Below are 72,089 nucleotides of genomic sequence, written 5' to 3' on the forward strand. Positions count from 1 at the left end.
ATGATGACATAGGTTTAAAACATGGTGAAGTGAATGCAGCTTCCAAATGCTGAGTTTGTGGTTACACAATGAAGAATAAAGACATGTAATACATAGCTCAGGTGTGTGGTCCAGTCATTGGTGGGTACCCAGGCTGGGGAGGACACTACAGATATCACTATTACAAAAGAGAGTGTGTCTTTGGATGTTTCAAGCACACCACAATATGAATTGAACAGCCCAGGGTGCTGTATGCCTTTAATCTTGTGGAGGTCTCACAGATTTTCACCTTCTTTACCAGAGTATCACAGGAGTTCAATAACATTTCGGGTTCTTGCATGACGTAGCAGCCATATTTAGGGTGCTTCTATATAAATCTCCCCTAAGAGTTAGTTGATTGCCTGGATATTGTCTGTTTCTAAGAAGACATCTCATGTCTTTTGTCCTGATATATCAGGCAACAAACTCCTGGAATACAGGTGGCTTCCAGTAATTTTATTTTGACAGTTGACCCCAAACAATTCTTCAACCAAAGCAAAGAAAAAGATACAAAAATAAGAGGTAAGTGCTCTAATAAATTATTGATACTATAGATTGAGTAAACTACCACTAGCACTTGAATGTTTGAAAGAAAGGCAGCTTCAAGAGACTAACATTTGGGTTTTGATATTGAAGAACTCCAGACTTGGACAGCTTAACAACAGAGCATTGATTTTCAGTGCAGTATTCTACTGAAAGTTAAATGACACATTTGAATGAATGACAAAAGGCTTGATTTAAGAATAATTATTGCACCCCAACATTTGTCTTCAAATGAAAGGAACAGACAGAACCAAGTGGAAAGATGTAAACAAACTGTGAATCAACAACTGCTTTCTCATGTTAACAATATTTCCATGTGTTACTTCAAAGTCTTATGTTGCCATTAATGATATAATATGAGTCCTATGTAAATACATTTTAGGCTTCAGAAGAGGCACCTTCCTTCAAAAAGGAATTAACTCCTTATATGTGTTCTGGAGAATGCGGAATGCATAGAAAGAGGAAAAATGAGGAGAAATAAATATATATCTCCTCGTTATGCATCACCTGAGGAGGCTTAGCAGTTTTGATGCATTCCGAAGTATACTACTTATGGTAAAGCTGGGCATGCATTACAATCCATGGGTGTTGAGTAGGAACACCCACCCACCACACAAGGAACACCTGACTGGGGAAGAATAACACAATGTACGATTTGTACTGCTTTACATTTCTCTGGATTTATCAGGCCACTCACTGTCAAGCAAGATGGCCTTGGTTAGTTTGATAAATTGTACTTAATGGTTGTGTAATGGTTGTTGCCCCACTGCATGGTGCAAAAGTGACGCAACCTGTTAGTAAATCTGTCCCTAAGTAACATCGGGGGTGTTGCACTCTGGTGTGTATGACATTAAATACTCCAATTCCCATATTATTCCCAATCCAACAAATGCAAAATTTGAAAAGTGATCTCTGCAGGAATGAGATTTGCTTTTCCCTCTCCAAATTAAGCAACATTCGGGAAAATGTTTGACTTTGGAGTGTACAATTTACAATTTCCACTTCAAACTAAGAAATACTGGGGAAACTGTTGGACTCTGAACTGGTCAGGTTTAATATCCTCACTCCAAACTAAACCCCATTAGGGATAGCATTCTACTGGTAAACTCATCAATGGCCCTCCAAGGAAATAAACAAAAAATGTAAAGGAGAAATATATTAAAATTCATATAAATAAAATACCAATAAAATATCAGTAACTTATTACATATTAAACAACAACAATATTCAAATAATTTATTTTTAAAACAACATTTAAACTGAAATAAAAATGTTATATTGAGGATATATATTCAAATAAGTTCAATACATTAGTTCTAAAATTAAAATTTTTAAATACATTTTTTAAATGCAGAAATAAGATGAAATAATTCTACATTGTTTTTACATAAATTATATTAATTCTTAAATAAAGTGTTCCTACAATATTTTCATATTAAAAACATAAAACACGATAAATAAAATAAATTTGTGTTCATTATAAAACACTAGCCATACAAAGCTGCTGTAAAACACAAGCTTAAATTATTAAAACATATTTATAACATTTATAAAATGTAAACAATATAAAAATGAGTTTATTCTAAAATACTCACCAAATACTTAAATGATTCACCATCCATGAATAATAACATCCAACGACCCCAACAAAGCCAGACACAATTTCCACAAAGGCATGGAAGCAGTCGCCAACTGGATGAGGAACAGCTGCCTTCAACTCAACATAAACAAGACCGAAGTACTCATCATTGACCTTCAACCCAACACTAGAACGACTCCTGGTGGCCATCCACCTTCGGAAACCCGCCCACCCCCACCAGCCAAGCCCGCAACCTCAGGATCATTCTGGACTCCAGTCTCAGCAGCGACCTCCACCTGTTTCCGCACCCTCCGCCTCTTACACAAGTCCTTCAAATGGATCCCCCTAGAACATAGAAAGACTGTCACACATGCACTCATCACCAGCAGACTGGAATATGGCACACACTCTACACCGGAATCAACAAGAAACTCATCCGCAAAGTACAAAACATCCAGAACGCCGCCGCCAGACTGGTCCTCGACCTACCCCGATACTGCCACGTCTCGCAACACCTCCGTACACTGCACTGGCTTCCCATATAGAAAAGAATCACCGTCAAGATCCTCACCCACGCACACGAAGCCCTCCACAACACCGGACCAGCCTACCTGAACCAGCGACTCAACCTCCATGTCCCCCACAGGATCCTACGCTCAGCCGAGCTCTCTCTTGCAGGAGTACCCCGCATCAGGAAAACCAGAACAGGAGGACGCTCCTTTTCCTACCTCACAGCCACCACCTGGAACGCCCTTCCTCTCCACATCCGACAAACCACCTCCCTCCTCAGCTTCACTAAGGAACTGAAGACATGGCTTTTTTGAGAACCACCTCACCTTTGAATGGTACACTTCCCCCCAGCAACTTGAGACCCTAACGGGTGAGTAGTTGCGCTTTACAAGCAATAATTGATAACATCCTAAAATACTGACCATTTTTTCTGAATAAAAATTCTTAAGACATCTATTCACCCTAAACCTATAAAATGCAACAATCTGAAATAAACAAAACTATATTTAAAATTCTAACAACATTTTAAAACAATCAGTCATCACCAAATCCACTATAGATCACAGTATCCCAAAAATGCATACCATTTATTAACTAACATATCTATATTCACTGAAAAAGAACAGTTACAGGGACTTCATAATTAGGTTCTGAATTTACTTGCACAAAGCATGAGAAACTCAGCAGCTACCGTTAGAGTTCTTTTAAGTAACTATAACTCGCGCACTAAGGTAAGTATAACTCGCCCTTGGCATGCACAGTTTTCTTATCAATAATTTTATTGCAAATGTTGCAGTGATAATATCATAGGTGCCGTACAAGACCTCATAATTGATTAAAAAATATGTGGAGTAATTAGCTTTGTATGGCGTAGTCCTTGTAACCTTTGATTTTTTCAGTGAATTTCAATGGTTTTTACCATTGGTCACAAGGCCTGGCCTGCAGCTAGGCCTTGCAGCCAAACCCTTATAACCACCCAGCCCCATGCCACACACGTCCTTTGGCCGTGGGCAGTGCAGGTTGTCCACAGGGCCTGTCTCTTTGAGTGGGTGCATGAGTGTTTGAGTGGGTCTCAAAGTGGGTGGGTGAATCTGAGTGCATGTTAGGGGGTGCATGAGCGAATGAGTGGGTCAGTGGACGCATGAGTGAATGAAATAGTGTATGTCTTTGTTTATTCTTTCTAAGTTTCCATATTTGCAAATATTTATAAAAAATTCACAAAAATTTGTGATTAGCACGCATGGTGTAAAATTATTTAAATCCCATAAATTACACCTAAAACACACCTTTGTAGTCAGATTGCAGTCAGCCAATTGCAACGCTTCTTTTCGCACGCGTATTTGTGAATAATTTGCAAAATATTCGAATGATTTGCGAAATATTCACGACCAGAGATATAAAAATGTATTTTCCCTTTAATATCTCAAAAACTACTAAACAGATTCACACCAAATAAATGAAAGTGTAATCTGCGTACCAACAGCTAGCTTTCTACCAGCTTTGGTGTAATTTGGTCCAGTGGTTTGGACTGCAGTTTTGTCTATAGAACTCTATGAGAGTTAACGTAGGAAATGCAACGTTTTTTCTGTCCCCATTTTCTCGGTCCCCGTGTGACAGAGCACCCAACACTTTTCATGTTCATCAACCCTTTTTTGGAAAATTTTGTGAAGAATCATCAAAGATATAGGCAAATCAAAAAACACTCTTTCTATGGAAAGATAGTCCTAACTATAACTACGTATATATATGTAAACAATAAATAAAGCCCTGTTCAGCGCCTTGAGACCCTCACGGGTAAGTAGCGCGCTTTGCAAATCCCTGATTGATTGATTGATTGTTCATCCAAACCTCTGGTAAAACACACCTGAAAACATGAATAAAAGAAACACATATAGGCCCTCATTACAACCCTGCCGGTCGTGATAAAGCAGCAGTAATACTGCCAACAGGCCGGTGGTAAAAAAAAATGGAATCATGACCATGGCGAAAACGGCCAACACAGACAGCCACTTTAACATTCCGACCACCACAGCGGTAGCAACAAACACCGCGGTCACCGCCAACAGATAGACGGAAGACAATGTACCGCCCACCACATTACAACCCGCCAATCCACCAGCTTTTCCGGGGCGGTACCAACGCCATCAAAAGGACGGCGGAAACAGTACTTGGAACGGAAACCACTCACCTATCGACACCCAACGAGGAACCAGAATGCCATGGAGCCCGAGTTACAGGTGTTACCAATGTTGGTTTACCTACCAGGAACATCAAAGATGGCGACGACGACCACGGTGAGTACTGCACCTAGAACACAGGGGGGGCAGGAGGAAAAAGTGAGTGACAGACACACACAACACACAACACACCCACCGCCAACAACACACACAAAAACACATGCAGCAACATTACATTAACTCACCGTAACCCCCTGGAAGAACGCAAGGACTAAATGAAATGATTGTAATGAGTGTAATCATCGAAAATACAGATAGGCCAACAGAACTTTAAAAGTTCGGTATAAACAAATATTTACAGCAAGTACACAAGTCCGGATACTTTTCCGTTACATGTCCGTGGACCAGTGGTCCCAAAAAGCATAGGAGAAGCCCACACATGACACCTGCCTCAAAATGGAGAGAACACTGCTGGGGCATCAGGTAAAAAAAAAACAGGCACCTCAGGAGGAAGGGGGGGGGGGCACCTCAGCTGGATGATGGGACGACGCCACTACTCCACGAGGGGGCTCCATGCCCACTGCTTGGTCCTGGGGAGTGCAAAGCCACAGTCTCTCAAGTCTCTCAAGTGGGTGCACTGCCCACTGCTTGGTCCTGGGTAGTGAAAAGCCACAGTCTCTCAAGTGGGTGCTTTGCCCCCTGATTGGTCCTGAGGAGTGAAAAGCCACAGTCTCTCAAGTCTCTCAAGTGGTTGGTTGTCCCACTGCTTGGTCCTGAGGAGTGCAAAGCCACAGTGTCTCAAGTCTCTCAAGTCGGTGCATCGCCCACTGCTTGGTCCTGGGGAGTGCAAAGCCACAGTCTCTCAAGTCTCTCAAGTGGGTGGTTTGCCCACTGCTTGGTCCTGGGGAGTGCAAAGCCACAGTCTCTCAATCTCAAGTGGATGGTTTGCCCACTGCTTGGTCATGGGAGTGCAAGGCCACAGACTCCCTAGTGGATGTGTTCTCCACTGGTTCTGGAGCGGGCTTTGTGCCCAGAGTGCTTCATCCTGCCAAGGACTGGGGTAGTGGATGCTGTTCTCCACTGGTTCTGGAGGGGGCTTTGTGCCCAGAGTGCTTCATCCTGCCAAGGACTGGGGTAGTGGATGCAGTTCTCCACAGGTTCTGGAGGGGGCTTGGTGCCAGAGTGCTGCACCTGGGTTGTGTCAGTTCCCATTCCCTCACCTGGGTGTCTTAGCCACAAGATGGTCTGGGAACAGGTAGCATGATACTCTATGGAGGCAGAGACACACTCCACCCTGCGGTGACTTAGCCTGCCAACTGCTGCTAATGCCAGTGCTGGTTATGGTGCCTCATGTAGTGTGTGCATGGTCCAGGACGTCTCCTGCAGCCTCTGACGACTGCCACTGGGGATGATGTCGGCTGTGGTGGCACTGGCTGGGCACGTCGCGGGGCAGGAGACGGTGGCTGCGGCAATGGATACGGCGGAGATGCTGCCGGTGGTGCAGGTGTCAGCACCTGTGGAGGGAGACAGCAACACGTCTCCTGCAGCCTCCGACGGCTGCACACTGGGGATGATGCTGCTCACTGTAGCAGAGGCAACAGACGTGCAGGTGGCGGAGCAGGTGGCGGTGCAGGTACCGGTGCAGGTGGCGGTGGTTGCGGTGGTGGCCACCGCCGTACAGGTTGCTGTTCTGTCTTGCAGAAGGGGTGACACCAGTCCCTCACCCGGAGGCTCAGTGCCCTGAGCTGACTTCCCTTTGGCCTTGTGCCCCTTCCCCACCTTGGAAGTCGCTGTTGGGACCTTGGCACTGTCCTCTTTTGTCTTGGAGGAGGACTTGCTGGGTGATTGGTGTGGCTTTTCCCTACAGCATGTGGGCCCCTTCTTCACCTTGGCAGGTGGCAGAATAGGGTGATCCTTGGCCTCACTAGGTGGCACACTGGCAGCCCTGATGGGTGCCACCGGCAATGTTCCTGGATTTGCAGGGACCACAGTGCTCGAGGATTTTGTGGCTGAGGTGCTGGGCTGGGATCTGGACATCCTGGCCCTAGGGGAAGGACGGGGGGGAGGTGTAGGGAAGAGGTCAATGGAAGCTAGGAAAAGTTTTTTAGACACACTGGGACAGGAAGATGGAGGGGGTGTGGGAGTGGAGGAAGAGGTAGTGGATGTAGGAGGTGTACGTCTGCTGAGTTTGGGAGAGGGTGCATGGGCTGGAGGCTGTTGTGAGGTGGATTGCTGTTGAGTGGGTGTGTGTCTGTGTTTGTGTACTATGGGAGGAGGGCTCACAGACACACTGGGAGAGGACACAGGGGACGTGTGAATGGTAGTGGGGGTGGTGATTGCACATAAGCGGTGTGTGGTGATGGGTGTGCTGGTGATGGAGGTAATGCCTGAGGGTAGAGTGCATGCAGGTGTGAGTGGAGACGAGACTGGGAGAGAGGTAGAGGATGTGGAGGAGGGGGACACAGTGGAGGCAGTGGATGTTGGTGTGTCTGCATGGATACGGTGCTTGTGTGAGTGCCTGTGGGATGTGTGGTGCTTATTTTTGTCTGAGCCACTTTTGTGTGTTGATGAGTGTGCATGCTGGTCTGATGGTGTGCTTGTGATAGGCTTAGGTAGAGGGGATTGGGTCTGGGTAGTGGAAGTTGGAGGGAGAAGGCTGGACACAGGGACAATGGCTGCCATCAGTGCTGAGGCCAGAGCCTGAAATGATCTCTATTGGGCTGCCACGCCAGAATGAATGCCCCCCAGGTATGCATTTGTTTGTTGCAAATGCCTCTCCACACCCTGGATGGCATTCAAAATGGTTGACTGCCCAACAGTGAGGGATCTCAGGAGGTCAATAGCCTCCTCACTGAGAGCAGCAGGGCTGACTGGGGCAGGGCCTGAGGTGCCTGGGGCATAGGAGATGTCCACCCTCCTGGGTGAGCGGGCATGGGAAACACGCTGAGGGGCTGCTGGGAGGGCGGTGCTGGTCGGGGGGGTAGCGGCTGTACCTGTTGTTGTGGTTGGAACAGAGGTGGAGGCCACCGCAAGGGAACTCCCATCAGAGGAGGAGTCGCTGTCGCTGGTGTCTCCACCTGTCCCTATCGTGGAGTTCCCCTCCCCCTCCATCCCACTGGTGCCTTCAGACTCTGTACATTCACCCTCTTGGGCCATGTGGGTTGCAGCTCCCCCTGCTACGGTGCCAATACTCCTCTGCCAGATGAAGCTAATGCACACAAGGACAGGGTGACAAAACAAAAAGGGGGGAAAAGACAGAGTAGACACATGGTCAATGCCAGCAACAACACCACCATTGGCGGACACAACACACAGGGAGCAGCCCTATGCACTAGGCCATGCACTAACTATACTTGGGAAATTCACCTGCCCATGGGGGACTGTGCCTAAGCCCATTTGAAGCACACCTGGAACCCACATGAGCTTGACTAAGCGTAGGTGACCGATAACACTTTTGGGGTTGGAGTGCCACAGAGCCTGCCCAACAATCGACCTACCCTAGCACGTTTGCACTGGCCTAGGGGAACTCACAGCCCACTTTCCCCACCCAGATACTTCATACAGCGCACAGTGTCAGCTAAATAAGACTATACTGCTGTGATGCCCTCAAGCGCCCATCCAACTCAGGATATGCCACCGCCAGGATCCGATACATCATGGGGGTCATGGTGCGACAGGCACCCATTCCACGTTGGGAGGCCATCCCCAGCTGGGCCTCCGCCGTCTTCTTGCTCCAGCTGCGCAGGTCCTTCCATCTTTTGCGACAGTGGGTGCTCTGTCAATGGTAGACCCCCAGGGTGAGCACTTCCTTGGCGGTGGCATGCCAAATACCCTTCTTCTGGTGGGCGCTGACCTAGAGGAAAAGTGAAGTAAGAATGGATTTTACTCCCCCGTCCGGTTCTTCTTACTCACTGGCCACAACTTCCCACCCTGGCCCAGAAACACATGCATTGACCATCCTCACATGCTGATCTCAGCCCACCCCCCCTGTATCTTCCATCCACCCCACCCGATACATTCATGTCCCATCCATCATGCTCACAGTGTACTCACCTGTTTGTCTGAAGGGCCGTAGAGTAGCATGTACTGGGGGAAGACCCCAGCCACCAGATTTTCCAACTCCTCCGCGGTGAAGGCAGGGGCCCTTTCCCCAGACACTGTAGCCATTGTCGCTTCCAGACTGAGGTCACAGCAGTGTAGGTCCTCTCCTGTTGAAGGTCAGGCATCAAGTGAGTTAACAGATAGAAAATGGTGTTTATGTCCGCGGCAGTGCGTACCGTCCCCGCCGGCATACATCGTCATTGGCTCCTGGAACCCATAGGGCCCAATGATAACCAATGCTGAATTGCGCCGCGATCTTCGTCTGCCTACCACAACACTACACAACGCCAGCGCAGTTACCTCATTTCCCCTTGTCCCTCCTTACAGGTCAGGCAGCCGCCATTTCAGGGGGCTACATGGCTGGGCAACTAACTGCGTCACAACACTTTTGGGCGGGAATACGGACAGACACATCGATTACATCACAATTGTTCAAAACACCCTTGTGCAAGCTATGTGGTGTATGACCCTCTGCTCACCCTTCTCCTGCATAGGGCACATCCGCTGGGGAAGATGATGAGATGGCGTCATCCTCTGGTATACAGACCCCTGGTGGACCTGTCAAAATTGGAAGACAGACAAATCATTATCACCTACAGACTTGATTGTGCCACAATCCATGAACTGTGTTCCCAGTTGGAGCCAGACCTGATGTCAGCTATCCACCATCGGACAGGAATCCCTCCTCTAGTGCAGGTCCTGTCAGTACTCCATTTCCTGGCCAGTGGGTCCTTTCAAACAACAGTGGCCATGGCATTAGGGATGTCACAGCCAATGTTCTCTAACGTGTTCTCCAGAGTGTTGTCTACCCTGCTGAAACACATGCGCAGCTACATCGTTTTCCATCAGGTGGAGGATTTGCCCACAGTGAAAGGTGACTTCTATGACCTGGGACATATCCCCAACATCATTGGTGCCATTGATGGTACACATGTGGCATTTGTTCCACCCCGCAGGAATGAACAGGTGTACAGAAACCGCAAAAGCTACCATTCCATGAATGTGCAGATGGTGTGTTTGGCAGACCAGTACATGTCCCATGTGAATGCCAAGTATCCTGGCTCGGTGCATGACGCTTACATTTTGAGGAATAGCAGCATCCCTTATGTGATGGGCCAACTCCAGAGGCACTGTGTGTGGCTAATAGGTGAGCAAAAGGCCCAACACAGTTTGAATAGGTGTCTGGGTATAGGAGAGTCCCTAAGGGTTGGTGTGTGTCTAACAATTGTCCCTCCATATTTGCAGGCGACTCTGGTTACCTCAACCTGTCATGGCTACTGACCCCAGTGAGAAACCCCAGGACAAGGGCAGAGGAATGCTACAATGAGGCACATGGGCGAATTAGGAGGATTATTGAGTGGACTTTCGGCCTCCTGAAGGCCAGGTTTCGGTGCCTCCATCTGACAGGTGGCTCCCTATACTACTCACCGAAGAAGGTGTGCCAGATAATCGTGGCATGCTTTATGTTGCACAACCTGGCTTTGGAACACCAGGTGCCTTTTCTGCAGGAGAATGGGCCTGATGTTGGTCTTGTGGCAGCTGTGGAGCCTGTGGACAGTGAGGAAGAGGAGGCAGAAGAAGAAGATATAGACAACCGAAACACCGTCATCATGCAATACTTCCAGTGAGACACAGGTAAGAGACAGGCACTGCTCCTCTCATATCATACTAGTGTAGGACATTGCATGAATCTACCTTTTTACCTCTGTGTATGGACACTGACAGTTCACTTTGGCTTTTAATTTCAGAGATCTGGGTACCACTTTCTGCCTTCTGCTATGTTTACTGCTGCCAAACAACTGTCAAACATTGGTATGTGAAAATGAACATTGACATTGCTATTTGTCAGAGAGGTTGTAATAACACACTTGTAAAAGTACAGACTCACTCCAGATCGTTTTGTGATTCAAGGGTGTTTATTTAAGTGCTATTCAGTGGAGGGGTGTGTGCAATGGGCTGGGGTGATGGTAGAGGAATGTTCATGGTGGAGTCCAGTCTATTGGTATCACAGGTGCATTGTCCAAGGGGGCATAGGAAGTGGAGTAATGGCAGTTGACGGTTGTCAGGGTGACATAGTGGGACAGAACGGTGACAATGAGGAGAGTCTTATTTCCAGGCGGGGGTATTGGCAATATTCTCTGTCTTGTGCCTCGAGCTCAGGGACCGTTTGCGGGGTGGTTCTCCTTCTGCAGGGGCTGGGGTGCTGGTGGCCTGTTGTTCCTGTGGCGGGACCTCCTGCCCACTAGCGCCGGCAGACATGGAGGGCTGTTCATCATTCAGGCTAGTGTTAGGGGCCCGTTGGTGTGCCACTGTCTCCCTCATGGTGTTGGCCATGTCTGCCAGCACCCCTGCAATGGTGACCAGGGTAGGGTTAATGGACTTCAAGTCCTCCCTGATACCCAGGTACTGTTCCTCCTGCAGCCACTGGGTCTCCTGAAACTTGGCCAGTACTGTGCCCATGGTCTCCTGGGAATGGTGGTATGCTCCCATGATGTTGGAGAGTGCCTCATGGAGAGTGGGTTTCCTGGGTCTGTCCTCCCCCGTCGCACAGCAGTCCTCCCAGCTTCCCTGTTATCCTGTGCCTCTGTCCCCTGAACCATGTGCCCACTGCCACTGACCCAGGTCCCTGATTGTCTTGGGTTAGTGGGGTTGCCTGGGGTCCCTTTAGTGGTGGACACACTGCTGATTGACGTGTACTGGGGACAGTGGCATGGGCCCGCTGGGTGGGTGCTGTGGTGGTGTTTCCTGAGGGGGGATGATCAGTGGTGGTTTGTGACTGTGGCAGGGGAACCAACTGTCCAGAGGTCCCTGATGGGCCGGGCATCTTGATCCAGGCGTGTAGAGCTGCTTTTGTCACTGTCGGCCTCTTCTGTGGGGGGACTGGATATGGCTGGCACCTCCTGTCCAGTGACATTAGGTAGGGGTCCTGTTGGGGTGTAAATGGATAGTTATTGTATCTGTGTGTGCCATCTTGTGCAATGGGTGAGTTACCCTCTACTCCTGTGCTTGCATTATCGGCTTGGCCCTTGTGTGATTGGTGATTTTGGGGCCTGGGTGAGCCTCTCTACTGGACATGCTTTGGTGATGGGTGTCCATGCATTGGTGTTACATGCAGGGCTTGGTTTTGGGATGTGTGGGTTGTGATAGTGGGGTATCTGTGGGGTGTCGGGGTGATGGGTGTGAGGGTAGGGGTTGAAGTTTGTGATGGCATGCAGGTAGGGTGGGGGGGATATTGTAGTATAGATTTGACTTACCAGAGTCCAGTCCTCCTGCTACTCCTGCAAAGCCCTCAGGATGCATGATCACCAAGACTTGTTCCTTCCATGTTGTTAGTTGTGGGGGAGGAGGTGGGGGTCCACCGCCAGTCCTCTGTACGGCTACCTGGTGTCTGGATACCACGGATAGCATCTTCCCCCGTAGGTCGTTCCACCTCTTCCTGATGTCATCCCGTGTTCATGGATGCTGTCCCTCTGCGTTGACCCTGTTATCAATTCTTCGCCATAGCTCTATCTTCCTTGCAATGGATGTCTGCTGTACCTGTGATCCGAATAGCTGTGGCTCTACCCGGATGATTTCCTCCACCATGACCCTGAGCTCCTCCTCAGAAAACATGGGGTGTCTTTGAGGTGCCATAATGTGGTGTGGGTGATGTGTGAGGTGGTGTTTGTTGTGCTGTGTGATGTGTTGTGTTGGTGTGTGTTCTTTGAGGTGTGTGGATGTTGTATGAGTGATGGTGTTGTGTGTCTGTGGATGCTGGTGTTGTGTTTGCCATTCTCTCTCTCTCTGCTTCTTCCAAAAATGTAATTGTAAGGGGTTGTGGGTAATGTGGGTGTGTTTTATAGTGGTGTGAGTGTGCGGTGTGGTGTGTGTAAGTGTATCAGGTGTGTGTATTTTGAATTGTCCAATGTGGTTGTGTTTCGTAAATGTGTGTGTATTTTGACTGCTGCGTTGATTCGTGGGTCGTGATATTGTGGGCGTATACCTGGTGGTGTGATGGTGTAGGTTTTGCTATCGCCAGTTTATCACTGACCTTTGGTGTGACGGACTTGTGTGGGTGTCTGTATTGTGGCAGATTACGAGATGTGGGTTGTAATACCTGTAGTGGATTTCCGCCGTGACCACGGTATCTTGGCGGCCGTCAGCACGGCGGTAAGTGGGATTTACCACCAGGGTTGAAATGAGGGCCATAGTCTTTTGGGTTACTAATTACAAAATTAGATCAAAATAATATTAAGATTATAATTAAGCATTATTGTTTTAAAACACACCACACCCAAAATCCCTAAAAACAAAGGGGGTCATTCTGAGCTTGGCGGGTGGCGGGAGCCGCCAGAATACCGCTGCGCGGTCAAAAGACCGCCGCGGTTATTCTGAGTTTCCCGCTGGGCGGGCGGGCGACCGCCAGAAGGGCGCCCGCCCGCCCAGCGGGAAACCCCTTCCCACGAGGATGCCGGCTCCGAATGGAGCCGGCGGAGTGGGAAGGGTGCGACGGGTGCAGTTGCACCCGTCGTGATTTTCAGTGTCTGCTATGCAGACACTGAAAATCTTAGTGGGGCCCTGTTAGGGGGCCCCTGCAGTGCCCATGCCATTGGCATGGGCACTGCAGGGGCCCCCAGGGGCCCCACGACACCCGTTACCGCCATCCTGTTCCTGGCGGTGAAAACCGCCAGGAACAGGATGGCGGTAAGGGGGTCGGAATCCCAGCCCCGCCGTGGAGGATTCCCTAGGGCAGCGGGAAACCGGCGGGACACCGCCGGTTTCCCGTTTCTGACCGCGGCTGTACCTCCGCGGTCAGAATGCCCATGGGAGCACCGCCAGCCTGTTGGCGGTGCTCCTGTCATTTTAGCCCTGCCGGTCGTCGACCGCCAGGGTTAGAATGACCCCCATAATCTCTAGAAAAAATAACATTACTCTTAGTGGGGAAGTCAGCCTATTGCAGTGGAAACATCTGATCTCCATTTACTTTTTCATTGATTTTAGGAGAATGTGGTAACTAAGTGCCTTTTTTTATTCAAATCACAATACATACAATATTCTGGAGTCAAAATTAAGGTGTAATACTGGTTTTAAGACACGTGATTCTATTCCGAACTGTTGTTAACTCTTTTTAAATCTGCTATAAAGATCATGTAAAATAGGTGGTTGAAATGGAATTGTCTACTAAAGATTTCTATTTCTGTGCTCTCCAGGAACCCTTTACTGAGGCTGATATGTTTATATTTATACTGGTTGACTCGTGGAAGTGTGCCTGTATGGTGAAGGAGCAGTACCTTAAACAAGCAATCAGCTTTAGTGAGGCGAGCTGGTGGTGGCTCTGTTTGGAGAAGGCAAAATTAATTGACAGACTTGACAGGAGGAGCATGTTTCAGCACAAAAGGCCAACAATATCTCTGTTGTAGCAGGTGTAAGGTATCTGCAGCACCTGCATGGGCAGACGCAAGCCTCCAGGTGCAGCGTTTATAAGTTCTTCACCAGCTGCCTCACTCGGAAGGTGCTAGTTACTCATGCCAAAAATAGGCACCATTGGCCCAGAATATATTCATATTTCTCAGGAAATGGCGTATTAATATTCCAATAAGTGTTGCTTCGTTGATTAAAGCAGTAGCTGTGTTGCTTTTCGTAGGGAAACTAGTGATGGCTGGAAACCTGGAGGGCTGTACTGACATTCTTGCAGCTAAAGAAGCTGCATCATTCTAGTTCGAACGAATCTCTTCACTTTGCTATCAGAAGCTGCACATGTGGTAAGGATAGGATGATTCATAAAATAATGGCCACCCATCATTCTTAGCAGATTAACCTTTATTGGCTTTCCTTTCAAATTCTGGTAATCATTTGCCCCCAATGTGCCGCATCTTAATTCTACCCTTGAAAAAAAAAGTTACATTTGGTACTATCAGAACAGGAGCGAGTGTATCAGCTTTCTAGAAGTTAATCAGAAATGCACACTCGTATGTTAAAAATATAAAAAGTATGTATTTCAGAAATAGATATATTTATTTTGCTGGCTAGGAATAAGCAGTGTGAAATGTTATTGCATTCTCTCTTTATGCTCTTGAACAAGAGCATTTTAAAAGGGCTTTTGAAATGTTCTGAGCAAAATGGAACTATAGAAATTGTAGTAATGCTGTGAGTCGTCATTTGAGCAGTCCTTTATCCGAAATTGACATTTGGTACACTTGTCCTTGATTCTAATAATTATCTTTTCACAATATTCGGAGAGGTATGAGAAAGTTGCATTATGGTGGCAATGAAACACATACAAGCTAAGGTAATTATTTTGTTTCATTAGAACAATTAATTCCCCAGATCTATAATTCTCTGTGACAGATCATGGAATTATTGTTTCATTTTCGACACTAAAACGTTCTAAAATTGTGGGCAAGAAAGTATATTTTCCATTATGCTTTGTCCGAAAAAATATACTTAACAGATTTACACATTCCTCAATTTGGAAAATGTTCACAAACGTGAACATTCTTTTGTTTGTTGCTAGTATAAGCATGTAAGCCCTCATTACGACCCTGGCACACGATTCAAAGCACAAAAAACAAAGACCAGATTTCAGAAGTATTGACAATGTATTAGCATAGCAAAACCCACCACATGAACCAAATGTTCATAAAGGGCCAATGCCCGGTCCAAAATAATAAGGGCACACAAGGCCACAGGGCACAGTCCAAGGCCCAACTTGTATCCTGACATCATCTGGAGAGAAACTCTGAGAATTAGGCTACAATGACTATTTTTCAGCTGCATCTTCCTGCAAGTTTAATTAAGTACACAAAAGGTGCTCAAACACTAAACAAGTAACTGCTGCCAAAGTATGTATGCTGGGATAGAAAACAATCTAAACCAGTTAATCACAAACCAAAAAACAGTTAGTGGAGCACACTAGGTCCTAAGCCAGCCAGAGTAACAGATTCAATAATCATTATGCATCAATACGAGAACCAGAATACAGTTTCAAGATATGATTGCTAAAAATATAAATGGATATGTGGCAAATTATTACAAATGACTCTATTTATTTAGCACAAATGTGTCCATTACAAAATATATTTTCTGACAATCCTGATTCAAATATATTAAAACGATATCAAAATATAGTCCAGCCTAATTCTAGAAAATTCAAAAAAGGTCCATCTGTAGGCAATCTTACAAATGTTGACAGGATTCAACCATCCAGCCTAATTTTAAATAATTCATGGGAAGTCCATCTGTAAACAGTCTCACAAATGTTGACAGGATTCAGCCAATGTTTACAGAATTCAGCCGACACATCTTTCGTCCTGTTATTGGACTTTTTCAAGGCTCTTTACAAATGAAGAGATCCATTTTATTCCGAGACATCACTTATACTTGTTGTTTGGTTAGCGAATACATTTTAGTTCCCCTGAAAGGTTCATCCAAAACCATCCTTCCAATTTGAAATTCATATGTATATTATGACCAGTGTGTTTCTCAAAAACCTTATATATGTGAAGCTTCATAGTCTGCAAGTTTGTAATTCACCATCAAAAACACCCCGTATCCATTGTGACGCAGAGCAGCCTGTGGAGTGGAGAGAACACTGCAGGGGCATCAGATTGCAAGGGGGCAGGCACCTCAGGGGCATGGGGGGAACACCTCAGCCAAACACAGGAACTTCCCACTGGTTCTAGAGGGGCTCCATGCCCATTATCCTTTGCTGGGGAGTGCAAGACCACAGTCTCTCAGGTGGGGTACATGCCCACTGGTTCTGGAGGGGGCTCCATGGCCATTTCTCTTTGCTGGGGAGTGCAAGTTCACAGTGCCTGAGCTGGGGAACATGCCCACTGGTTCTGGAGGGGACGCCATGCTAATTTCTCAGTGTTGGGGAGTGCAAGGTCACAGTCTCTGAGCTGGGAACATGCCCACAGGTTCTGGATGGGGCTCCATGCTAATTTCTCAGTGTTGGGGTGTGCAAGGTCACAGTCTCTGAGCTGGGAACATGCCCATTGTTCTGGAGGGGGCTCCAAGTCCATTTCACAGTGTTGGGGAGTGCAAGGTCACAGTCTCTGAGCTGAGGAATATGCCCACTGGTTCTGGAGGGGGCTCCATGCCCATTTCTCTTTGCTGGGGAGTGCAAGGTCACAGTCTCTGAGCTGGGGAACATTCCTACTGGTTCTGGAGGGGGCTCCATGCCCATTTCTCAGTATTGGGGAGTGCAAAGTCACAGTCTCTCAGTTGGGGACCATACCACCTGGTTCTGGAGGGGGCTCCATGCTCATTTCTCAGTGTTGGGAAGTGCAAGGTCAAAGTCTCTGAGCTAGGGAACATGCCTACTGGTTCCGGAGGGTGCTCCATGCCCATTTCTCTTTGCTGGGGAGTGCAAGTTCACAGTGCCTGAGCTGGGGAACATGTCCACTGGTTCTGGAGGGGACACCATCCTAATTTCTCAGTGTTGGGGTGTGCAAGGTCACAGTCTCTGAGCTGGGAACATGCCCACAGGTTCTGGATGGGGCTCCAAGTCCATTTCACAGTGTTGGGGAGTGCAAGGTCACAGTCTCTGAGCTGGGGAATATGCCCACTGGTTCTGGAGGGGGCTCCATGCCCATTTCTCTTTGCTGGGGAGTGCAAGGTCACAGTCTCTGAGCTGGGGAACATGCCTACTGGTTCTGGAGGGGGTTCCATGCCCATTTCTCAGTGTTGGGGAGTGCAAGGTCAAAGTTTTTGAGCTGGGAAACATGCCCAATGGTTCTGAAGGGGGCTCCATGCCCATTTCTCAGTGATGAGGAGTGCAAGGTCACAGTCTCTCAGGTGGGGAACATGCCCACTGATTCTGGAGGGGGCTCCATGCTCATTTCTTAGTGTCGAGGTGTGCAAGGTCAAAGTCTCTGAGCTGGGAAACATGCCCACTGGTTCTGGAAGGGGCTCCATGCCCATTTCACAGTTTTGGGAAGTGCAAGGGCAAAGTCTCTGAGCTAGGGAACATGCCCACTGGGTCCGGAGGGTGCTCCATGCCCATTTCTCTTTGCTGGGGAGTGCAAGTTCACAGTGCCTGAGCTGGGGAACATGTCCACTGGTTCTGGAGGGGACGCCATGCTAATTTCTTAGTGTTGGGGAGTGCAAGGTCACAGTCTCTGAGCTGGGAACATGCCCACAGGTTCTGGATGGAGCTCCATGCTAATTTCTCAGTGTTGGGGTGTGCAAGGTCACAGTCTCTGAGCTGGGGACATGCCCATTGTTCTGGAGGGGGCTCCAAGTCCATTTCACAGTGTTGGGGAGTGCAAGGTCACAGTCTCTGAGCTGGGAACATGCCCACAGGTTCTGGATGGGGCTCCATGCTAATTTCTCAGTGTTGGGGTGTGCAAGGTCACAGTCTCTGAGCTGGGAACATGCCCATTGTACTGGAGGGAGCTCCAAGTCCATTTCACAGTGTTGGGGAGTGCAAGGTCACAGTGTCTGAGCTGGGGAATATGCCCACTGGTTCTGGAGGGGGCTCCATGCCCATTTCTATTTGCTGGGGAGTGCAAGGTCACAGTCTCTGAGCTGGGGAACATGCCTACTGGTTCTGGAGGGGGCTCCATGCCCATTTCTCAGTGCTGGGGAGTGAAAGGTCAAAGTTTCTGAGCTGGGAAACATGCCCACTGGTTCTGAAGGGGCTCCCTGCCCATTTCTCAGTGATGAGGAGTGCAAGGTCACAGTCTCTCAGGTGGGGAACATGCCCACTGATTCTGGAGGGGGCTCCATGCTAATTTCTTAGTGTTGAGGTGTGCAAGGTCAAAGTCTCTGAGCTGGGGAACATGCCCACTGGATTTGGATGGGGCTCCATGCCCATTTCTCTTTGCTGGAGAGTGCAAGGTCACAGTCTCTGAGCTGGGGAACATGCCTACTGGTTCTGGAGGGGGCTCCATGCCCATTTCTCAGTGTTGGGGAGTGCAAGGTCAAAGTTTCTGAGCTGGGAAACATGCCCACTGGTTCTGAAGGGGGCTCCATGCCCATTTCTCAGTGATGAGGAGTGCAAGGTCACAGTCTCTCAGGTGGGGAACATGCCCACTGATTCTAGAGGAGGCTCCATGCTCATTTCTTAGTGTTGAGGTGTGCAAGGTCAAAGTCTCTGAGCTGGGAAACATGCCCACTGGTTCTGGAAGGGGCTCCATGCCCATTTCACAGTTTTGGGGAGTGCAAAGTCACAGTCACTGAGCTGGGGAACATCCCCACTGGTTCTGGAGGGGGCTCCATGCCTAATTCTCTTTGCTGGGGAGTACAAGGTCACAGTCTCTGAGCTGGGGAACAGGCCCACTGGTTCTGGAGGGGGCTCCATGCCCATTTCTCAGTGTTGGGGAGTGCAAGGTCACTGAGCTGTGGAACATGCCCACTGGTTCTGGGGGGGGGGGGATCCATGCCTAATTCTCTTTGCTGGGGAGTGCAAGGTCACAGTCCCTGAGCTGGGGAACATGCCCACTGGTTCTCGAGGGGGCTCCATGCCCATTTCTCCGTGATCGTGAGTGCAAGGTCACAGTCTCTCAGGTGAGGAACATGCCCCCTGGTTCTGGAGGGGACTCGTGCTCATTTCTCAGTGTTGGGGAGTGCAAGGTCACAGTCTCTGAGCTGGGGAACATGCCCACTGGTTCTGGAGGGGGCTCTGTGACTATTTCTCTTTGCTGGGGAGTGCAAGGTCACAGTCTCTCAGCTGGGGAACATGCCCACTTGTTCTGGAGGGGGCTCTATGCCCATTTCTCAGTATTGGAGAGTGCAAGGTCACAGTCTCTCAGGTGGGGAACATACCCACTGGTGCTGGAGGGGGCTCCTTGTGCAGAAGTCCCTGGAGGGTGGTCTACATGTCCTCTGCGATCAGTGATAGCTGCATTGCCTCGGTGGGTAGTGCTGCTCTATGGCAACATGTGATGGTGCCTTCTGGACTGCCTCTGCTGGTGGTGAGGGCTCCGTGACCACAGGTGGTGGTGGTGGTGGTTTCATCCTCCCGGCCTCTGATGGAGTTGAGGGCCTCATTCCCTCCATGGCAGGAGGTGTGGGCTCCTTCCCCTTCCTGGCTGTAGGTGTTGTGGGCTCCTTCCCCTTCCTGGCTGTAGTTGTTGTGGGTTACTTCCCCTTCCTGGCTGTAGTAATTGTGGGCTCCTTCTCCTTCTTGGCTGTAGTTGTTGTGGGCCCCTTCCCGTTCTTGGTTGCAGGTGTTGTGGGTTCCTTCCCCTTTCTGGCTGTTGGAGTGGAATCACTCACAGTCCTGCCTCCACAACTAGGAGGTGCCTCCACTGTCCCCGTGGACTGTTTGGCTGAGGTGCTGGGCTGGCTGGTTGGCACCCTGGTCCTATGGGCAGGACGGGGGAGGGAAGAGGTCAAATTGGGCAAGGAAAAGCTTCTTAGGGATGGTGAGGTGGGAGGAGGGTTGTGAGAGGAGGTTGAGGGATTGGTTGTTGGAGGTGTACGTCTGCTGGACTTGGGTGCAGGTGCATGGGCAGTGTGTGTGTGTCAGGTGGATGGCTGTTGGGTGTCTGAGTGCTTACGTTTGTGTCCTTTAGCAGGGGGACAGACATGGTGGGAGACGACACAGGGGACAAGTGGATGGATGTTGTAGAGGTGTCTGCTAGTGAAGTGTGTGTGCTGCTTGGTGTGGTGATGCTGGTGGTGGATGTTGAGGCAGTGCATGCAGGTGTGAGTGTGGACGTGACTTGGAGGGAGTTTGAGGAGGAGGGGGAAACAGCAGAGGTAGTGGATGTGCTTGTGTCTGCAACTGTATGGTGTTTGCATGAGTGCTTATGGGATGAAGTGTGGTGCCTGTGTCTGCCTGTGCCACTCTAGGGTGTTGTCTTTTGTGCAGGCTCGTCTATATGTGTGCCTGGGATGGGTTGGGGTTGAGGAGAATGGGACTGGGAAATGGTGGGAAATGGTAGGTGGAGGGGTGACGGTAGAAACAGGGACAATGGCTGCCATCAGAGAGGAGGCCAGAGTCTGTATCGATCTCTGTAGGGCAGCCAATACACAGTGAATGCCCTCCAGGAATGCATTGTATCGCTGAATCTGGGATGCCAGCCCCTGGATGGGATTCACAATGGTTGATTGCCCTACAGAGATGGATCTCAGGAGGTCAATAGCCCCCTCACTCTGAGCAGCAGGGCTCACTGGGGCAGGGCCTGAGGTGCAGGAGATGCCCAACCTCCTGGGTGATCAGTCACGGGCAACCCGCTGAGGGGCTACTGGGAGGGCAGAGCTGGTACGGGGTGGTGGCTGTACCTGCACCGGGGTGGTCACAGACGTGTCTGCCACCACGAGGGAGCTCCCATTGGAGGAGGTCTGTGTTGTCTCCTCCAGTCTCCGCCGTGGTGCTCCCCTGGACCTCCGTTACACTTGTTCCCTCGTCATCGGTGGACTCTGCCTCTTGGGTCCTGTGGGATGCAGCTCCCTCTGTCACCGGTGCCCCTGCACCTCCGCCAGATGATGCTAATGCACACAAGGACAGGATGACAAAAAAAGAAAGGGGGGAGACAAAGGATACACTTGGTCAATGACTGCACCAACACCACTATTGGCATGAACATTACCGTCACACACAGGGAACAGGCTTAAGCTCTATGCATTGCACTACCAGTGATATGGCTAGTCACTAAGGCAAGATGAGGACCACACACCGCCAACTGCAGCTCTCCTGGGACTCACTATGCCCTGGCTAAAATGGACTGCTAACAAGCTAAGTTACCTGTATTTGCCATGCACACATTACCCTTAAGTTGACCCATGCTGCAATGTCTGACCCGGCCTTAGGGGCACCCACTAACACACATCCACCACCCGGATACCACCCCACCAGCCACAATATGTATTGATACCCACTGTACTCACCCCCTTACTGCTGCTGTGATCAAGCGCCCATCTAGCTCAGGTTAGGCCACCATCAGTATGTGGGCCATCAGTGGGGTCAGGGTCCGATGGGCATCCCTTCCTCGTTGGGAGGCCATCCCAGCTGGGCCTCCGTGGTCTTCCTTGCCTAGCATCTCAGGTCCTCCCACCGTTTCCGACAGTGGATGCTCTGTCTGCCATAGACCCCCAGCGTCCGCACGTCCTTAGTGATGGCATGCCAAATTCCCATCTTTTGATCGGCCCTGACCTGCACAGGCAATACAGACAGGTGAACACCATTAGACAAACTGTCCAGACACAGGTCACAACAGCACATGCAGTGTAGGTGTTCTCCTGTTGAAGGTCAGGAAACAAGTGAGAAATCAGATAGAAAATGGTGGTCACATCTGCAGCAGTGTACATCGTCACCCTTGGCATAGATCCCCATTGTCCACTGTACACCATAGAGCCCCATATTACCCAATGAGGAATTGCACAGCGGGGCAAGACCACCTTCTGCCATGATGTCCAACTTCAACAGAATTACCTCACTTCCACCTGTCCCTCCATACAGGATAGGCAGATGCCATTTCAGGGGAGGGGCAGGCCTATCAACAATTACTGCGCCACAGATTAGATTGGCACATACTTCACCATTTACACTGTCCCAATATATCAGTGCACCATGTGGGCTGCAGTTGGGGTTTTGTTGTTCCAATTATGATATTCTACTAACTCTTGTGTCCCTTAGATACCTACCTCCCCTTTCTGTTGGACACTGGGCAGCACAGCAAAGAGGCCTTGTTGTAGTGCACCACTCGTAAATTGGGAAAGAATTCCAACAGATTTTGCCACACACATTCGTGTGTCAGTAATGATCTGGAATGCCTGATGACAACACTACCTTCCCAGTACCTGTGGGGCAAGAAGAACCTCTGGGGCTGCCAAGCACTACCTGGTCTGTGAGGGCTAATGCGAGCCCAGTGTTAAAATGCCACTGTGGCATGCCAAGTTTTCTCAACATAGTTTGGTAGAGCCTTGGCATTTTGACCCTTAAACATATGTGACCCACAGAGTCATTGATTACATATCATCTATTGGCAGAGGAGAGACAGCGAAGAACTCATTGCATATGTGTACTTACCAACATCTCCACCCACTGTGACACCAAGCTGCACCTTCACCCATCTTGTCTTCCTCTCCTGGATTGGGTAGCCCTGTATGACCCGGCCACCATTGACAATCATGTTTGGAGGTACTGTGTGATGAGCCACAGGAACTTGCCAACCTACCGCTCTGACATGTTGTGGGCCCCACCTCTCCCAGACATGTCTCTCCCCAAACAAAAAAGAACCCAAAACAATCCTAAAATATACTTAACACCCACAACAACCCCTAACAGACACTCAACAATACCCAGGACAGAACATTTCAGAAAACAATTATAAAAAGCAAATACAACTTTAGGGGTGCAACGGAGACAGCACTCACTCCAACAAGACCAAAATATGCCTATGCACTCTCCAGCAACTACAAGACATGACTTTCAGCAAGCACAGACAGAAAGACTGTGAGGCAAAGTGAAAGTAACTTCACACTTCCTGGTTTGCAGCATAGCAAAACCATTACATCATTTTCTGGGCTGATGTGTCAAGTTTTCAACAAATGTGGTATTTTTTAATGCTTCCATAAACAAATATGCACCGCTTGATTTTAACACAAGGCATGACAAGGCACAATGCTGTCTTTCTGATGCGATGGCTGGGATGCATGACATCTGGCTCACACGATGGGTGCAAAAAATCATACATTGCTCTAATACATCTTTTTTGACACAGTGGGCCAAATGTGTGTTTTACAGTGTGGTATGTGGTGCAATGCATGTAAACAATTATGATGTATTTGAATGTGTTACATGTGGATGTTGAGAGTGCACATATGTGTGACTTCTTCTATTACTGGTGCCCTACTACTTACAGTGGGCACTTCCTCTGTTTGAGTAATGGCACACCTGACAAGAAATGTGGCCTGCACACACTATGAAAATGCACACTATTTAATTGAATGTGCTTCCCCCAGGTATGGGGTAAACTTGCATTGCTCTAATGGCTGCACATTCAAGTGTAAAATGGAGCGCCATTTTAAAAGCCATTCGGTGTTGCACAGCTCATGCGGCACCTGACTGCAATTTCATGGGAGATCCCCTTGAAGGCGAGTGCAGTGAGTGGCTGTACTCACCTGCAAGGGAATGTCTGGGTGGGACCATAGGACCCACTTTCACCCCCTCCAGTGGGCTGCCATCAGGAGACACACTGTCAGTGCAACTCATGACATCTTCTTTTCCTCTGCTCCTCAGGTTTTGATACAGCACAGACGCAGAGGCAAAGTGATTTACTCATTTTCATGGGGCCAAGTACTCCTGCAAAAGAGGGATTACCCTGTGTTGAAGCGTTGGCAACATAAGTGGCCCAGCACTATTGCTCCTTCATGAAGGGCTGCACTACTGTCTACTGCCCCTTCTGGAACTCCCAAGTGCCCCAATGGGGGAAATCAGGGGCAAATGCCCTCTGTGTCCCGCAGCACTTCTCTGATACAACCCCTGGTGTGAATAATGGGGCTCACAAAGTAGAATTTTCCTATTTGTTGTCATGTGAAGGGGCTTATTGAGAAATCATTGATGCAATGCAGTGCAGCAAGGCAAGTTGATGCACTGTGTTGCATGGAAGGGAGAGGGCAGAAATGCCCTATAAATATGAAGACATTGAGGGCCATATTTATACTTTTTGACGCACAACTGCGCCAACGCAGTTGTGCGGAAAAAAAATTAACGCCGGCTAACGCCATTCCAAAGCGCCATGCGGGCGCCTTATTTATGGAATGACGTTAGCCGGCGCAGCTGACTGGTGTGCGTAAAAAAAATGACCCACACCAGGCAGCGCCGGCGTAGGGGAAAATGGAGCTTGGGTGTCAAAAAATGGGGCAAGTCAGGGCTGAGGCAAAATATTGGCCTCAACCCGATTTGCGCCATTTTTTTCTACTCCCAACCCCCATTGAAATGAATCCTGTCTTAGCACGGACAGGAATCATGCCCCCTTGCCCAATGGCCATGCCCAGGGGACTTATGTCCCCTGGGCATGGCCATTGGGCATAGTGACATGTAGGGGGGCACAAATCAGGCCCCCCTATGCCTAAAAAATAAATTAAAAAAAATACTTACCTGAACTTACCTTAAGTTCCCTGGGATGGGTCCCTCCATCCTTGGGCGTCCTCCTGGGGTGGGCAAGGGTGGCAGGGGGTGTCCCTGGGGGCATGGGAGGGCACCTCTGGGCTCCTTCCGAGCCCACAGGTCCCTTAACGCCTGCCCTGACCAGGCGTTAAAAAATGACGCAAAAGCGGCTGGACGTCATTTTTTTTGACCCGCCCACTCCCGTGCGTCATTTTTCCACAGGAGTTTAAATAAGGCGCACATGCCTTGGAGTCATTTTTTAGACGGGAACGCCTACCTTGCATATCATTAACGCAAGGTAGGTGTCCACGCAAAAAAATGACGCAAACTCCAAGATCTTTGGCGCCAGACGGGTCTAACGCCAAAGTATAAATATGGAGTTACTTTGCGTCGGATTTGCGTCAAAAAAACTACGCAAATCCGGCGCAAACAGAGTATAAATATGCCCCTGAGTTTTTCTTGTGTGCACTTGTGCTAATTCAGTGCGGGCAGCCTAGCACCAACAAGAGGCACCCTTGCACCATGGTGCAAGCGTGTTTGTATTGATAGCACAATTGTTTATGTGCAGGAATGGGCCCCTTACTGCACAAAAAGCAATAAGTGGAAGTGTTTTCCTTTTTTCTATGTGTGCTGCATAATGCAGATGATATGCAGAGGCCTCTGATAGACATATTACCCAGGTGCTGGTCCTTTTAGGTCTCTCTGTGACTTTCTGCATGATTGACCATGAGTTACTGGTGGGCTGTGATGAGCCGGCAGGCCTTCAAGACTTGGCATTGGCAGGGGAGCATATCTTTTCTAAAGGATTGCTGGCAATCTGTCTGGCTATTCCCTTTCAAATCCTCCAAGGTCCAGCTATTGTGTGAGGTTCCCCAGGGGGCCTGACATATTTCCTCATCTTTTCAACTTGTATATTCTACCCCTCATACACTACCTCAAGAAGATAAATGTCAGAATATACATGCAGGTCCTCTTCACTATTGATGATTCCATCGAAGCCCATTCAATTTTACAAAATTGTATGCTGTTTATAAGAGACTGCATGAAAAATAATGATCCGAAACTTAACTTTGATAAAACAGAGATTTTTATAACTCAAAATAAAATTGTCACGTGGAACCCTTCTTTCTGGCCTCCATTGATGGGAACCACTCCCCAACCTAAGCATTTGGTAAAAAGTCTAAGAGTCTTTGTAGACAAATTTCCTTTGATTTATTCATCCCAAGCAGGAGCAGTCACATCTGCTTCCTCACCTCAACTGTGGAAAATTAAGAAAATCAACAAGTTCCTCACTGTTGAAGCCCTAGTTCAGGTCATCCTTGTCGTAGTCTTCTTGTGAATTGACTATGGAAATGCCCTCTATCTGACCTTCTAAAAATTTATTTCTCACAGACTCCATCTTGAACAAAATAAAGCAGCTAGACTTATATTCAAACAACTGAGACATTGTCATACCACTCCTTTGATGAAGAAACGTAATTGGCTACTGGTAGTAAAATAAACCATCTCTAAGACATGCTGTATCATCTTCTAATCCATCATTTGTAGAAGCCCTACTTTCATCCCCTTTAAAATTGAAACATACACCCCGACCAGAATCTACTTTACACTCCATTACATCAAAAGAAGAGACCGGGAGGCTCACATTTTTCTGTCCTCGAGCCCCACATCTCGAGCTCATTCCATCAGGAGATCAGATTCACCTCTTTTATCTTAGATTTAGGCAACTATCGATGATTTTTTTTATTCAAACATGCATATAAATAACTGCTATGGTGGTGGGCTAAGCATCTGTTACCTGGTACAGTAGAACCATCTGGTGTCCATGTGCTATATAGATAAATGTAACATAACATGTATAATTAAATGTCCTAGCCACAAAATGGTGTCTCAAGGCATTTCACAATCTGAATAAAAATGAATTTAACATGCAGTCAAAGTCATCCACCACTGCCATACTGCTGAGGAGCCTCCCTCCGAGGCCAGGATATGACCATCTCCATGGAATTCTAGTTAGTCTCAAAGCTACTGGCGCATGGAAAAAAACTAAGCCTTGCCCTCATGCAGAGCTTTCAACTTTGAAGGGAACAGGACCACATACTTTATGCCCATAGTTTTTAACTTTTGATTGACTATCATGAAGGATTGTTGAAATTTCTGGATTCTCTATAAGCCAGGAAAATACATATGGTCTGTCCCTCGAATTGAGGATCACTGCACCAAAGGATCACCTATAAAACCACATCCCTATCCAGATAATTCAGAATTTTTGCAGTGATAGATCTTGGGCTTGCTCCCGGTGGAGCCTGGAGTGTCAATGCCCTATGTGTCCATTCCAAAACAAAAATATCTGAAAGATCCTGCAAACACAGAATGGTTTTATCCATTGTTTTAGAAACAAATCTCCCTTCACCTTCTACGAAAAGCCACAAAGTGCAAATTGGCTCTACTCGAGTGGCCTCCTTGTCCTCCACTCTTTCTTCCCGATTGCATGTCATCTCCGACAGAGAACTAACTGTGGAGCAGAACATGTTCACCTCTTCATGAGCTGTGGTTACTATCTGTTCTGTTTCCAAGGACCACTTTTTGTAGATTCACTGTCAGCAGGTTGACTTCCAAGGAGTCAATTTTAGTTGTAATTTTTAGGCTTTTAATGGTGGAGAGTATCAGGGGAAGGTCAGGGATCACCCACCAGTGTAATATAGAAACATGCTTCCAGGTAGTTCCAGCAGATGAGGCACAGTGCTCATCAAGCATGAAGGCCAAGCAAAATCCAGCGTACAATCCTTGCTATTCATCCTATGCTGTGTTGCATAGTTATTGCCATTTCTTAATGTTGACTACCACATGGCAAGCAGCCAGCTTCATACAGCAAACCACTTTTGGTTATGATATCATTAATACTGCTCATGTGAAATCAGTATTTACTAAGCAGTCACTGCTAAGTGCATGCCACTTTATTAATCCATGTGCCTTGCAGATGATTCAATATATTATGACTTGCTGTCCTTCTTAGCAGCCTGATGCCTGGCTAGGCACACACATTTCTAGAATACTATACATGACTTCTCATCTTATGACTCCCAGGTGGTTCTTCCTATGCTTTGGGTCCTTTTTGATTATCACTGGCCAGTCAAGCTATCTCACATTGAAGCTTGGCTTTAAATTCTTGGGTTACTTATCATTACAACTATTACACTGTTACTGCCCTGAGAGGACATTATAGAGGGATTCTGCCATTTTACCAAATAGGTGCTGATTATGTTACTTTTTTTCCTTTCCTTTCCCCAGTACAGACTGATGATATCATCCTTTTTGTGAACTGGTAGGTATTAAAGCTCTAACCTCTGAGCTTTTTCCTTGTGTGACTCTTCTTTCTTTTTGGTGGCATTGAATGTCACCTATGGTCACTTCATATTTCTTGAACATTTTCTACCATACAGTTCACTTTAATTATAATTAATAATCACCACACATGCCTGTCAATTTTAGGGCATTACAAATAAATGCATACTCTAGCTATGTTCAATATCACTACCCTGTTATTACATATGCATGTATATTTCAATCTGTTTTGAAACTGAAATTTTGTATTGCTATGTTTCTCTTGTCTTTATGTCATTTGTGTTTAATGTTTGTCTGTTGTGTCTGGGGTAGAAATTAATCACTTGGATTTTCTTTTGTATGTGTACATATTTATAATTCTATGTATTATTGTGAAACCTAATGTGTATATGTGATGTGTATCAGCCTTGAAAAAAACATAGGAGTGCCAGCCACAAGGGCAAAACATGTGTCGGCTGCATACCTCACTTCAGGATTAGACTGTAATGCTTCAAATAAAAACATTCCATAAACAAAAGGATATACGGATATCAATTTTTTGAAAACAGAAATAATTGTATCTAAAGGTGCAACCTATCTTTCTCTCAACAGTACTTCATTTTATAATACTCTCCTATTCTCCCTGTTCATTTAAACTAGCCCTGTAGATGTCAAATTCAGTCATGTAATATTTTTCCCTCAGTTTCCTATCTCTACATTACCACCTCTGCTATTAACTGTGATCTTCTCTAAATTGAACCTTTAGAAATTCTTCTCAGTGTCTTCCTAAAATGCTTTACTAAATGAACATTCTTCTTTTTGGTCCTGACTGCTGTTGTGTGTTCAATAATTCTCACTCTAATTTTTTTGCTTTGGTTTCCCTATGTAGGTCAGGTTACAGAGGCACAGCAGTATATATACTAAATTAACACACACACATTTAGTTATTTGATTACTAACATGTTTGATCTTAGCAATTACAATTTTTTGATCTACAATTTCCCATGGGCAAATGCTACAAATACCACATGTGAAATGGCAGCTAATTTGACTCAATCCCTACCGGTTCCCTGGATTTAAAGTTTCTGTTGTAGTATGTGTGGACAACATGTTTCCATTTTTCTTCACATTTCTAATTATATGATGAGCATAACAAGGGTTTTAACAAGATTTCATCACAACTTGCAATCAAAATACCCCAATGCCTATTTGTTAAGTTCTTAAGCTAGTTGTTCATATGACATTTTTAACAGAACACTAGCACAAACAATTTTTTGACCTGTTACTTCTCTTCGTCTGTTCAGATATACTATCTCTATTGTAAAATCCAGTTCTTTACTTGGCATTCCTCCCCATATTTTCAGATAACCTTTTTTGATTAACTTTTTTTCCAACTCCTCTGTATGTTTCATAGAATCCTGAACCTGAGTACAATATCATCTTAGGTGCAAACATTGGCCAAATTGAATATTCTCCTTCTGGCTTTATGGATGGAATCTCATGTCATGCAACAGTGTATTACATTGTAAGGATTTGGGGAAAATCTTTTCTCTAAACAACTGTCACTTCATTCTTTGATGTCCCATCCTTGAAGTCTTTTAATACTGTAGCTCCACCTTTAACATCCTGATAATCTTCCTTTCATACCACTCTGTATCAAAAGCAACCTTCACCTTTATCTGGTGATGCTGGAAAATGGGTTTTTGGCAAGGGCAGGCAAGTACCTACATTTAGCAATAGGTCACTAACCTCCACTTAGATCCAGTTAGCTCTCAGTAAACTAAACCTAGCTCAACCCTTGGTAGCTTGGCAACAAGCGACAAGGCTTAACTTAGGAGACAAAGCGTAAAGCATTCAAGTATCACAAAACAGTAATTAAATAAAACACAAGAAACAGTTCAAAAATCCAAAATCAGTGTATAACAAAAGGAAATATTTTTAGCTTTAAAATGACAAAAAACTAATAAAATCGGATAAGGGGAACCAGAGATGTGATTTTTTAAAGAATTAATGCTTTCTAGCGCATAGAAACAAAAAGCGCCAATCTGGTCATATGGTCGCACCTCAACTGGGGCAAAGTCAAAGTTTAAGGCCGACCGCGATGGAGCCTTAGGAGTTTGTTTTGCTTTCCTTATCTCATGACCGAGCTGACAAAACTTCTCTGGAATGCACTTCTTAGTTTAAAGAAGACATTTATTATTATTAGTTCACCACAAGGTTTCTGAAGGATGAGATTAGTAGGTTGGTAGCACACGTTTAAAAGTAGTCACAGCAATGAAAGCAAAATATATCAATGTACTTCTCAATTGCAATGTACACAGCAAATACTTGTGATTATATTATAACATAACTTCAAAGCAAAGAATAAAAGTCAAAATTGCATCACCGTAGGGCCTATCACTGCTTGTCATCTTTCTCATGCCAGCAAGTTGATGACTCCTGTTCAACTGTGAGAAAGAGATTTTCCACCCAAACGGGAGGCCAGGCAGCCGACTTCTGCTCCTGACTGAAGTCCTGGAAAATTTCCCCTTGCTGCTGCCCAGGGCCACCGTAAAAAGCATGCCAACAGGCCCCTTTGTCTAAACATGCTGGCTCAGTGGGGGGAACCGAACAAGAGCCCAGAGAGTGGCCAAGTCTCCAAACTTCTCATTCGTTCCCAGGCTGGATTGAGAAGTAAACACAAAATATACGCTCTCTTATCACGTTAAGGTTCGTGCAAATTCAATTTGAAAAGCACAGCTTGGTCTACCATGTGGAAAAACACAGCTCATCTGTAATGGCTCAACTGCAATGTCTAACTCCACGTTAAAGCCAATAGGCAGCTAAACTGAATGTAATGTCTAATGCCATGTTCAAGCCAATAGGCAGCTAAACTGAATACATAATGTAATGTCTAATACCATGGTAAAGCCAATAAGCAGCTAAACTGAATACAGAATGTAATTTCTAATGCCATGTTAAAGCCAATAGGCAGCTAACCTAAATACCAAATGTAATATCTAATGCCACATTAAAGCCAATAGGCAGCTAAACTGAATACAGAATGTAACATGCTCCTGATGAACATTGAACAGCTAATATACGCGTGGTGAAACACAAAATCATTGGTCAAACACAATTAATAGCATAACAGAGTTAGTCGTTTTTCTGGAGATTTTCTTCAGCAGGGCAAACCTACCATTCCAATCTAACCTCCTGGAACTCTTCCTCGGATATGCGTCTCGGGAGCCCTCGGTGGAGATTTTTACCTTCGGACTTAGTTGTTTTTTCGAGGTGAAAATCCTTTGACCAGGGGAAACCTGAATCTTGATCTGACATCCGTGGAGCCCTCTTCGGATACGCTGCCTGGGAGGTCCCGGTCAACTTCCTACATTCGGACTTAGTCACTTTTTTGGGGATTTTCTTCACCGGGACGAACCTGCAAGTCAGGCCGGGTCGCGGTTGAGGCAAGCCAGCTAAAGTTGCCGCGGCGGGTCGGTCCCTCTATGGAGCTTTTTTCCAAAAGTTCTCCAAAGTTCTCCAAACTTCTGGATCTTCTTCCAGGTGTACTTTTAAGGTTCTTTTGAGGTTCACAATTCACCCCAAGGATCCAGAGGCTCTGAGGTGCTCCTTGAGGGTACAGACTACAACTCCCAGAATGCACCTGGCGCAAACTCCTTTTTGGCCACTGGACAGTGGTCCGCTGGTTGGTTTCTTCAGGAGTTGGTGCAGGGGACTCTGGTTAGAAAGTATTCACCTGTAGCAAACAGGGAGTCCCTCCTTGAACCAGTTGAAGCAAGGCAAAGTCCTTCTTGTGGTGAAGCCCAAGTGTGCAGCTAGTGCAGTCCTCCTGAGAGCAGTATCCAGGTGCAGGCCAGGGGTCCGGCAGGGCAGTCCTTCTTCTTCTGATTGGAATCTGACAGGGATCTGAGGTGTGGGTGCACACATGCCAGTTTTATTCTTGCTCCTGGGTAAGAAACAGGGGGGTCCTGGTTCTCCAATCAGGGGGAGGGTCCTTCCCCCTGTGATGACCACTTCCTGGGAAGTGTGGCAAAAATCACTCCCAGGGAGTAACATTCCTCAAAAATACATCATGGCTGAAAGTGTTTTTTAGAGGTTACATCTGGCTGAGCCCACCCACTGGTGTGGCTAAAAATCCTAAGCTCACACCTCTCCGGCCCTCTCATAATCTAATCAAGGGGGCACCTATTTGTCTGGGTTTGCAGGATGTGAGGGTGTTGCTGGGTTGCTTCAAATGTCGTTCCCTGTCTTTGAAGACCAGTTTGGCAGCCCTCCTCCCTTCCTGCTTCCCCATCTGATGAGGGGAGCTCTCCTACCGCAGGCATATCTCTGTGTTTTGAGCCAGGCCACTTCACACCTCATCAAGCAGCCTGGCCAGGCTGCTAGTGGATGGCCAATCAGAGCAAAGCAGCAAAAACACTGCAGGGCTGAAGTTGGCAACTTTTCAGGTAAAGTTTAAAACTCTTTACCTGAAGAAGTTATGTTAAATCCAACAACTGGAAGTTGTGGGATTTATTATAACAATTAAGTTGATACCAAACTCTTTGTATCTATTACTTAAGGGGATTTTTTAAATTTAAATAAAGTCTCCCCATTCTAGCCTATGGAGACCATTCACTACAATGAGGGAAAAACAAATTTGGCTGTTTTACCTCACCAGGGCTTTAAAAAACTATTTTTAGAAGGTCCCTGCTTATAGTTACATGGCACCGAGCCCTAGGGTCACATAGGGCACACCTTAGGGGTGGCTTATTTGTAAAAATAAGGTAGTTTAAGACTTTGGAACTACTTTTAATTCAAAAGCCAAATTTGCAATTTAAAAGCAGCCAGCAAGGCAGACCTGCCTTTAAAATGACACTGGGCACCTCAGCAGTGCACCTATGGGTGCACAACCTATGCTAGGGTCCCTAAACCTACATGCCCTACCATGTACTAGGGACTTTTAGGTAGGTTGACTTAGCCAATTATAATTAGTCTAATTTGCATACTGATTTTACACAGAGCACAGGCCCTGGGACTGGTTAGCAGTACCCAGCGCACCATCAGAGTCAGGAAAAAAACAGCAAAAAGTGAAAAATGGGGGCAAAAAGGTAGGGAGCCTCTGCAATCAGCCCTGTTCTCTCACACTGGTGGTGACTGTTCTATCCTTATTGAGCTTTATCAATGTTTAATTTTCTTTTTTACCTACATTTTAGTTGTATCTGGGATATTCTCTCCATACCCCTTTCTACTGTTGTTTGAAATATCACCCGACCTCAGAGATTGATAATCAAACAGTAGAAGTGTTTTAGGTCTGACAGGCTTTCAACCTAAATTATTTCTGCTATCATGTAAAATGTTTTAGCTTAAGTTTCCTAAATAATTCTCCCATATCTTCCTTAAAATGTTTAAGTCAAAATCAGTAAACCTCCTAGTCCAAAGATTTACAATCACTTCATCCTCTCCTATTTCTTTTGTTGCTTGTGCCTCTGTCAACTCATCCTTATTTAATCTTGAGGGGCTGAACTTGATGTTGCCCTAGCTTCTTCCATTTCCCAAAATTGTGTCTTTTCTGGCACCAATTTCTGTAAAAAAGAGGTTCTTACTTCACTTTCACAATCTCCACTACTATTTGTTCCAATCTGTTCTCCTTCTGAGACTGGCCTATTGTTCAAAGAGTCTAAACATGTTACATATTTCCATACCTCCTTATTTACATTAACTTTTTTCTGATTTCCTGATTTTGTACCGGTTGTTCCTCATATACTCACTTCTCAAATATGGTTACATTTTTTTCTTTATTGAAAATGCTCAGAGATTTCTTAAATTTCATTGATGATAATTGCAGGTGGGAGTAGTCAGTTTCAAAGGGGACAACGCTAATGGTGCCACACAACACTAATAGTTGTTAAGTCTTACTTTAAAATGAGTTTGTACTAGAAATGCAATTATGGGGGATGTAGGTGTATATACTCTATACAGTCTAAATCTAAGAACACACCCAATGGCGTTTGATGATGAGTATGTAGACTGCTAATGTTTGAAATTGGATTATTGTTGATGAGACACTGTTTTTTTATTTTTTTATTATTATGGCGCCAGGTAAAATGACATTATTTTATGTGTTTAATTGTGTCATGTGCCAGAGTGTTTGTGTGTGTTTCGGGACATGTATTCTGTCATGATGTGGCTATATTTGTGTATGTAGAGAAGTTAGGGTCTGCCTTCATTCTTCCCAGCGTGATTAACCCGCAGTACCTGAGTGACCATATGTGGGGAGAGACTTTCTCCAAGTCTTGGCTGGAGTAGATTTGAGCATGTTTGGGCTCTGGTAGAATTTGCACCCACATATGTGAGTATGAAGTGTAACTAACGGACCTATTTGAAAGTGTGTTTTTGTACTCACATATCACTTCCTGTGCCCTCCTGTGTTTCTCTTTCCTTCTCACATGAATTGCATTTATGAGGGTTTAAAGTAGTGCTAAAGAAGTGCTATTAAATATGTTCATGAATGCTTTTTGCTTTTTTCGTCAACTATTTGCCAAAACCTCTATGGACAGTTTTGCTGTCTGCCCAGTTATGGAGCACAAGGTATTATTTTTGCTTCAAAACAGAAAAGTCACAGCAGAGCCCATTTAGCCGCATCAAAGAAGCCGCTGTCACCTGCCATTGCCGTTTTGTATGTTTGTCACGTGATACTGTTATTTCAGGAGATCAGCTTTCTTTTTCGTGAGGACTCCAGCAGGAGGTGTACTTTAAATCTGTAAACAAATATAAAGTGGGATAAAATTGTGCCATTTACAAGATTAATACATCATTCATGCAGACTTTGGACGTGCTGCATCTGTCCCTTCCCCAACAGCTACAATTACCCACTCCAGCTTAGAAATGAAGAAAGGAAGCACTCAAATAATTCTGAAAGCATTACTTCCAAGTTCATGTTGTGCAGCTAATCTGTTCTCCCCATATTCAAGATATCAATGTAAATTGTCGCAAGACCTTTACTCGAGGCTAGTGTTTCCTTGGTCTCTGCAGAAGATGGTATGCACCCGAAAGTAAACATGTTTGCGTCCAGGAGATGTGGGAGCTTGCAAACACTGTGTTCTTTTTTACCGTAGAGCATAATCTAACTAGTGTTTCTTTTTCGAGGTGTTTTCATAGAAACCCTTTCCAATTTACATTGATCGGGGCTTTGCATACGTTTATCCAAAGAGCTTTAAATTACAGACAATGTTCATATACAAGTGCTTTCATGAGCATTTTCAATACTTCTCTTAACACTGAAGTCAAATGCAGAACTAACATAAAAACCCTTTGACCCAGTGATATCTCAAGCAGGACTCCTTTTTTCATCGTTGAACCTTTAACATTCTCTTATTTGTTGTGGTGAGCGTGGGTTAAGGATGAACTATAGGAACTGCTAAATCTGAAAGTGGCTGAAAAAACATGATCACTTTCTATTAACCTTCGTTTTTTAGCCGATATTCTGTGTTCAGGAGAGAAAAGTTGTATACAGAGTCCTCGGTTGCACCCCTACTTTTCAACCTTTTTCATCTCTCCACCTCCCTGATTCTTTTATAAATGAATGTTAGTTGTATTCATTGGTGTCGTGATTTTCTAGAAGAGACATAGCTAATTTCAAATGAAAAAGCTGCTCATAAACAATGATTAGATGAATCAATGGTCTTGAGAAATTTTCCAAAAATCTGGACCATTAAAGAGTTGCTTGAGTGAGACAATAGATTTTGTACTAATTCTGAACGCTATTGCTCCCAGCCTGAGTAGTGTTTTGCAACTGGAAAATGCAACATAAATAGTTGAGTATATAATATTTATTATTATTGCGTGCTCTCTGGGCTTTTGCATTTACAATTCTGATGTGTTGAGGGCTTGCACTGGTAGTTGACCAGACTCTGGTAGAAACTGTTGGGAAACGACTCGAATGTTAAAATGGTAAATAACACCAGTAAACATCGCAATGTAAATTTGTATGAAGTAATGGTTTCGTTTGTGCACATTGCTTGCCGGCACAGCAGGTCAGTGAAGAGCCTGGCTTCCACTGGCCTGTAGTAGAACTGACAGAAATATATTAGAATCCTAGCCTACACTGCATCTGCTGTTCAGAAGATGCACGGAGAGTATAAAAATACCATGCCACAAATCTATTAGTTTCATATCAGATTTAGTAGTAGTATTTATCCCTTTAGTAGTTTTTATCCCTTTTAAATCATATCTGTTCATAATTTAGGAAATATTTCCTAATGGCAGATGCAATGACAATATTTTAGCACGATATTTTTTCATAAGACTTAGCCAGAGGGCTTGTTCATGTTAATTTTTACAATGTGAAGTTACCATGATAGACTGTCATTGCAGATTGTGCTGGTCAATTAGATTGTTTAGAAATAGAGCATTAACTGTCAGTTATTATAGCTTTTTATAGTGTGAGGTAGTAATGCCCCACCAGTCAGAGAGAATTTGACTCTTACTGACCCGTTTTGCAGCTGCTGCTCACTTCAAAATCTCTCACAACGGATATTGCTTTGCAAGTACCTTAGTCAATGCACGCATTTCATGTTACCTTTCTTCACACTCAAACTTCAGGAGTTTTCCAAATCCACGTTGCTCCCAATTGGCTGCTCTAATTGGATAAAGAAAAATCATATATACACCTTCTGTGTGCTTCCTCACAGCATTCACAGTTCACCTAATTTAAATATTATGCGATTATATGGTGACAAAGCGCTCTATGACGTGGATATAATTCGCTTAATAGAAAAGTATTGAACACATTGAGTACCTTGCACCCGTCCGTACTGTTTGGTCTGAAACAATAGGGTTCACTGCATAATGTCTAGAACTAGTCATGGAAGCTTTTGAAGGAAACAGAAACGTGCAACTGTGAGACGGAGGCTATTAAGGACGAATAGTTAAAACTTATTCAAAATTATCAATTAAAAAGTTTATTGCTGGTGAGGTATTTTTGATATAATGTCATCGTCACCTAATGAAGTTTTCACGGTATTTTTAATATAATGGCATGTTCAACTAATAAGGTTTCACAGTTATATTTGCTTTATTTTCTATTGCCATGCCCACTTTTTGCTTTGTAATGCAGGTGAGATTACAAAGTGCATATTATACATTTTCAGTTACTTTAAGAAAACAAACATCTCCATAAATGCAAGTAAAACTACTTCCAGGAGCCTCATAACGTCTTCATGCGGGTTCCGAGATGACCTCTTTAGCTCCCTGCATTTTTACAAGTAATATGATCAACATAAAGTGCTTCTCAAAATTGCTAGCTAACATTATTTTCCAGAGAAAGCAACAGCAAACAAATCAATTTAATCCTCCAAGATTCCTTCAATACTTTCGGCTCCGGGTTCTCCTGGCACGTATGCTGTTTTCTTATTTATTTTTTTAAACACTTTTATTATGTAATTACTTTTTATTTTAGCGTAGGCCTCAAAATAAACACGTCTTTTGTGGAGACATCTAAATGTTTGCAAGGTCCGTCCTGGTTTTCCTTCAGGTGGTGCCTATCCTTTGAGGAGAGGCAGTACTTTATGGTTCAGCGCTAGGCTGGTAATTCTGATCATCTGTAAAATTGTTACAGTGAGGCCCATTCACGTAAAACTGAGTTAGTGCACTTTTGCGTGAAAAAGTATAGCGCCGGCTAGCACCATTCCAAGACACCTGCCAGGCACCATGTTTAAGGAATGGCGCTAGCCAGCGCAAATTCTCTGTTAGCATTCTAGTAAAGGACACTAACAGGGTGGGGGAGGCGTACGCGAAACAGGAGCTTGTGCGCTGAATTATGGTGCTACACTGTTTAGAGACAAAAAATGCCTCTAAGCTGTGTAGCACCATTTTCTGGTGCATGACCCCAATGGACATGGCGCCTGTCTTAGTAAAGACAGGAGCCATGCCCACCACCTCAATGGCCATGCCCAGGGGACAAATGTCCCCTGGACATGGCCATTGGGGCCAGCGCCATGCAGGCGGCCCCAAGTCAGGGCCCGAGCGTGAAAAAAAAAAACTTAACGGTTCTTATCTGGGATGGGCCCCTCATCCTGTGGTGTCCCTCTTGTGGGGGTGGGTGGGAGTGTCCCTGGGGCCAGGGAAGGGCACCTGTGGGCTCTCTCCAGGCGTTAAATAACAGCACTAAGCAAGTTTCGCACCATTATTTAAGGCCCCCATCCCTCTGTGCTGGATTCTATCATAGGGGGATAAATATGGCACAAAGGCGCTCTCCCCTGATGTAATACTGCCAGAAATACATTGAGATCCAAGCCTGTTAGGGAGCGATTTCACTGCCTACAATTCAGGGCAGATTCAACATGACAGGACCTGAGATGTAACAGACACCGACGAAGCAGAGGTTGGAGGTCAGAGAAGTCCTTTAGCCCCCGGTCCTTGCTCCTGTAGCCTTGCAATCCAGCTCACACCCCCAACTGTCACATGCCACACTGCTGGGGAGTATCAGGGTGATCTTTGGGAGGAGCTCTCCTGCATCTCTGGGGGGGGGGTATCTCCTGCATCTCTCCCCCATTTACCTTAGCTTGTCCTGTCCTGCCCCCCAAAACTAACTGGCAATGCGACATAGCTGCTCCTGCCTCCTGAACCACGCTTTGGCCAAAGTCCTCTCGGTGCTCAAATAGAAGCATCTGAAGGACTTTGAAGCTATGACTTCAACTGTGGAGAGTACGCAGAGAGGACGCTCAGTGCAGATGCTGCATGTTGCACGTTGACAGGAGGGGGAGGAGCCATCGCTGATCACCGGAGCGGCTGGGAGCGGAGCAGAGCAGGCGAAGAAGCTGTGGTGGCCGGGGCAGACAGCAGATGGTATTCGAGCTTTGGTGGCCCCAAAAGCCCAGAACCTGCGTCTTGGCCCCTGTCTGCTCTCCTCTGCCCTGCAGGTGGATCGCACACAAGCAGCTTCTACCAGGGGGTGTGGGTTAGTGCCCCGAATATGTTAGGAATTACCACCATGACACCAGGCCAAGCATTGTCAAAGCTCACCTATTAATACTGCCAACCAAGAAATGAATTAGAATCTTGTCTGCTGCACGCCTTGCTGCTACCGTGCTCGTGCCCGCCACCTGTGTGTTACAACTTCTGAGCCTTTGTGAGTGACTACCCACAACTGTATGGAATCGAAGTGACTGTTGGAGTATTGGAGCAATTGAATTGTATCACACTCTGTTGTACCCTGATGTGCTTGCTGGTCAGAATTGAGTATTGAGGGCTGTGGGCAGCTAGAATCAAGACATACAGTCTGTGGAGGCGGCAGTAGCAGATTTAGAACTAGGAAAGTTGGGAAGATGAGTATTGGAGGTATTGAGAAATTGGAGAGGAAACTCCTTCATAGATTCTACCCTCTCATAGGAGAACTAGGGGCCTTAGCATGCCCTCAAGCAAAGGGTGGACACGTGGGGTGAGTGGCCAAAGTAGGACACAAAGGGGGTCGCCAGGACAAAGGGAACCCCAAAGGACTGCTGGCTTTTGGAAAATACTGTTCTTAGTCCCGAACGAGGAGGAGATGTGCTCCCGATATCTGCATTCATATCACATCAGTGGGATGCCTCGCACACTGGCAGGAAAGTAACAGCCATAACACCACTGGGTGCATCCATTAAAGAATTTGTAGGGAAATACTTTAGAAAGTCTGCTAATGTACCCTAGATGAAGGAAAATAAAAAATCATAAATAATAAATTAGCTGAACGGCTCACGATCAGTGACTATTTTTCTTTACAGGCTGAGGAACTGTTCTTGGGGCAAGGGAGTGGAGGGTTGCATTTGCTGGGTTCAGAGCCAAGGTTATCCTACTCGCCCTGTCTGTCCCCACAAGCAAGGCTTAGCCCTAGGCTGGAGGAGAGTCATTTGTGTTATCCTGTGTTGGAGAAGGAAGGGCTTGAAGAGGAAGATAAAGGGGATATATCCCCCTCCATGGACAAACAGTCAGCTTCAGGTTTTTGAAACACCTGCAATCCCTGCAGCATCCCTGTTAGAAGTTATGTTTTTAAAACAGAAAAATTGACTATCCTAGAAGTGCTGACAGTAAAGAACGGCCTAGGCAAATCACATTAAACCAACTACATGGGATAGTGGGAGAGTTGAGACAAATAAATAGTTGTATGCCAAATTTGATGCAGGATCACGGTACAAATAAACCGGTTGAATGTAGTGAAGGAACGTTAAGTGATGTAATAATCCCAACGGCATTCCTGACAGAATATATCTCAAAACAACCAATGCTGATGATAAAAAGAGGTCCATGGTGGAGCAGAAGGGGTTATATATTATCCCTTGACATACTTAGAAGCAATTAGAGGAAAATTAAAAGGAAAGGGCCCACGAATAGAAGGGAGAGGAGAGTTCCTAATATAAAGTCTATAACAACCCTGCAACAGGAGCAAGAAGTGGTTATCTCTAAAAGTGGAAATATATCTCAAGGGAACTCTAGGTTAATAGATAATATTTAGCTACCTAAAGAGAAGAGGTGCCCCAAAAGGATTATAATGAATTGAAATCAGGAAAATAAGGAAGATAGAGTCACAGAAAGGAAAGCAACAATTGGTAAAGCCAGAGCGGAGGAAAGATTAGAACATCAGGAAAATCCACCAGCGATGGAACTCAGGGAAATGAGGAAGTTGGAGTGTGTTAATGGAAGTTGGAGAATGTGGGTGTACCTGGAACCGTGGGGAAGGGAGATTGGGAGGAAATGGCAGAGGAAGCTTAAGCCCTTGAATTGCTCACACCTATTAGATATTATGAGTAAATGCCCTAGCCTCTATGGAATTGGGTCAGAAGACATAAAGCAAATATGATTCCCTACAAATCATGTGGGAAATTAGGTGACAAAGGCTCTTTTTTTCTGGATATGTCAGACAATTTGTACTGAAGGGAGAGAAAGAACTAGAGAAGGAGGGCATAAGGGTGGTCCATCTGAGGATATTGGCGAAAGGAGAGATAAATTATAGAGCCCTCAATTACCATGCAGGGCTGCTCCCTGATCGAGTACAGTACAGTACAGTTATGTAAGTCCTAAAAATTTAAGAACTTGTGTAGATGGGAACAAGGGCAAATTAAGTGTAACAAAAGCGTCAGACCCAAAAGGCCCTACATGGAGGAATCGCTCTGAGCTCCTTCGAAACCCCCTCAATGTCTAGGGGGAATTGAGTGAGGTGGATTAGGAATCAGCATCTTCACACAGCTATTTGTTTTTTTTTTATGGAATTTAGGAGGCTATAAGAAACATGAAAAACAAGATTGAAGAAAGATTAGGAAAATATGATATAGGGGGTCATTCTGACCCCGGCGGTCATGGACCGCCGGGGCCAGGGTTGGCGGGAGCACCGCCAACAGGCTGGCGGTGCCCCGCAGGGCATTCTGACCGCGGCGGTTTGGCCGCGGTCAGATGCGGAAAACCGGCGGTCTCCCGCCGGTTTTCCGCTGCCCATTAGAATCCTCCATGGCGGCGCAGCTCGCTGCGCCGCCATGGGGGATTCTGACAGCCCATACCGCCATCGTGTTCCTGGCGGTTCTCCCGCCAGGAACAGGATGGCGGTATGGGTTGTCGTGGGGCCCCTGGGGCATGGGCACTGCAGGGGCCCCCGTAAGAGGGCCCCACTTTGTATTTCAGTGTCTGCTTTGCAGACACTGAAATACGCGACGGGTGCCACTGCACCCGTCGCACCTTCCCACTCCGCCGGCTCAATTCTGAGCCGGCGTCCTCGTGGGAAGGGTCTTTTGCACTGGGCTGGCGGGCGGCCATTTGGCGGTCGCCCGCCAGCCCAGTGCAAAAGCCAAAATACCCTCAGCGGTCTTTCGACCGCGGAGCGGTATTTTGGTGGGGGGAACTCTGGCGGGCGGCCTCCGCCGCCCGCCAGGGTGAGAATCACCCCCATAGTGTCTTTCCAGGAAACCTGGTTATGCGAAGAACCAGAGTCAATAGATGTTTTCTTTAGGCTCTTTAAAGAAGCTATTAGGAAAGGCCTGGGCTGCCCTTCGGGTGTCCTAATAACATTGACCACGACTAGAATAGCTAAAAGATTTACTGAAATAAAAACAAAAAGTCACTGGTTACTAGCAGGCAACGTCATTGGAGGGACTAGACAGCTTATCATAATAAATGTATACATCCAGCCAGGGATGACAACAGATTATCATACCCAGCAGAGTCTATTTGAGGAGGATTTGGAAATGATATGTGCAGGGAATATAGAGCAGTTAGTCTTGATCTTGGGAGATTTTAATCATAAATTAGACCCAACAAGTAATACTATATGCTATAAAGAGTTGATGTTAGCTGCACATATACCGCAAGTCATCTTCTCTAAAACAGAAAGTAAGGCTTGGGATAGGGCCTTAGTTAGATTCTTAAGCTCTCTAGGTCTATTCTGCATTAACGGCTGCTTGGAAACAGACCTCCCAGCAAAGCAGACTTTCCGAATAGTCATCCAGGGTTGCTCTCTTGACTATGCCTTTGTAAATGCCTGGCACTTCAGTGAAGTGGCAAGCTTTGAAGTCTTGCACCTAGAGGGTAGTGACCACTGGACCCTACGGCTAACACTCAGGAAAGGGAAAAATGCCACAAAATAAAGAGAAAGAGTGGTGGCACTGCAGGTAGGGTACCCACGTCATTTAACTACCCAAATTACAGAAAGTAGCTTAAAAGTACTTAATGAACTGATCATAAATGATAGAGATCTTAGAGTAGAGGAGGATACTAATGATATTTGTATGGGATATAAATGGGCAATTCAACAAGAAGTACATTGTTTAAAGGTAGAAATAAAAAGAAAAAATAAAGCTGATGGCCAAATCAGAAGGGACAAGAAGATACCTGGTATAATCAAGAGTGCAGGATCCAGAAGGTGAAGGTACAGAAATTGGAAAGAGAATTTAGGAAAAAGCTCACCAAGGGAATAGAACATAAGTTAGGTTTGGCTAAGCAACAATATAAGAAAATTCTGAGGAAAAGGAAACCTGAACATATAATACAAATTGGGAATATATGTTAGATGTGATAGATGTGATAGAAACCCAAAATATCAGGAAGCAGAACAAGGAAATAAAATTGAGGTAGGTGGGGCCTTAAGATCATCTTACTTCCTGCAAATGATAAAAGACGTAATTATGGCTCTCAAGTTATCTAAAGCAGCAGGCCCAGGCAACTTGCCAGAAATAATAATAAAAAATAATAGTGATTGGTGGGAAGACCTTTTTTATGTCTCCTTTCATAATATCCTGGACTCTGGCTGTATCCCGGAGAATTGGAAAGGTGCAATAATAAGGCCACTCCACACAAAAAGATGACCCAACACATCCAAAGAATTCTAGCCTAATTAGCTTGTTGTACATAGGTGAAATAATCTTCTCAAAGTTATTACTGGGGTAAATGAAAGCATGGGTAGAGTCAAATAATTGGATCCCTGTAGAGCAAGGGGGCTTTAAAGAAGGACACTCGATAATAGATCATTGCTTTTGTCGGTGGGCACTAGCAAAAAAATGAATAGAGGTACGAGGATGCCTGTTCTGTAGCTTTATAGACTTCCTTGCCGCTTTTGATCTGGTGGACCAAAATTTGTTGTGGGATATGTTGAAGCAGCTCGAGGTCAATGCCAACTTACTTTTCCTCCTTCAGGGACTACACTCGCAGAATTGGGCCCAGGTGATCTTGGATACTGAAGGAGCACTTTCTAAGAAGATACCTATAAAGAATGGGTTGCGACAAGGATGTGTCTTGGCCCCGCTATTGTTTGCTATATTTCTGCCTGATTTGTCAGGGGTATTGAAGGCGGTTAAAGGCCTTTCCCCAAAAATGGATGGCACTCATATCTCCTATTTATTATATGCTGATGATTTGGTGATAGTTGATATGACAGAACTGGGGCTACAAAGAAAATTACATACCTTTTACACTTATTAATAAAAATAAACTTATAGTAAATTTGGACAAACGTAAATAATGGTGCTAGGGAAAAGAAAGACAGAGTTCTCCTGGTCCCTGAACTAGCTGATAAATATAAATATCTAGGAATGTGGTTTGATTCTAAACTAATATGGAAAGAGCATACTGAGACATTCAGAACAACGGCGGTAACAGCGGCCAGGGGTTCAAAACAATTTAATCAAAAGTATGGAGGTCAGTCCCTTCGCCCAGTACTTTCTGCGCTATGGTGCACCCTCAATTTCAACATGGGGTGGAAATTCTATCCCTTGCTGGGAAGCTGAATTGGGATGCAGAAGAAAGCAGATGTGTAAAACGATTGCTCTCACTCCCCCACCAACAATTCAGGCAATAAGGGTGGAGTGCCAAACGACGGGGTTGAGCTATCAGGGAATGTGATAAAGGATTGAAATATTGGCTGACTCTGTCTGATGTGCAGGTTCCCAAAATCGCAATATTATGTAAAAGGGAAATACAGGCAAGTGATCTGAACTGGGCAGCCCAAGTGAGAGGATGGCTAGAAAAGACCCGTGCCTCCCTAGGCTTAGTGCCTAGGCAAAGAGAACAGATTCCAAAACAGTAATTGCGTGCTGTGGTTAATAATAGGGCTAGAGAAACAGATCTAAGGTATCTGGAGGGGAAATATCCACCCAGTTTATGTTGCATAGCTGGAAAAATGAGGAACATTTCCCCTATATAGAGTCTCTACCGAACCCAAAAAATAAAAATGTGTTTATGTACATGTGGCTTAGAACAAAAATGTAGTGCCCAACAAATTTTATTGGACATCCTATGGTTTTTAGATGCACACAAGAAGTTTCTAAAGCCAATTTTACTGGAATATAATATTATTAATCGGGTTCAAGCTCCTAACTTTTTGGTAAATGTGACATTTTTAAATGTGACTTGCACCTTAGGCTGATTTTTAATCAAAATACAAGGGGTCTTAGAGGTTGATATGATATAGCATTGCATGAATTGATAGGTCAGGTTATGAAAATATTTGTTAATATCTTAATATTTAGGCCCTCATTATAAACATGGCGGTAAACACCGCCGACCGCCGAAGCGACGGTGAACAGAAGACCGCCATTGGCGGTGAACAGAAACCCATCATACAATGATGCCCAAAACAGAAACCTCCAAAAATTATGCTACCTCCAGCCCTCGTCAGGGCCCTTGATGGCAGCAAGACTGCACAGCCAACCCCGCCACCGCCAAGCACACAAATCCCCGCCCTCCAAATAATGATGCACAAATCACTGCGGCGGATAGTGGATGTCGAATGACCATTGGCAGTATGGACCGCCACGGCCAGCAAGTGGACCCAACAGCAAGGAATGCACACATTGGCAAGTTTGAAAACCACACACCTGGCACACATCCACAACACTATAAAACACTCACATACACAGTGCACAATCCTTTGCAACGCCAATAGCATGAAAGATATTGACAACACAACACGCATACTCTGAACTCAACATCACACAAGTCACACACCCAAACTCTCAACAGCACCCTCACCAAAAATCCTACAACACACCACCCACAACACACACCATGGCACCCCCTAAGCACCCCCGCTTCACAGATAGGGAGCTAAGAACAATGGTGGATGAAATACTCAAGGTCGAGCCACAAATCTTCAGGGCACAGGTCCAGCACACACCCATCGCCAGGAAGATGGAGTTATGGTAGACAATAGTGAACAAGGTCAATGCAGTGTGAAACCATCTGCGCACGAGGGACGACATCGACAAGAGATGGAAGGACTTGAGCAGGAAGGCGAGGTCATTTGTATCCAGGCACAACACTGCAGTCCAAAAGACTGGGGGAGGACCCCCACCTATAGCCCTAAATATACCGACTGGGAGGAAAAGGTACTGGCCATCCTGCACCCTGAGGGTGTCACTGGACTCACTGAGGGACTGGACTCAGGTAAGTCATCTACAATTACTTCATATCCACCATACCTGTAATGCATGTACCACCCAACCCCTCCATCTACCACCAGGACCCCACCCCCACCCAGGCCACAATCACTACATCCAGTCACCCTGCATGCCCACAAACCCTCCAACAGACCCACATCCCTCCCCCTGTGCACAACCACCTACACCTGCAATGAATCACATTGGCACAACACCACCCACAATGCACCTCCACATCCCATGCAAAATGCAATGGCAATCCCACAATTGGTCCCTGCATGGGCCAACAGGGGAATACACAGCACAACATAGGGCAGAGCTGTGCACCCTCATTTGCATTATTACATGTAACATACATGTCAATTTCCCCCCACAGGCACCACCACCCATGCTACCCTGACAGAAAGGCCAAGGAATGCCAGCGTCCCACATGGAGACAGAGGCCCCACTCAGGACACTGGAGAGGGAATTGTTGACAGTGAGGAATACCCTGGCCCGTCACACAGTCCTGGACTGTCACCTTCCAGCAGCCCCACCCAGGAGACCACTGACACCCCTACCACCCAGCCAGCAACATCAACTCAGGCCAGACGACCCCACACCAGTTTCTCCAGGCCACAGACTGGCGACCAATAGTACAGAGGCCACAGTCACCACCTACTAACAGGCAGAATGATGATGGCCTCAGTGCAGGTGGGACTGCCAGACCTGTGCAGGGGACACAGGCACAGGGGGCTAGGCCCAGTGAGAGGGCATCAGTGGCCCAGGGGGGAGGCCAAAGGATAGAAGCTGCAGCCCAGGAGGTGATCTCTGAGGTCCTGGGAGCATACCACCAAACACAAGACAGGATGGGCCAGATTCTGGCCACCCTGGAACAGAGTCAAAGGCTGCAGATAGCCCAACATCAAGAGACCATGGAGCAATGGAAACAACTTAATGCCACCATGGCCACTAGTGCAGGGGTGGGCAGCACCACTACCTAACCCAGCCTGAGACCCCCACAAACCAGGAAGCCCCTACCACTGCCCAGGACACAGACCAGCCCTCAACATCAGCAGCAGCAACTGGACTAGTGGTACTGGCAGAGGACACACAGCAGACCGACCAGCACCCCTATCCGTGTAGCCCAGCACCAGACCCCCAAATGGTCCCACCCCCAAGGCCTCCAATAATAAGTGACTCTGACATGGACTGTCTCCCAAGTGTGCTTCTCTGCTACCATCCTCACCCACCAATAGCAACTTAACAACTTGCAAGGGACATATGGACCCATACCCACTGCCTCCAATCGCTGAGCCTATGTACCTAGTATAGACATCTACCATTAGCCCACTTGCTATCACTGTACAGCGCATCAATACATGTGTGACACCAAATAAAACACATTTACACCAATTTGTATTTCCCATGTCATTATTTTGAATCAATTGTAAATGAAAATGCATGTGCCACTCAATTCCTTAATCATTGCAGGAATGGTACCCCACACACAACATTGCCTGGAGTAAACCAAAATATACACCATGTATGTTTCCATGGCACCTACCACCTAATTCTTCAGGTCACAGTGTCAATGACTGCAGACCCCACATCACCAAAACATAAGTCAGACAGACATGATGCAGTGCAGACGACATCAGTGAACAGTACCCCATAGTCACTGGAAGTATAGTTGGATCAGCTGGTTCCTGGAGTGGGCATCTTCCCCCTCTTCACCCTCACCATATCTCTCATCCACTCTCACAGGTAGCAGGTCTGGATGTACAGCACCCTTCTCCTTTAGTAGGGGGATAGCTCTCCTCACAGCCACATTGTGCAGCATGCACCAGGCCACCACTATTTGACACACCTTCTCAGGGCCATGGCACAGGGAACCCCCAGAGAGATGGAGGCAACGGAATCTAGCCTTCAGGAGACCTATAGTGCGCTCAGTCACCCTCCTAGTATCTCTGTGGGCCTCATTATAATTCTTCTCTGCATCTGTCTTGGGATTTCTCACAGGTGTCAGGAACCATTGCATGTTGGAGAAGCCAGAATCACCTGCAAAAGTGGCTGCTAGCTATGTACAGATCCAGTGTTAAACACACTCACCTATGAGCCATTGTCTGTCCTCTTGTAGTTGTTCCATCATGTGTAGCACACTACTGTTCCTCAGGACAAAGGAATCATGTACTGGTCCTGGAAACATGACATTCACATGTGAAATGTACTGGTCAGCAGTACATACCAATTATATGTTCATTGAGTGGAAGTTCATCCTGTTCCTGTACACCTGTTCATTCACTCTTGGGAGGATGAGAGCTATGTGGGTGCCTTCAATGGCACCTATAACATGGGGAATGTTAGCAAAGGCATAACATTCAGACTTGATGGCAGGGAGTTCAGCCCTTTGGGGAAACTTGACATATGTCTGCAGGTGTATTATAAATGCATCCAGGAATTTGGACAGGATGAGGCTAAACATTGGCTGTGAGAACCCTGTACCCATGCCCACTGTCACCTGAAATGAGCCCATCACCAAAAAATGGAGTACAGAGAGCACTTGCACTTCAGTAGGGATTGCATGCTGATTCCGATTAGCCGGTAATCCACATAGGTCATGGATAGCTGTACGATTGAGTCTGTAGGTGGCAATGATGTGACGTTCCACCATGGGATCCAAATCAACAAGAGTTCTGTACATAGATGGGGCCCTCCCTCACCACATGGGTCTGTACCTTTGGGGAGGAAAGAACACATATGAGGGACACACATACACATGCAAAACATGTTGTGTAAGAATAACTGCTGCACAATATGTAGGTGACACACACAAGCGATGTATGATGTACTACATTATGGACATGTATGCAGTGATAACTCCAGACTGATGTGAGGAACAGACACTCATGTGGGCAGGTGGCTAAGGGCTGGGATTCATAGGGCCTGAATGGGGCCCCTGACCAGGAAATATTTACGTGGTGCTAGCAAAATGGCAGCCTCCTGCCATCCAGATATGAAGGAATTGAAGTGAACTCATTCCGCTGGTGGTTGTTGTCAGGGCCATGCACCCGTTCATTGGTTGATATGATTGTCAATGGGGAACCTGAGCCTTTCATGATCGCCACCGGCGGTGAAGTTGTACACCGCCGCGGAGCGTACACCATGTCGTCACTCCAATTTTACTTGACTCCCAGATCCACTGCATGGAAGTACGCCACTAAGATGTGGATTGTATTGTAAACCGACCTCATGTAACAATATATTGTATGCCACTAGTGCTCATCCACAGCATCAGATAGAGGCGATACCGCTTGGAGAAATGATTAGAGCAAGGAGAAATTGCAGTAAAAATAGCGACTTCCATGAGGAAATTGACAATATGGGACGGAGATTTTTAGCTAGGGGATACTCAGAAAGCATTATTAAGAAATCATTGCAGAGAGTGAGAAAAATTTCACGTAGACAAACACTAGGTCCGGGTATCTATAAGGGTGACACATCTGACAAAAATGTGGTTCAGAAGATTAGGGTTATTCTAGATTATACGGAGAAGTCCAAAATACTCATTAGAAGTATGAAAAAATACTGGTCAATACTAACTCAGGATGTTATACTTAAGAAATATATAGGTAACAGACCTGATGTTGTATTTAGAAGGGGGAATACCCTCAATAATATACTGAGCCCTAGCTATTCACTGGAGAGGAAGAAGTTAGATTGGCTTGGGAAGCGTAGTTTAGGTTTTTTCAAATGTGGTTCGTGTACAGTATGCAAATGGGCATGGCAGCCCAAGAAGGAATTTGCTGATTGTAATGGCAACACAGTGTCCATTAAATCACATATAGACTGTAATACGAAGTTTGTGGTATATATGATTATATGCAAATGTGACAGGATAAATGTAGGTAGCAAAATACGACCGCTAAAGGTCAGAATCTCCGAACACTGGAGGGCAATTAATTTAGAGGATGATCGTTACCCCATAGCATCTCATATGAAGGTATGTAATGTACAGGCTAAGTATAAAACATTTAAATTTTTTGGTTTCGATCATTGTGCAGCTAACCCTCGTGGTGGGAATAGAGAATTAGCTCTTAGGAGAAAGGAGTCATATTGGATTTTGAAACTAAAAGCTGTAGAACAGGGTCTTAATACTGATTATGAAATGGAGTATTTCTTGGGAGACACGTAAGTTATATTTGGAGATTAGCACATATTAGGTTAGCAGGATTACATTTTATTTTATTTTATACTCTAATCTGACCTACTTGACAATATGTTATCAATGGATAGTATTGGGATACCAGTACATTTATGGTTAATTGTAGTCGGAAGTTTAGAATAGGGGTATTAATATATTGTCTTTATACCATTTTGATAATAGATTTAAGATGAATTTACTGTTGTATTCACCATATTTTATAAAGGAACTATGATAGGGGCTCTAGATCGAAGAGGCAATGTGGAGCCTCGATAATAAGTATACTAAAGAGAAAATTTCGGACTTGTGGAGTCCGTTTTCTATTTCTATCATCAGGAACACACGGGCGTTTTCACGTTGCTGTCCGTCTTCGATTTCTAGTATTAGGACAGCGGTATAAAGCGTCGGCAGCCGAGGAGCCTCGGCTTGGTTATATTTTGAGACGGACTTAGGAGCGTACTCGCGTGCAGGACAAAGTGAATATAAAATTGACTCTAATAGGCATCTTGGAGATACGCAATAGCGGTAAGATGTAAAATGGGCATAATTTGAGATTTTATGTAAGTGAATTCAGTGGAGAGTTGGAGAATTTATATCTAACTTTCTTTCAGCAGAAGTTCTGAATAAGACAATTAGAGAACAAGGGATGTATCAATAATTTAACAAGTGGAGCCCTCTAGAAAGGTAGGGTTGTAGCATGGATGTGGTTCACATGTAGGTTATAAAGGGTAATGCTGAAGTAGGAGGAGGGGAACAGTCACCAAAGTGGTGTCACTTTTAAAATATGCTTGCTCACAGAAGTGGTATTTGTCACAGACAATAGTGTGTTCACCCTGGTTTGTTTTATCACAAAGGACACAAAAAAATGAGGTGGGATGTAATACATTATGTAATATAATTGGGTTCCCACTGCACACCTAATTTGACATATAATAGTATTGTGATACTTATTAGATGTATTACAATAGCATATATGTAAATATTGTTGTAGGAGGTCCTGACGAAATCCAAGGGTACTCCTGGGATGAAACACGTGTTGACAACGGGACGACGGGATGGACATTTATTTCATGAATAATCTTTGGATGGATTGCATTAATTTTGGATACCTATGAACATCTTTTCAAATTTACAACTGTGAAGCAACTAATATTTCAGTGTGGGAATATGGACTATTGGATAATTAATCCTATGAATTTCACGTTTGTATTATAAATTGGATCTAATGTAACTTTTCTTTGATTGTGCGGAATTTGTAATTAATATTAGCATCTGTTTACTGACTTGGTGTATAATGACTCATAATTAGTACAAGTGTGCGAATACCTTCTGTGTACGCCACTAAGTGTTCTGCTGTGTCCTGACACTGGTTACTCAAATGGCACGGTTCACAGGGGAAAGGGCCCCGGCCTTCACCACGGAGGAGCTGGAAACACTGGTGGAAGGGGTCCTACCCCGGTATGCCAAATTATATGGGTAACCAGAGGAGCAGATGAGTAGGCAGTTGCCTTGCATGGATGTGTGTGATGGTGGTGGATGCCTGTATGCATGTGTGGTCAATATGAAACTGTACAGGCATAGGATGTGTGGCAAGTTATGTGAGTGAGGTGGTGAAATTATCTCATGAAGTGTCCGTCCCATAGGGGATGTATAGTCAGCTGTATCATATGGACATATCCTGCACTCTGTTTTTCTTTTCTGTGTGTTCCATACAGGTCAGCGGCCATCAGAAGAGGGCACTCTGTCAGGCCATCGCCAGGGAGGTGCGGACAATGGGGGTCTACATCTGGCAGAGCACCCACTGAAGGAAGCGGCGCTGGGCCAGGAAGACCTGCAAGGCCCAGCTGGGGAAGGCCTCCCAATGAGGAAGGGGTGCCCGTCGGACCCTGACCCCCCCTAATGTGCCATATTCTGGGGGTGGCATATCCAGATTTGGATGGGCGCTTGAAGGATGCACAGCAGGGGGTGAGTACCAACACTGTTTCATGCCTCTTTGATGGATGTCTGGGGTGCTGTTGTATGTATGCTGTCTGGTGCCAGGAACTCTGACAGGTGTCTACCAGCAGTCCTGCTCTCCATGGGCACGGAGATTATTTGGGCAGTTCTAACAGTTCCTCAGGTCCTTGTGTCATGTGGGAAATGAGTTGTATGCTCGGGTAGTGGCCACTAGTCAGGGGAATAGTCATGACATTAGTTGTAGGTGCTGCGTGTAGGTGTGTAAGCTGGGTGGGAGTATGTGTGAACCAAGTATGTACATCCATTCAGGTATTTACAGATTCCTCTCATGTTTTGTCTCCCCACCCCTGTGCTCTTGTGTTCTTTGTCTACATCAGCATCATCTGGCAAGGGAGCAGTGGCACCAGCGAGTGGGGATGCAGAGGCCCACAGTTCCAAAGAGGCAGAATCTACTGAGCCAAGGGGACCAGTGGGTTGGAGGGCGAGGGGAGTACCACGGGGTGCAACTACCACTGGCGGTAGTGACTTTGATTCCTCCTCCGATGGGAGCTTCCTGGTGGTGGCGGACCCTACTGGGCCCACCCAGTCTGTGTCATCTTCCACCACCCATACCATCACCGCCCTCCCAGTTGCTCCACACCCAGTTGCCTGTGCCCGCTAACCCTGAAGGGTGGGCATCTCCATCGCCCCAGTCACCTCATCTCCTGCCCCAGTTAGCCCTGCTGCCCTCACGGAGAAGGCTATTGACCTCCTGAGGACCATCTCTGTAGGGCAGACAACCATTGTGAATGCCATCCAGGGGCTAGCATCCCAGATGCAGCAATTCAATGCCTACCTGGAAGGCATTCGCAGTGCCATGTCTGGCCTACAGAGATCTTTTCAGGCTCTGGCCTCCTCTTTGACAGCAGCCAGTGTCCCTGGTCTTTCCATCCCCTCTCCAACCACCTCTACCCCTTCAAGCACCCCACTCCCTTCCCCAATCCCAAGCACACGTTCAGACAGCCATGCACACACCTCAACACACAAGAAGCACACACAGAAACACAAGCACCACACTTCTCACCACAAGCATACACACAACCAACATATAAAGGCACTCACGACAATTTCCACTTCCCCCTGTGTGTCCACATCTCCCGGCTCCCTGTCTGTCACCTCAACATGTACACCCACAATCACTGCACCCTTGGCCACTGTTGCTGGCCCCATTCTTGCAGTCATCACAACATCAGACATCCAATCATGCACCCCAGACACCACACCTGCACTCACCACAACAACATTGACTGTCACATGCAGCACACTCACCAGGCCTGCGGACACCCAGAAAACATCCATTTACACTGGCAGCCTGTCTTGTCCCACTGTGTTCACCCCGTCCCTCCCAAGACACTCAAACGTTCCCAGACACCCACCCAACACACATCCACCACACCTCAGCATACTGTACAGGCACCTGCATCAACCTCCGGCTCACATACAGCAGCTACTAGCACTCCCTCTACCTCCACTCCAACACCTTCCTCCATGTCCACCCCAACTGCCCCTCAAAAACTTTCCCTGTCCTGTGTTGACCTGTTCGAACTCACTGGCCCACCCCATCTCGTCCCTAAATGTGCCCTTCTCCTTGCCCTGTCTGCTCTTTCCATGCCAAAGTCCACCCCAGTCCACCCTTCCCATTCCTGTGCCCCTCCCTCAGAGAGGAAGAAACCCCGTGCTGGCCCAGGTCCATCTGCCACCCCCCCGGTCCAAGCCCAATCCCCCACCTTCCAAGGGCAAACCCAAACTCCCTCCACCTCCCAAACACAAGCCCCCACCTCCCAGGCGTAAGTCCCCACCACTTACCCCTGTTCCCTGAAGTGCCTGGCTGCCCCATTAATGTCCCTTTATGGTGGAGTACCATGTGCACATGTGGGAGTCAAGTTTGGGCCATTGGATGGCCAATGGCCTTATTTGGACATTGCATTTTACTTTCATTATTGAAGTTTGTGTGCCCAGTGTTGCTGTTGGCACTATCTGGAGACGTGGTTCATCATTTCATTGAGTGGGTGCGGTGTGCACATATGTGTACTTTGGCCAGGTTGTATTGGCCTTGTGTCGGGTAAGCACCTCTTGTTCTTGTGTGTATGGCTTGTGATGGTGTGAGGGGTTGGGCGTGTATTGCAGGGTGGGTGCGGTGGGTGTGTAACTGTGCCCTTTGTTCCCTTGTTTACTAGGTTGCAGTACTTACCGTTGTTGTCTTCGTCGACGGTCGTGGAGGTATTTTGCAAGTAGCAGTACTGCCATTATTTGCAACTCTCTCTCCATGTCTGCTTCGGCGTGTTGTGTGTGCCTACGGTGAGTGTTTCCTTTTATTTGGTTAGTTTCCGCTGTGGTTCCTGCCCCAGAACTGATGGCAGTCTTGTGCTTCATTATTTGTTGGGGGGTGGGGCCTTTCCATCGGCCTGTGGGCTGCCTCTTCATTCGCTGTTGACACTCCTATGCTGACACTGTGTGGATTTCACGCTGGCTGTTTCTCTTGTGCTTCTTTATTTGGCGGTCTGGACCGCCAGCCTGTTGGCGGGAGTTACCGCCACCGTCGGTGGTGCGATGTTTCCCGCCATGTTCATAATGACCACCTTAATTTTGAATGTGATATTGTAAGTAGAGATGGAAGTAGAGTAGCGATGAAAAGAGGAACCTAGACTAAGTAGAGGTGGAAAGAGGAACCTAGACTAAATCCCACTCTTATTATTTGCTGAAGATGTTATATATTGGAGTTAGAAGGGTGAAGGTTTCCTCAGTGTATCCTCAATGCTAGGCTCTAAAGGGAAGCACTGTCACTTTATTAAGAGTTGTTCCCTTTTATTAAATAGTAGTGTTTTTATACGATAGATCTGGGGTTAGGGTATATATTGTACTGAAGGTAGGGATTACAATTATGAATTGCTAGGAGTTTCTTGTGTTAAATTGATTGCTTTCATTTTAAAATTGTAAATATTTCAAAATTGTTTTAGCATCTTGAATGAATTTTATCTCAGAATTATTTTTATCGAAGTTCAGTGTCTCACTGTCACAGTCTTATGCATTGTATTTCTTTTATGTTCTTTTATGGCTGAAGAGCCAGAATAAAGAGAAAATGACTGATTGACACTGCCTACAACGCATCTGCTGTTCAGAACATGTACAAAGGGTAGAACAGTTTGCCAAACCAGTGCCATCATTGTTTTGCCCCTTTCCAGAAAATATTTTATCTTCCTACACAAAACACCTAAGCATGAGTTTCTTTAAGAAAAGCAAAAAAGCAATTGTTTTTTCTGTGTGTCTGAGGAGTAGACTGATTTTCCTGGTCAGGAACGCCATACCTTGTATGGCGGTCAGTGGAAGGAAATCCAGTGATGGTCACACCAACCTAAATTTGGTGGAGTGATCATAACTGTGATCTGATAACCTCATGGCAGACGGTCTGTCAGATCAGGGGTTTCTAATGAGTTTGGTGTCTTGACACCTTCACATTTGCAATAACGTAACTGATAAGTATTCTCAATTCAATAATTTATACTGTTGTCAAGGGTGGAGGTCTTCAGTATACAGATTGGTGTTCATTCTTGGAGGAAGGAAGAAGTAGAGGTAGGCAGGAATGAGAAGTTTTCTCTCAGCAACAGGGTTCCCAAGAAACAATGGGCCAGATGTAGCAAAGGTTTTTACCCATTCTATGTCTATGGGAAAAAGTGTTTGTACATATGGCCCAATATGCTTACATTCTCCATACTGGATTCATTTGGATGAATTAATTAAACTATGCAAAATAAACAATTCTGTATAAAATGATTCCAGATTAGAAGAACTAAAGTATTGCTGAAGAGCAATTTCACAGATGACTTATTGAGGTGCATGAATTTATAGAATTTCTTTGTGCATACATAGATGGTGAAGAGTCTTGAGTGTCATTGCAGGAAAATATACATTTGTACAGTATTTTTGTATGAAAAAACTTTGCTGTAGTAAGGTAAAATATGATTGTGAATAAGGCAAGAAACAGATTTTGATTTGGAAATGAAGTAGCATACTGTATTCTAAATCTTGGAAGTGGCTGAGCTGCAAGATTGAGCTCCATTAGAGAAGATATATGTACACTATAAGGGGAAGTACTTCTCTGCTGGCTTCTGCAATCAATTATGACTCTGTTACAATCAAAGCATGTTGCTTCACATGTCAGCAGCACATGAGCAGGCAAGGGACTGTGCCTCAATAAATGTATTCAAGTATTTTGTCTAGTTCAGTTCATTTTCATGCAGGGAAGTGTGGGAATGCAGCATTCTATGGGCCACACACTTCAATTTGTAACGCCCAGCAGTGTTTCTGATGATGCCCCATCCCATTCACCATGAACATGTATTCCCACACCATATTTAAATAAGAATTTTACATCTTATTGAAGTAGTGAGACAGAACATCAAATGCACAAAAGGCTTAAAATATTCAGTGTTATTCAATGATTTTGTGATGGCCTCTAATTTATAGGCTGTAATCTCCAAAAATGAATGCTTACTTTAATGTCACCACACATGACTTGATTCAGTGAGATTTATGTTGGGCAGATTTGTTTTGTGTGAGGACCTCTCAGTCAGTCAGTCCATAGCTAATGCAACTGTCATTCCCTCATCTGTGAAGGATTGTCAAATGTACTAAATTCTCAACATCCATAATTCATTTATGGGACAAAGGGTCTCTAATAATAAAACTGAAGTGGAATTTGTTGCAATTAGTGTATAATTGACTATGAACAACAGCAGTTTCATATATTGTTTGCTTAGAAAAAAATCAGCTCTTAACTATCTATGAAATCCAAACTCTTCAAGCATACCATGTTGATTTTGATGATGGTAACAGCCCGTAAGATCTTCACAATGAATCTCCAACCTTTAAAGGTAATGTGGAAAATGGTTTTGCAGAAGCACTATACACTGTTTTTACTTTTAAGCATTTTAACTTGTTTTGAGTACATTGGGGGTCATTAAGAGTTTGGTTTACGGAAAAAGCCATCTGCCAAACTCCTGCAGTCAGGTTAACACTAGTGCAGTCTCCTTCCAGTGGGCCCCATTACGAGTTTCCCTCTGGGTCAGCAGGTGTAAACTGAGTTTCACGCTTATAAAACCATTTTATCTAAACAAGCCACCTTTGGACTATAAATACATCTTGAAAGATTTGAGACATATTACATAGGTGACAAACTTAGGACCTCATTACAAGTCTGGCAGTCTGAAACACGAAACTACAAACCCGTGGGAAGTAGACCGCTATGAGTTTGGCGGGCTTCCCCCTGGCCCTACTATGTGGTTGCCACTGGGCTGACCAGCAAAAACTTCTGAAATCAGTGGAAACTGTGCAGCAGCATAGGCCTCAACACCTCATGGAGTCGAGGCCAATGCCATCGCACAGAGGGTGCCCTCAAAACCCTCGGAATGCACACTGTCTGCTGTAGCAGACATTGGGCATGTCGAGGGTGCTGAGCCGGGGGGAACCTGCACTGCCCACAAGATGGTCATGGGCAGTTCAAGGGCCCACTGCAGCCCCCAGCACTGCCTTTCTGCCATCTTTTTCATTGTGGGGACCCCACCATGAAAAAGGCTGGCAGAAAGAGGACTCATGATCAGCACTGCGGCATTGAACTCAGCACCATGACTCTGATTACCTGCACCCTGTCAGGAACCATGTTCCTGGCAGTGGTGGTGGTCCGACTCCAAGATCATAATATGATGGTTGGACCTCCAGGAGTGCATACTACCAGACTTGTAATGAGGCCCATAGTATCAATATAAGTCAGACTAAAGTGATATCCTTTTTGTCTTTATAAAAGAAGGATTACCAGGCAGTATAACAAATGAGACATGTGCAAGGATAATATAAGGAATGAGAGTAGTCCTTTTAAGATTTAGAATAGTCAGCAGAGGGTGTGCTACAAAACAATTAAACAATTGTAGACCCTTTTCAAGCTCAGTCTGGCCTCATATAGGCCCATTAGCCTAAAAAGAAGACATCTATTTTTAGCTATAGAAATGCATAAAGATAAGGTGGAACAGTACAAACATGTATTCAAAAACGTTTGCCAAGTTGTATAGAGTTGTCTTGACCAGTGTTCAGTACTAGTCCCACACAATTTTAAAATAGCCCGTAAACCACAGCTGTTCTCATTGGCATCAGTAATCATATAAACATTAATTTTATCAGCAACAATGGCTTTGAACAATTAATGTTGTTTAAAAGAAGAAGCCATCACTATAAAATACAAATTTCATAGTTCTTTATACGGTCAATGCAATACACATAAAACATCAAACAAGTAAACTGTGTCTCAAATGAAAGAGAACCATCCTAACCCAATATTAAAAACAGCCCTAAATAGTAACCATCAGAATGTGTGTTCCACGAAAACAAACAACCATAAATCTTTTGAGCCTTTGGGTATGATAAGCCTAAGTCTGTTCCTGAGATAATATTATTCTGTTTGTTCATATATATGGATTAAACAACATTTAAACCATATATTAGATGTAGAGTCTTATCAGAACAAGATGATGAGGGAACATACTTTCTATGTAGACATAGCTACCTCTTTATAAAGTAATCCACAAAGGAAACCACCCCATATGTGATACCAAGGGCCATATTTATACTTTTCGACGCACAACTGCGCCAACGCAGTTGTGCGTCAAAAAATCTAACGCCGGTTAACGCCATTCTGAAGCGCCATGCGGGCGCCGTATTTATTCAATGACGTTAGCCGGCGTTAGCCAGCGGCGCTGCCTGGTGTGCGTCAAAAAAAATGACGTACACCAGGCAGCGCCGGCGTAGGGGAATATGGAGCTTGGGCGCCAAAAAATGGGGCAAGTCAGGCTGAGGCAAAAATATCGCCTCAACCCGATTTGCGCCATTTTTTTCGACTCCCAACCCCCATTGAAATGACTCCTGTCTTAGCAAAGACAGGAGTCATGCCCCCTTGCCCAATGGCCATGCCCAGGGGACTTCTGTGCCTTGGGCATGGTCATTGGGCATAGTGGCATGTAGGGGGGCACAAATCAGGCCCCCCTATGCCACAAAAAATAAAAAATAAAATACTTACCTGAACTTACCTTATGTTCCCTGGGATGGGTCCCTCCATCCTTAGGCGTCCTCCTGGGGTGGGCAAGGGTGACAGGGGGGGTCCCTGGGGGCATGGGAGGGCACCTCTGGGCTCCTTCCGAGCCCACAGGTCCCTTAACGCCTGCCCTGACCAGGCGCAAAATAACGACGCAAAAGCGGCTGGACGTCATTTTTTGGGACCCGCCCACTCCCGGGCGTGATTTTTGCCCGGGAGTGTAAATACAGCGCACATGCCTCGGAGTCACTTTTTTAGACGGGAACGCCTACCTTGCATATCATTAACACAAAGTAGGTGTCCACGCTAAAAAATGACGCAAACTCCATGGACTTTGGCGCTAGACGCGTCTAACGCCAAAGTATAAATATGGAGTTAGTTTTGCGTCGGAATTGCGTAAAAAAAAACGACGCAATTCCGGCGCAAACAGAGTATAAATATGCCCCCAAATGTTGTGTAAAATAATATGGCACTTATTCAGGGAACCCCTGAAAGCAGCAAGCGGGTGAACACAACGAACGGGATCCTTAATGGAAGGGCTGCTTACCTGGAGTTCTGCATGTTTGGTTACAGAATAAATGCCAGCTTTCTTTACTAATGTGGGAGATACTGAATTATCCCCACAGAGTGGGAGTCTAAATTGATAGTCCTCTTGCTGAGATTCAGATTGTACGTCAAAATAAGATGAATCTCAGTGAGTAGGCTTTCTATTTAGATCAAATGTATTATTATATGATTATTGGTGCCATAAAAACAACTGTGATTCAAACCATAGTCCCGTGCCTATCTCCAACCAGTATTATCAAAAATGTCATGGGGGTCCTGATTTAGGAATATGCTTTATGACAAAAGCTAGCCTTGATTTTCTTTATTATAGAAAAGCCAATATGCCAGCATTCTGGTCCCCTTCTCCTATGCTAGATGCCTCTCAAATCTACTTACAAAGCAAGCCTAGTTACTGCTATTAAGCGCCAAAAAAAATCTCTACTTTCACTGTTATTTATATTTTCCATCTCCACCTATGAGTGGCTCCATTACTCTGAGAAAGGACTCAATTCACAAAAAAGCATTGAATGTGTATGTTAGAGGTGGTCAGTGCACATGAGGTTCGGACCACTGCAGACATGTACATGGTTTTTTTTTAAAATTACTGTGACATGCGTATGTCAGGGACATGAGTTGGTCAGACACGGATAGGGACATACTGGTATATAACACATATTGCACACATACACGACTGTCATTGTGGTGTCAGTATTCATTGCCAAATGCATGCTAGCACTACAGTGATGATACAATCATATGTGTCAACTGTGTCCATGTGTGCACATTGCAAGGGGAGCTATACCTGTCTTGTTGTGTTTTGAGTTGTGTGTGTGACTCAGTACATCCGTGTGTGAGCGATGCGACTGGCTCTGTGAGTTGGAGTGAGCTGGAGTGTGGCTGTGTCAGTATGTGTGCCACTTGCACATGGCATATGGCATATGCCATTGATGTTATTGTATATGTTGAGTGTTGTGTTGCTGAATGCAACATTCAGGTGAGTGTCGTAATGTGGAGGTCACTGTCATAATGTGTGTAGTTGTGATGGTGTGTGGGTGTGTTTTATGGATGAATGGATGAAAGTGTAGTTGTGTTGGTTGTTGTTGTTGTGTCATGTGTGGGTGTTGCATCAATAGTGTGTGTATGTTGTGTCATAGAAGTGTGGCAATAAATTGTCAACCTGTACTTATTGTGTTATGGTGGAATCGCAATGGATAATGGTGTGTATACAGTGTGGTGTGTTGTGAGTGATGCTGGGAGACAGTTATGGTAAAGTTACAGTGTGTGTGTGTTTGTGTGTGTGAGACTTACTCTATTCCATGTCCATGCCATTGAACTGTGTCCATTGGGTTCAGTGATGTCCTCTTCCCTTCGGCAAACCGCTGCCAGTACACTGTCTGCAGGACTGTAACATATAAATACGGTGGGCGGAACACCATCAACTTGTGGTCTTCTCTGGTCTGCCACCACAGTGGTTTGTCGGCACCACCAAGATCTAAATCAGGCCCTTAGTGTTTTAGTTCTCTTTTAACAAGGCTATGTTAGCTAGATTTTGAGGTAATGTTTTCCTTCTTACCAAATTCCTTGTGTGGGCTTAACTTAAAAGACAGGAAATGGGCAGCTTAAGCCACTGATGACAATAGGAGTGAAAAGGGACAATGATGTGTGCACAATAGGATGTTAGGCAAAGGAGTGCAACTGGCATTTTATTAAACACCAAAAACAAGAATGTGTAGTACAGATATAAAAAAATAATATGTCATATTGGTTTTGTTATGCCTATATGCTGCAGATTTGAATTGTGTAGTATTCATCTAAAAGAATTAAGTGAAGTAGCACCTTTCCTCCAACTCACACTTTAAAAACAATTATTTGTGGCATTCTGCAGAAATACGGCCATTTAAACATGTTAGTTTTTCAGATATGTAATGTCTTGCATGATTTAGAATGGAATTTTTCTGGCTTCCTGAGGACTCCATATGAGTGTGACATAAGCACTAGAATAGAATGTATGGAACCTTGGGTTAGAATGTTGGCGTTCACAGGTACACTCAGAGGAATAAAGATGGGTGATTTATAGTGCTGTGTGTGGCATAGTTATTAGGCAGGTACCAGGCTGGGAAAGACGCTACAACTGGCAACAACATAGGGTTTAAGTAATTCAAAGAAGAAAGTGCTCTCCTGGAAAGTTTGCATTGGTTCAAGCAAACTGCTTGTGTGTGCCACATGTGCCTTCTTCGAATGTCTGAGTTAATGGTTGGTATATGTGGAGTCCAACACAACTCTAGCTGTTGGGAAGCATGGGAATAGAAAGAGAGCTTCACGAAAAATTCTATGCATCGTTGATCAAGAAACTACGTCCAAGTTCCTACAAAAAGGTACTGCTCTGCCACACAAAATAAAGTTATACAATATACTGAGTGATTAAGCAGAAGGCAGAATCAACCAGGTTTACAAAACACAGTTACAAACAATTTTCAGATACCAAATACCAGTGAAGGCAGATCAACAAGGTGTAAGGCAATACAAACTGAGATTCATAAAGAATAAAGTAAAAAACTTACCAAGCCCGATAGACAGAGTGATCATACCCCAGTCAATGGTGGGCCCAAGAGGAGTGCCCGGGTTTGAGCTAAAGGAGTGGTCCACCTTTCCATCAGCCAGAAGCTTGTCAAAATGCCATTCTGCAGATTGCATCAAGGACAACCCCAAGGTTGGCCAATCACAGGGTCAGGGCGAGGGCATGAATGGAACTGACACTAATTTTTCAGGCAGAGAGGCTGGGGAAGCTCAGATTCCAATGTCAGAAAGTTCCATACTGGTCTACAATGCTGCTGCCTTCCTTAAACCACCACCACCATTCAACAATGCCAAAAAGCAAACCATTGGTGATAGATGAACTGCATGGATAGAGACATCTGAACATTTCATAGATGCACTTGAAGAGACTGATAACAGAAAGTATCTAAAAAATCCTGCTGGTGATGGTATGAAAGAAGTCATAAAGAAAATGCCAAAAACTGCCTTAGAAGTCACATATTGACAGATTAAGAATGTGTTAAAAAAACTTGCACATGTTGGACTGGTTGCCTGTGAGGAAAAAAGTCAGTCAAAACAAAGTCAGCAAGTTAAAATAACTAAATCATACAAATATTGTCCAAATATTACACTGAAAATAAATGGATATTCAATAACTTTTATTATCAATATTTTTGCTTTGATAAATATAATACCTGAAGAAAAGTACAATGAACTGTCTCCGTTACGGCAGCTTATGTTGTCAAAGACCAAAGAGTAACTCTGGGCTGTCTTGACACCCATGAAAAGTTAAGGTTCATTTGTGGTGACAGTGAAACTTAAGAAAAACAAGGTACCTCCTGAGGTGCTTCAAGGCACAGCAGCAAGTGCCTGCTTCCTCAGTTTCAACACAGCTGCTGAAATGGGATTAATTTCAGTGAAATACAACATGAATGCTCATCACTAGATAGTAAGTCAATTCCCTTGACTGTTTAGACAGAACAACTGTTTCATGGTTTAGAAAAGTTAAAGACAATGAAAGCAAAACAATATAATGGTAGGGATGTCCATCCTATTGATCAGAGACATAGACATGTTGTTTTTCATTAGCAGGAAGCTGGTGAAAAAGAACTTGAATCATTACTTAAGCATGGCATTATTGAATGTTCCAGTGGTCCAATACCATGGATTTCTCCCATGGCAGTAGTGTCTAAACAGGATCATGAAGAAGCTGTGCGCAAATGCATTGACATGTGGTAGGCGAACAAAGGGATTGGACAAGAGCGACATCCAGGGACGCACATTGCTGCCATGATCACACAACTGAATGGTGCCAAAATGTTCACTCAACTTACTTTGAATAAAAGTTATCATCAGTATGAACTAGAAGAAAGCTGCAGATATAGTGGAACCTTTGCTACACATGTTTGTTTTTTGTTTAAATACAAGAGAGTTAGGGCCTGATTTAGAGTTTGGGGAAGGGGTTTACAAAATCAGAAACATGATGGATTTCCCATACCCCATACTTCAATATGATTATAGCCTAGCTCTAAAGCAGGACCTTAGTTTTGGTGTGTGATCAGCTGCAGAACTTTTCCAAGACGTCATATGACACATCATGCAACCTGTTGTGAATGCATTTAACTATAACAATGTTATACTGGCTTTTGGACCTACAAAGAAGGAGCATGATAGAGCCCTTATACAAGTATGTCAATTACTCAGTGATGCAGGTTTGACGTTGAATACAGACAAGTGTGAGTTCAATAAGACAAAATTGAAATTCTTTGGTAATATCTTTTCTGATGGGGGTATGATAACTAATTCTGCAAAAGTCCAACCCTTGACAAATGCTAAACCCGCAAGATGTTTCAATGGTGCATTCTTTTCTTAGAATGGCCAGCTACTGTTCATGATACATAAGCCACTTTGCCACTGTCAGTGCTCCATTACAAGTGTTAGGAAAGACAAATTTGGCCTATACTAGTAGAAGTTTGCTTCAAGCACAACTTGCTTACTCACAGCCTGAAAGGAAATGTGTGGCTGTAGTATGGGCTTGAGAACATTTCCATATATTCCTGTATGGCAAGGCGATTGCACTGGTGTCCGTTTATCAAGCTTTGATGACCATCTTTGGCAACCTAAAAGCCAAAATGCCTCCTTGAATTGAACAAGGGGGACTATGATTGCAAGAGTACAATATATTATTGTGCATCTACCAGGAAAGGATAAAATCCTGTTGACTACTTTTCAAGAGTGCCTATTCAAGGTCCTGGTACTCCATCCAAAACAGCTGAGGCCTACATCAGTTTCATTGTCCGGTCAAGCAAACCAGCTGCTGTATCGTTAGCCCAGATTGTGACTGCTATGAGTCATGATAGTGACCTGCTAACAATAAAAAACATAATTACACATCAATCATGCAACAAGCACGTTCGACCTCTCAGTAATAATGATGAATATCAAAAGTACAAGAATGTCAAAGACATATTGTCCATAACTCAGAAAGGAGTTATACTGCAAAGATCCTGATTCTGAAGAGTCTATGGCTAAAAGAGATAGAAGTAGCTCATTAAGGACTTTGTGGTACTGTTGCTACAAAGAGAGCTCTCTGAGATCAAGTTTGGTTTCCTTGCCTAGATGAATGAATTGAAAAGGAGTTCAAAGCCTGTAACATATGCAACTGCCTGTCAACCAAAGTCACCCAACGTACCCTAAACATGCCTGGGAGAGAATCACCATCAATGTCTTCGGCCACTTGACAAGTGTTGGAAATTGGGTTATTGGTAAGGGCAGGTAGGTACCTACACCTAGCAACAAGCCACTAACCTCCACCTAGGTACAGTTAGGTCTCAGTAAATTAGTCCCAGCTCAACCCTTGGTAGCTTGGCAACGAGCGTCAAGGCTTAACTTAGGAGACAGTGTGTAAAGCATTCAAATATCACAAAACAGTAATTAAATAAAACACAGGAAACAGTTTAAAAATCCAAAACCAATTTATAAAAATAGTTTATATTTTTATCTTTAAAATGACACAAAAACGATTAAAATCGGTTCAGGGGAACCGGAGATATGAATTTTTAAAGAATTATTATTTTTCTAGCGCTTAGAAACAAAAAGCGCCAATCGGGTCATCTGGTTGCACCAGGACCGGGGCAAAGTCAAAGTTTCAGGCCGACCGCGATGGAGCCCTGCTCGGCTACAAGTCGCGGGAGGCCTCGGTAAAAAAGTTACCTTCTGACTTAGTCTTTATTTTGAAGTTTTTCTTCACCGGGACGAACCTGCCAGTTGAATCCGACCTCCTGGAGCCCTTGTCCGGATACGCGATGTGGGTTTCCTCGGTGGTGATTTCTACCTTCGGACTTAGTCGTTTTTTCGAGATGAAAATCCTTCGACCGGGGTAAACCTGGATCTTGATCCGACGTCCGTGGAGCCCTTCTCGGATACGATGGCTGGGAGGTCCCGGTCAACTTTTTACGTTCGGACTTAGGGGGTGATTCTAACTTCGGCGGGCGGCGGAGGCCGCCCGCTGAAGTTCCCCCACCAAAATACCGCTCCGCGGTCGAAAGACCGCTGAGGGTATTTTGGGATTTGCCCTGGGCTGGCGGGCGGCCGCCAAAAGGCCGCCCGCCAGCCCAGGGCAAATCAACCTTCCTACTAAGATGCCGGCTCAGAATTGAGCCGGCGGAGTGGGAAGGTGCGACGGGTGCAGTTGCACCCGTCGCGTATTTCAGTGTCTGCTAGGCAGACACTGAAATACTTTGTGGGGCCCTCTTACGGGGGCCCCTGCCGTGCCCATGCCATTGGCATGGGCACGGCAGGGGCCCCCAGGGGCCCCGCGGCACCCCCTACCACCATCCTGTTCCTGGCGGGCGAACCGCCAGGAACAGGATGGCGGTAGGGGGTGTCAGAATCCCCCATGGCGGCGCAGCAAGCTGCGCCGCCATGGGGGATTCTAAGGGCAGCGGTAAACCGGCGGGAGACCGCCGGTTTACCCTTTCTGACCGCGGCCAAACCGCCGCGGTCAGAATGCCCTGCGGGGCACCGCCGGTCTGTCGGCGGTGCTCCCGCCGACCCTGGCCCCGGCGGTCTTAGACCGCCGGGGTTAGAATGAGGGCCTTAGTCTCTTTTTCGGATGTTTTTCTTTACCGGGACGAACCACGAAGTCAGGCCGGGTCGCGGTTGAGGCAAGCCGGCTAGAATTTCCGCGGCGGGTCGGTCCCTCTCTGAAGCTTTTTTACAAAATTTGTCAAATCTTCTCCAAACTTCTGGGGCTTCACCCAGATGTTCTTTTAAGGTTCTTTTGGGGTCCACAGCTCACCCCAAGGGTCCAGAAGTTCTGTGATGGTCCTTGGGGGGTGCGGACTTCAACTCCCAGAATGCACCTGGCGCAAACTCCTTTTTGGCCACTGGGCAGTGGTCAAGTGGTCTCTTTTTTAGGAGTTGGTGCAGGGGACTCTGGATAGCAATTTTTCACCTGTAGCAAACAGGGAGTCCCTCCTTGAACCAGTTGAAGCCAGGCAAAGTCCTTCTTGTGGTGAAGCCCAAGTGTGCAGCTGGTGCAGTCCTTCTGAGTGCAGGGTCCAGGTGCAGGCCAGGGGTCCAGCAGGGCAGTCCTTCTTCTCCTTAAGTTCCTTCTTCTTGAAAGTTGGTGGGGATCTGAGGTGTGGGGGCAGGTCTGCCAGTTTTATTCTTGCTCCTGGGTGAAAAGCAGGGGGGCCCTGGTTCTCCAATCAGGTACAGGGTCGTCCCCCTGTGATGACCACTTCCTGGGAAGTGTGGCAAAAATCCATCCCAAAAGGCAACAGTCTCTAAAAATCCAACATGGCTGAATCTGATTTTTGGAGGTTACATCTGGCTGAGCCCACCCACTGGTGTGTCTAAAAATCATAAACACACCCCTCTCCTGCCCTCTCCTAATCTAATCAAGGGGGCACCTAGCTGTCTGGGGTTGCAGGATGTGGGGGTGTTGCTGGGTGCTCCAGATGTCCTTCTCTGCCTTTGAAGACCAGTTTGGCAGCCCTCCCCCTTCCTGCCTCACCATCTGCTGAGGGGAGATTCTCTCCCCCAAGCACATTCCTTTGTGTGAAGCCAGGCCACTTCACACCTCATCAAAGTAGCCTGGCAGAAGCTGCTGCAGGCTGGCCAATCAGAGCACAGCAGCAAAAACAATGCAGAGCTGAAATTGGCAACTTTTTAGGTAAAGTCTAAACTTTTTACCTGAACAAGTTATATTAAATCCCACAACTGGAAGTTGTGGGATTTATTACAACAATTAATTTGATACCAAATTCTTAGTATGTAACATTTAAGGAGACTTTAAAATTTAAAATAAAGTCTGCCCATTCTAGCCTATGAAGGCCATTTACTTCAATGAGGGAAAAACGAATTTGGCTGTTTTTACCTCACCAGGGCTTATAAATCTATTTTTATAAAGTCCCTGCTTATAGTTACATGGCACCCAGCCCTAGGGGCACATAGGGCACACCTTAGGGGGGACTTATATGTAAAAATAAGGTAGTTTAAGACTTTGGAAGTACCTTTAATTCCAAAGTCGAATTTGCATATAACTTTAATTTAAAAGCAGCCAGCAAGGCAGGCTTGCTTTTAAAATGACACTGGGCACCTCAGCAGTGCACCTAGGTGTGCACCACCTATGCTGTGGTCCCTAAACCTACATGCCCTACCATATACTAGGGACTTATAGGTAGGTTAACTTAGCCAATTATAATTAGCCTAATTTGCATATCCATTTTACACAGAGCACAGGCCCTGGGACTGGTTAGCAGTACCCAGGGCACAGCCAAGAGTCAGTAACCACCAGTACCTATCCAAAAAGAGTGGGGGTGATCAGGCAAAAAAAGGAGGACTTTCCTACACTGCCCCCCCCCAGATGAAAGGTGATGGGTACTAACCTACACCCTGGTAGTCTTCATCAGCTAAGTGGAAAAACCTGGAAAGGCCATCTGCATTGGCATGGGCAGTCCCAGGTCTGTGCTCCACTGTGAAGTCCATCCCCTGTAGGGAAATGGACCACCTTAACAGTTTGGGGTTTTCCCCCCTCATCTGCATCAACCATCTGAGAGGTCTGTGGTCAGTTTGTACACGGAAGTGAGTGCCAAACAAGTAAGGCCTCAACTTCTTCAGGGACCAGACCACAGCAAAGGCCTCCCTCTCAATGGCACTCCATTTTTTCTCTCTGGGGAGTAGTCGCCTGCTGATGAAGGCAACTGGGTGATCATGGCCCTCTTCATTAACTTGTGCTAACACTGCCCCAATCCCTTCCTCTGAAGCATCTGTTTGTACTACAAACTCCTTGCTATAGTCAGGGGCCAGTAACACTGGTGCTGAACACATAGCCTGCTTTAGCGTGTCAAAAGCTTTCTGACACTCTGGGGTCCAAATGACCTTCTTGGGCTGTTTCTTGGAGGTAAGCTCAGTCAGAGGGGCCACTATGGTCCCAAAATTCTTAACAAACCTCCTGTAGTACCCAGTCAGGCCAAGAAAGGCCCTGACCTGAGTCTGGGTTTTTGGAGCCTCCCAATCCAGGATAGTCTGGATCTTGGGCTGGAGAGGTTGTACATGGCCTCCACCAACAAGGTGTCCCAGGTACACAACAGAGCTTTGCCCTATCTGGCACTTGCTTGCCTTGATAGTCAGGCCTGCTTGAAGCAGGTCCTGAAGCACTTCCTTCAGGTGGACCAGGTGGTCCTTCCAGGTGGAACTAAATACAGCTATATCATCCAGATAAGCTGCACTGAAAGATTCCAACCCAGATAGGACTCTGTTCACCAACCGTTGGAAGGTGGCAGGAGCATTTTTCATGCCAAAGGACATCACCTTGAACTGAAAGTGGCCCTCTGGTGTGGAAAATGCTGACCTCTCCTTAGCTCTTGGACTTAAGGCAATCTGCCAATATCCTGACGTCAGATCAAATGTGCTCAGGAATTTGGCAGCCCCCAACCTGTCAATGAGCTCATCAGCTCTAGGTATGGGGTGAGCATCAGTCCTAGTGACTGCGTTTAGACCTCTGTAGTCCACACAGAATCTCAATTCTTTCTTCCCACCTTGGGGATTAGCTTTGGGCACCAGTACCACTGGACTGGACCAAGGACTATCAGAGGGCTCAATTACCTTGAGGTCCAACATCTTAGCCACTTCAGCTTTGATGTTGGCCTTGACCTGGTCAGACAGCCTGTACAGCTTGTTCTTGACAGGCAAGCTGTCACCAGTGTCAACATCATGGACACACCAATTGGTGAGTCCTGGGGTCAGGGAGAACAGACTAGCAAACTGTCCCAAAACTTGCTTACAGTCTTTTTGTTGCTGGTCTGTCAATTTGGGAGAGAGTACCACTCCCTCCACTGACCCATCTTTTGCCTTTGAGGACAGGAGGTCTGGCAGAGGTTCACCCTCCTCCTCCTTCCCTTCATCAGTGACCATTAGCATGGTCATGTCTGCCCTGTCCTGGTGGGGTTTCATCCTGTTAACATGCAGGATCCTGTGAGGATTCCTGGGGGTGCCAAGGTCCACCAAGTATGTGACCTCACCTTTTTTCTCCAGAATTGGATAGGGCCCAGTCCACTTGGCCTGTAGTGCCCTAGGAGCCATGGGCTCCAAAACCCACACCAGCTGTCCTGGGTGATACTCAGGCAGGGTAGCCTTTTGATCATGCCAGAGCTTCATGAGCTCCTGGCTGGCTTCCAGGTTTCTGCTTGCCTTCTTCATATACTCAGCCATGCGTGACCGCAGGCCCAGTACATATTCTAGCACATTCTCCTTGGATTCTTTGAGAGGCTTTTCCCAAGACTCTCTCACCAAGCACAATGGGCCTCTTACAGGGTGCCCAAACAGTAACTCAAAGGGGCTGAATCCAACCCCCTTCTGTGGCACCTCTCTGTAGGCAAACAGCAGGCATGGGAGGAGGACATCCCATCTCCTCCTGAGTTTGTCAGACAAACCCATGATCATGCCCTTCAGGGTCTTATTAAATCTTTCCACGAGACCATTGGTCTGTGGGTGGTACGGGGTGGTGAACTTATAAGTAACACCACACTCATCCCACATGGCTTTCAGATAGGCTGACATAAAGTTTGTGCCCCTATCTGAGACCACCTCCTTTGGGAATCCCACTCTGGTGAACACACCAAGTAGGGCCCTAGCCACTGTGGGAGCAGTGACTGTCCGGAGGGGTATTGCCTCAGGGTACCTGGTGGCATGGTCCACTACCACCACAATGTACCTGTTACCTGAAGCAGTTGGTGGGTCTAGGGGACCAACAATGTCAATCCCCACCCGCTCAAAGGGAGTCCCAACCACTGGCAGTGGTATCAGGGGAGCCTTTGGTTTGCCTCCTGTCTTGCCACTGGCTTGACAGGTGACACAGGAGCTGCAAAACTCCCTGACTTTTTCTGACATTTGGGGCCAATAAAAATGGTTGACCAGCATGTTCCAGGTCTTGGTCTGTCCCAAATGACCAGCTAAGGGGATATCATGGCTTAAGGTAAGGAGGAATTCTCTATACTTCTGGGGGACCACTACTCTCCTAGTAGCCCCTGGTTTGAGGGCCCTTGCCTCAGTGTAGAGAACTCCATCCTCCCAGTAAACCTTGTGGGACCCACTGGTATCCCCTTGTTCTTGCCTGGCAGCAGTCTGCCTCAGGCCCTCAAGAGTGGGACACTCTCTTTGTCCCTGGCACAAATCTTCTCTGGTGGGCCCACCTGCCCCTTGCAGTTCTGCCAAATCAGGCATAGTTTGCAGGGGAAGTGTCCCTCCCTCAGAGTTCAGATCCTCCCCCTCAGGGTTGGATTCTTCCTGACCCTCTGTACTTGTTGGGGCTGGCAATCCAGACCCAGTGCCCTTTCTCTTTTTCTTGGAGGCTTGGCCCTTTGTTCCAGGGTCCAAGTGTCCAGCATTTCCCTGTTGTGCTGCCTGTGACCTGGTCACAGCACACACCCATTCAGGGAGGTCCAGCATCTGTGCATGGACCCTTCTCTCCACTTCTGACCATTCAGATGCTTCAAGATCATTTCCCAGCAGACACTCTACTGGGAGGGCAGGAGCTACAGCTACCTTCTTAGGGCCAGTCACACCTCCCCATTCCAGACTCACCATAGCCATGGGATGGAGTTTGGTTCTGCTATCTGCATAAGTCACTTGGTGGAAGACACCAGGTAAGACCTGCCCTGGAGAAACCAGCTTTTCTGTGACCATTGTCACACTGGCTCCTGTATCTCTCAGAGCTTCCACTTCAGTCCCATTGACTTTAGGCCTCTGCCTATACCTCTCCATGATGGGAGGTAAGGTGGCCATAGTTGCAATGTCCACCCCACCCACGGATATTAAGGTGACCTCAGTGTACCCTGATTCCACCCCTGGGCCAACTTCCACCCCCAACCCTACACTAGCAATCCCCTGGGATTGCCCACCAGTGGGGGGCTTCTTGGAGCAGATAGCATCTCCTCTTTTATGTCCAGGTTGATGACAATCAAAACACTTGCCGGCCTTAGCAAGCTCCTGAAACCTTCCTGCTTTAGCAGGATCAAAATTCTTTCCCTGATACCCTTTCCCTTTAAAAGTGAATTGGCTCGGGGCTCCCCTTCCCTG

This window comes from Pleurodeles waltl, chromosome 4_1, assembly GCF_031143425.1.
Source record: "Pleurodeles waltl isolate 20211129_DDA chromosome 4_1, aPleWal1.hap1.20221129, whole genome shotgun sequence".
NCBI classification, from domain to species: Eukaryota; Metazoa; Chordata; class Amphibia; order Caudata; family Salamandridae; genus Pleurodeles; species Pleurodeles waltl.